The sequence below is a fragment of the Sciurus carolinensis genome, chromosome 11, assembly GCF_902686445.1.
Source record: "Sciurus carolinensis chromosome 11, mSciCar1.2, whole genome shotgun sequence".
NCBI lineage: Eukaryota > Metazoa > Chordata > Mammalia > Rodentia > Sciuridae > Sciurus > Sciurus carolinensis.
The window spans coordinates 30,977,832-31,049,920 of NC_062223.1; the positions used below are offsets into that span (position 1 = coordinate 30,977,832).

General features: G+C 40.5%; 1 pseudogene; it reads left to right on the forward strand.

The window, feature by feature from the left end:
- Positions 1-3,324: 3,324 nt before the first annotated feature.
- Positions 3,325-8,975, forward strand: LOC124959436 (deoxycytidine kinase-like; annotated as a pseudogene).
- The last annotated feature ends 63,114 nt before the right edge of the window (positions 8,976-72,089 follow it).

A 72,089-nucleotide genomic window follows, 5' to 3' on the forward strand; every position in this document is an offset into this window, starting at 1 on the left:
CAAGGATTCATGTTTTTCTTCAAGAAATGCTTGAGAGGATCATACACATCGGGGCAGACTTCCAGTGTCTTTGGTGCAGCATGGTGCTAATGAAGATCACACATAATGTATTCCAGGCCATGGAGCTAATGCCCAATTCATATGAAATGAATCTCACTATAAATAAATAACAGATCAATAAGAGTAGAGAAGGGAACATAGGAGTTGGAGGAAAAGAGGGTGCATTAGTCAGGGTTCTCTAGAGGAACAGAATCAATAGGAAGTGCAATTATGAAAAAGGGATTTATTAGATTGGCTTACACCACCAGACACTGGATAGTCCACAATGACTGTCTTCAGGATGGAGAGCTGGAAGACCCAGTAGTTGCACAGTTCAAGAGGTGGAAGCTCCAGAACAAGAGGGATCAACAGTGCTACCCTAGTCTGAGACCAAGGCTTCTGGAAAATACCTGGAGAATCACTGGCAGTCTGCTTTGGAAGAGTGAAGAAGCAAGAGTCGGATATCTCAGACATTCGAAGAAGCAGTCAAGAACCCATTCAAGAAGAGTAAAGTTTGCATCTGCATCTACCTCCTTAGTCTTCCAACTTTTATTTCATTCAAGTCACCATCCTATTAGGTGGTGCTGTCCATGCCTAGAGAGGATCTTCACTTCAGTTCAATATCCCACCTTCCAATCATCCTTAGACATGCCCTCATTGACACACCCAGAAGCATCTTAATCATTGGCATCTGTTAATCCAATCGAGTTGACAATTCAGATTAACTATTACAGAGGGGACAGGGAAATGCTGGGAACTGAATTAGAGAAAAATCATTTTCCATGCTTTTATAGTAGTATCATAGTATATTCTATTATCTTATATAACAAAAAAGAACCAATTAAATTTAAAATTAAAAAAGTATCATTATAGCTAAAAAAATCAATATCAGTTTTTTTTTGTTTTGTTTTGGGTTCTATTCCTGATTTTATAAATAAAGAACACAGTAGTCACTTTACTATATATGATAGATAAAAGACCTCAGCAAATTAATTGTGACTAGTACCAAAATAACAAGATAAATGCTACTTCATTTTAAGAGATAATGAACAATGATTCATTTTTAAAAACTAGCTTACTTACTAAACTACTGCATTGTTTAAAGCATTGGATTTGGTTCTATGAAGAATAAAAGTCTTAGAATTCACAGTTTTCCAAGATTCTAATCCAGGTAGGAAAAGTAGAAGTACACACAAAATTGCATGTCAGCATAGTGAGTAAAATTATAAGATAAACCCTGAAGAAAGGTTTTAGAGAGCAACAGATCAATATTATTTTATTATTGGGTCAAATACTAGTAGAAGGCCACCTATTAGAGTTTTCTTGGCAGCTGGGTCCTGAACTTTTGAGACAGTTGAAATAACTGGAAATGGAAAATCATTCAAGAAGGAAAGAGACCAATGATTAAACATTTCAATAAAGACCCATAATTCACAATATATTAGAAATTGGCATCAGATTATTAATTTATCTTAAGACATGTGGTCAAATATATAAAGAAATACCCTTGTAAACATGGACAATCTAATAGGATTGATAACAAACCAAAATTATATAGTTAAAGGAATGGCTAAGTTCATTAACTATTGAAGGGGAAGATCCTTTGATATTTTCTGGCCTCTGATGATTACCACTTATTTAAGTACAATTACTTCATGATAAATGGTTCTTATAAATCAATAAAAGAGAATGATCTTATTTAATTATTTAGTTGTCAACGCTCATTTTCCTTGCAGTTTAAGAATCTTGACAAACATCACACATTTTAAAATAATTTATTTTATTTCTGTTCTTGGCAGCATAAAATAAATAACTTGATTAGACATTTTCTTAAATGATTTTAATTTGGAAGAAGAATGATAAATTTCAAACCAATTGAGGAGAAAAAATATTTACTACAGAAAAGGGGAAATCCACATGTGAATGGAAGTTAGTATCTATTACAGTTACCAGGTTCTGTGCTTAGACTGTCTAATGGCTCTAAACACAATGTAATAAATGCATGGACAGGACTAGGAAGATCATCATTGGGTAACCAGATTACATATAAACACAAAAAGAATATTTCTGTTATTCAAACAAAAAAAATAGTTACACTACAGATACTGTGTTAGGGAGTTTTCAATACAACCAGAAGAGAGGAGCTCAAGCAGGGAAAGAGATACTGGGTTCAAAGATGCATTTCTGCAGTGGAGATGGATGTAACTCTGTCATGATCCACCAATGTCACCTTTCACAATTGCATGATCACTCATGTTGCTTCAGCTTTCCGTTTGCTACCTCATTTGTATTTTTATCCATAAAGGAAATTAAGCTTGTGATTTTTGTTTATTTAGGACTTACATTTCTATTTATAAATTGCTACATTATATTACAAGTACTAAATGTGATAAATTTTACAGTACCAGGAACTTAAGAATGTTTTGACATGACAAATTTTTCTGTTTCTCTATGTGGTAATGCAAAACTGTGGATTCCACAATGTGAAAAACTGTGGATTCCATGATGAGCTATAGAGACATGTATGCATCCCTTTTTTCTTCATATTCTGTTGATTTCAAGGTAAAAATTCCTTTCAAGAGGTTCATCGTTAAGCACAGAATTTACCCTTTAACTCTGCTGTTGTAAGGTGTGCAGGGTAGTAGATTCCAGTGGGCGAAGTTTTAGCTGGTGTCTTCTTTCCTTTTAAGACAAGGAGGATGCAAAAAGGAACATGTAGAGGATGCAGTGTAGGTGCCTCCCCAGACACACTCCCATGTGACTTCTGGACATTCATGCAATACAGAGCTCCACATCTACTGTCATCACAGCTCCTGCAGACAAAGATTTAACTCTATACCAGGTTCAGGTTTTTAAGAAAGGTGCAAAGAAGACTGAATGGCAAACATCACCAGGTTCTTTGGTTACAGTCCGTGTTCTAATGGGAAAAGAGTGGGAATCTGAGAACTGAAATAAGGACATTAGTGTGGGGAAGAATGAGAACCATACTCACATAAATCAACTTGCATCCTTCCAGTTGTCATGAGTAGCTCCTCTCCCTTGACAGAGAGCAGTCTTCCCTAGCCCAACCACCTGCTAGTACCTCTCTGGAAGAACTTGTCATGAAATGATGGCTATTTATTTCCTTAGGGAACATTCTTCCATATCTCATGTTGACTCTAAAAAGGCAAAGTGCAAGGAAGGTCCAAGCAGGAAAGTACCATCTTCTTCTAGGAAAAATGATACAATTGAGGAATTTGCAAGATTTTGCTAAGGTGTAAGTTTGAACCTTGGTAACACTTCACTATGGGAAGAGATATTGAAGGTAAAGACAACTTGTGATTATATAGGGCCCATCTAACTACTCTAGGATAAACTATTATTACAAGGGCAGCTAATTAAAAAACTTAATTTCATTTTTTCCATGTAAATTAATATATTCTTAGGTGAGGGAAGGTCTAGAAGCCTTTATTTTGTCACTAACAGTAGCACTCAACAAAATGAAGTGCAGGTGCGAGAAGTTCTTAGGTGTAGTATTGTGAAAGTATTGGAAGTCTCAGAGTGATAAGAATGTTAGAATCCAAGACCAGAGAACCCACCATTGATTGTGTTTACAGTGAAGGCACATCTCTTCAGTAATAACAGAAAAATTTACTGGGAAGAGAGTACAGACATTTCTGAGACCCTTGGTGATAGATATAGATAAAAAAATGCCTCTGTAAAAACTTTGTTTCTTGGCATAAATTGTAGTGATGGGATTCTAGACTAGAAAGAAGCAGCAGTTAGTATCTGTTAGAGGTAAATTTTATACAGTTATCATGACAGCAAGACAAAAGTATAATCATGTGCTTTTTCCCAAGTGACTCTATTACAATGAAAAATAGCTCTTGAGGTTTCTAAGTTCAATTTGGATGATAGGAAAACAAATGAATGGACATGAAACTGGTATTTTGAAGACATTGTTTAATGATAATGATAATTGGTGAAAACAGTAATATCAATAACTGCAATAGAAAATTGTGGACTCAGCCAGGTTTGGAATTAAGTCGATTTTAAAACCTAAGATTCAGTGATTGAATGTTGGATCCTCTTGACGTAGGACTACTATACTGAGAGCATAAAAAAATATTCTTTTGATATTTCCAACAAAGAACTGCTTCTGCTGGTGCAATTCATAGGGAAAAGAGGATACTAGGATTTTTCAGGGATTATTATACGTAGGTGCATAACTAAAAGTGTACAAAAGAAATTAAAATGCTATTAGGTTCTCTATGTTATAGTAAGAGAATGTGGAAGCCACATGATACCACCTGAATACATCTTACCATCTGAACAGTCAACTAAGTTTAACTCAATTTACTTTTCCAATCTCTAAATAAACCAGTAAGTTGGTCAATTTTTTATCAATTCCTGTCCTGTGGAATACTACCCCTATGTTAGGGAGGAAAAACAAGAAGTTCCTGAAGCATTTTCTGACTCCCAGAAAATACAATGAATCAGAAGCAATGCTTCACATTGACAGACATTGCAAGATTATTGCCAGTATCAAATATGTAAGAAATGCAGAGTAAATCATCTCTGTAATATATTTCTTTTATTAATTTGTCTGGTTCCTGCAAAATTCAATTGCATTACAGATGAAGAAGATCAAACTCCAGGCATAACTCCTTTTTTTGTTTTTTTCTTTCTTTTTTTTTTTTTTTTTTGGCAGTGTTGGGGATTTGAACCCAGGGCCTTGTGTTTGTGAGGCAGGCACTTTACCAACTGAGCTACATCCCCAGCCCCCCAGGCATAACTTCTTAATGTGGGTGTTTTACATTTGCTATGAACACTGAAATTTTGATGCTAGGTGAATGCATAGTTCTTCATTTTCTTAAATAAGAAACTTAAAATCAATTCACTTTACTCAGCAAGTAGAAAAAATATTGACTCTTGACCAGGGATGCCAGGTGGCTTTTCAGATTAAACTATCCATTATTAAAAGAATATAACAAAGTCAACATGTCTTAAATTTTGGAGGATGAACTAACTAAAACTAGCAATAACTAGACCCTAAGTAGTCAAAAACAAGGGTAGTTCATGAACAAATGGATGGTTCTGACTCATGTCATCTACCTCTCTTAAATCAATGTTAAATTTCCAAATAATGAACTTGTTTTCCCTTTGTATGGAGAAATAAGTGCTCTGGATAATGGGTATCTGTTGACTCAAAGACAATGGAAAATGTCTGGGTTTGTTGACCAAGTGTCTGAAAGATATAAAGATCCTTCAAGGTGGTCTGGAAAGAGTAATGTGAACAGACCTATTGAAGCAGGCACAAACTAGAAAGCAATACAAGAAGGTAGGATTTTAATATCCAGATGATCAGGCTAAATTTTGTTTTGATATAATCTGTACTATGAATATCAGATGGTAGCATAGCAGACATATGAATATAGGGTTTGTAGGAGAAAGATATAAACTATGTGTAGTCTCAATGATGTGGGCTCCAAATCAGAAACACTGATCTGCCTTCTACTACTTGTGAGTGTCTAACCTCCCAGTTACACATTCTGCATCTGAGCACTCCATATGAAATCAGCCCCTAGACATCAGACTTTCACCTGGCAATAGGTTAATTATATCAGACCCCTTGTACAACAGGTGGCAGCAGATTTTCCTCATTCTGAATTGATAAATACCTTAGATATAGGTTTGCCTTCTTGACTCCACAGTGCTTTAATCCATACCAACATTTCATGACTTTTAAACTAACTGACACATTGACATAATATCCCTTAAACATTGACAAAGACATGTTACCTATCTTTGTGCAAAGAAGATGTGAAAATATTGTCATGATATCAGAATTCACTTATCTTACCAGGTAGCATATTACCCACTAGCAGCATCCTGACAGAACAGAGGAAAAACTTCTTAAGAACTCAGTTCAGAGAATAACTAGAAGTCAATTTAGGGAGGCATTGAGATTTGTCCTCGGAATTAAAGTTAAATTAAGAATTAAATTAAGTATAAATTGAATACTGAACCAAGAAGTTGTGGGTCCCCTTTGCCTCATATCCTTCATCCTGATTTCCTAGTGGTGCTAATGCTCCCAGTCACCCACTTGATAGTCTTCATTTTCACCAAGATAGAATCTTAGGTTCTGTAAAGAACATTCCTGCCCAGGACACAGTGGAAATCACTGTAGTTTTGCTCTCATCCAAGTGAAACAGCCAAAATAGAAGTTTGATGTTCTGGCTGAGATACTTGATTCTGATTAGTGTGAGTAGCCAGAGTTGCTACCTTAGATTAGAACAGGAATCACTCTGTTAAAAATACAAAGAATTCAGTGGATTGTTTTGCACCTGCGCAGACAATGGTAAATGTCAGTTTAGGTGAATAATTGAGAGAAAGATAATTAAGGGATTGATCTTTTATAGATAAACTTTATAGTTTTCCATCAAGTTTCAAAACTCAAACAACTAAAGTGCTGGCCAAGGGTGAAAGAGCTATCTACAGAGGATTGTGCAAAAGAGAGATGTTCCATGTCAGTTATGGTTCTGAGAATTGCTGCAAATATAGGAAATGCATTTTATTTCATTTAGTACATGCAAGGCTCAAATGAAAATGTACATGGTAGACCACTGGGTCCTTTCCTCTCTGCTCCCAGGATATCAGCAGCACATCATGACCTTTGGGTGGGACTGCAGATTAGTACAACCACTGTGGAAAGCAGAGTAGAGATAACACAAAAGACTGGGAATAAAACCACCATGAGATTCAACTATCCCACTCCTCAGTATTTATCCAAAAAAACTGAAATCAGTATGCCATAGTGATACCTCCACACAAATGTTTTTAGCAGCACAACTCACTCTGGCCAAGAAATGGAAACAGACCAGGTGCCCATGAATCAATAAATAGATTAAGAAAGTGTGGTATATTTACACAATGGAACTTCACTTGGCCATAAAGAAGAATGAAATTATGGTATCTTCTAGTAAATGGATGGAACTGGAGAACATCATGCTAAGTGTAAAAAGTCAGACTCAGAAAGAAAGGGGTTGAATGTTTTCTCTTAAACTAGGAATCTGGGCCAAAATAAGATTATAAATAGGGGACCCATGAAAACAGAAAGGAGATAAGTGGACCAGGGGAAGAGGAGGGGGAAGAGAGGAAGAACAGGAAAAGAGAGGAATGTTGGAATCAAATTGCCCAAATTAGGCCACATACACAGTGATTTTCATACACACACACACACACACACACACACACACACACAGATGTATAGTGCTACATTTAAAAATCTACAAATGAATAGACCAGTAGAGGAAGGGGAACAGGGGGATGAAATACCGGGAACTGAAGTGGAACAAATTAAATTCCATGCTTGTATGATTATGACAAAATGAACTCCAATATAACCATAATGCACTAATGACAACATGAACATAAAAATTTATATTGCTTGTTACTTTGCCATCATGAAATAATTAAAATTACAAAGATTTTCTTAGTAAATTATTTTGTTACTAATGAAGTATTGTTACTATTGAATTTATAATACTAATACACTATATAATATGAAGAAAAATATATCACATAAAACTTCAATTGCATACCATATTAGAGAGTCTTAATTGTGCTTGATTGTGCAATGCATTAGAAATGTTAACATGATTTTGGAATATTCAGCATATTATTTTATTATTGCTTTAAATTGCAAATCTAGAAATATGTATTATGTCCTTGCTATGGATAAACTAGGTTAGTACTGTTCAAATTCATTGTAGTCTAAGTGAATCATCTAAGCAGGGGGAGGTGTAAAGCTACAAACTACCTATCTTTATCACAATACCTCCTTGGGTTTCTTCCAAAACACTAATGGCACCAACACAGAAGATCATTATAAAATTAAAATTTAAAGTCTTTTTAAATTCCTTATCCCAATTACTAGCCCATTATAGCAAATATTTGAAATTATTGCAACATTAAGAAAATGTCAAATAACCTCAATATTAATAGAAGATTGGTCTTTGTAATGAAAGCAGTGGAAAACTATTAAAACGTATAACCAATGAATAAGTTTTTTCATCTCTGAATTGAAATTAATAAAGATATTTTTAATTTTTTGATTAGTGATTAAAAATCTATCTTTGATATTTGACATCATACATTGAAAGTAATTTAAAGCATTTATAGGAGAGCACACATTGGGGCACCCACAAGACCAAGGAAGGCCACCCCGCCCATCTCCTATGACCAGCTCTGAGGGACTCATATCAGGAACCTCTCTGTGGAAGGGAGCATTGGCACAGGAAGTTAATTTTTGTGATGCCCTTAAACAAGTTCATGAGGATGGGGAAGTGGTTCCTGAAGCTGTGACTGGTGGTGTAATCTTCAAAGTACTACAAATGAATTTGAGGAAATGGCATCTCAGAAAGGTGGTAGGAATGTTCTTCAGATGATGTCCAAGAAACCTGAACAATTTTTTTTAATCTTCCAATTATATGCCTGGTTCAATCAAATATGAGCTCAGCTTGTCTCTCAATAGCAAGTTCAAAGAAACAGAGAAACCTGTATGTTTTTAATGATCTGGATAATAATGGGTATATCTTTTTGCATATAATTTGCATAAATCTGACTGCATGAATGAAGAGAATGAATGATGCATCAAGACTGACATAACTGGATGACTAACCTATTTGGTCACAGTCTTGATTTGGATGGAATTATTTATCTTTGAGCTACTCCAGAGAAATACTTAAGTAGAATGCATTTATGAGGAAGAACTGAAGAACAAGGCATTTCTCTCCAATATTTAGAGAAGCTTCCCTGTAAACACTAAAGTTGGCTTCTGCATTGAGCACTGAAAACAAACAGATTATCTCCAAGAGAAGTAATCTTGACTCTGGGTGTGAATGAGTTCTTAAAAGACCTTTGAAAAGGTCAAAGAATTTTTGAGTACCTTGTGATCTTGCTGAGGAATCTAGGCAGCCCAGTGTTTCCAGACACTTCAGCTTGGTGTATCCTTGAAGCTCAATATTCACAACACTCCAGGTTTTTAACCATTTTTGTTTCAAGGAGGAAAAAAGGTGTTTGGTTGTTTTTGTTGTTTCCCCCTATGTAAAACATTTTCTCCCTTACCCTCCTTTCCTTTTATGGTTTAAAAAAACAAAGATATTTAATTCTCTCTTACAACAGGAAGTCTGTGAGGTGGATGGTTCCAGAATGAGAACAGAGACTGAACTATGTGATGAGAAGCCCCAGCCTCCTCCTGTCCTTCTCTGTTCTCTATATGTTGACTTGGTTCCAAGGTTCTTTTATCTCAGGGGTGGTCATCTTTTTAATCAGATATGCTACTGTTACATAGTAAATGGTGTTCGTGCAGTGTAAGTTAGTGTATCTATTAATAGTTGAAAAGTAGAATTTAAAGATCAGTGGAATAAATAGTGTTTTTGTTTTGTTTTGTTTTGTTTTGTTTTTCCTTTTTCTTTCTATTGGTGCTCAGGGTCCTCACCCCAGGTTTATTAGGCAAGGGCTCTACCCATGACCCTTCAGATCCTCAAAATTATTTTGAATGTTTTTGAACAAGTGCCTCCCTTTCCACCCTAACTTTTGCTAAAGATAAGACCAGGTTTAGCACTTAATAACTCCATTGGCATTTATCAACGTGTGTATAACACATTCTCACAGAGGAGTAGGGTAGTCTTACTTCCCAGGTTGGTCATTGCAGAAACTATCCTACAAATCAGGTAATATTTCACCTTTGTTTCTTCACCTATGACATGGGCAATACTACCTTACATGTTATTCATGGAATTTTGTAGGGTTAAAGAGAAATTTTTGCACACTTAAGAGGTGGCTGAAAAGTTATCATATGAGTGTAAAGATTTAGTTTCCATGGAGTTTAAAATAGTTACATGCTTTTCCCTTTTCAGACTATTGTTTTTGAAAGGATATTGTTAAATAGTGTAATTACTCTTAAAAGAAGTTTTTAAACTATGATTTTCCTAACATCCATTTGAGGTGGAAGTGCTATTTTTCCTAAATGTATTTTCAGTGTTGTAATTTTTCTTTCATGCTAGGGATTAAACCTAGGGCCTCCTATGCACCAGACAGGCACTCTCCCTGATCTGCATCCCCAGCCCTCTTTCCATTTTTATAGGAAATGTTAGTGGAGCACAGTGGCTAATAACACCTCCTATTTGGTTTTCTGTTGTTCCTGCCCTGGGAACGGGCAGTTTTTGCCTTTAACCTGATGAAAATTCAACAAACTGAAGTCATAGTGAAGTGCACAGCTGTTTTGACTGCTTAGTCTCACCTCTTATTTCCTGATTCTTTTTTCCCTATTCTCTGGATTAATTAGGCAGCCTGCTAGTTTAAAACTTAAATAAAATCACATAGTTCTACTTTGAAAACATTACGATAGCTCTTTGCTTTGTACTTTGCTTTTTAGGATATAGCATGAAGTTTTCCCTGCCTTTCAGAGAAATTACTACTAAAAATGATCTTGCTTTATATGATGAAAACAGTATCATTTATTGAACCAGGGAATAAAATTAAGAAATGTGGAGAGTTTGTGAAAGCTTCCATTAGTAAGGTAAACTTCTCCATAAACGACTTACATGAATTATAAAAATATACACGGATTCATCTCAGATCTGTACAGAAATAAGGAGTGTGTTATATCCCCTACTTTTTTAAGTTAAGGTATGTAGCATTTTTTCAAGTAAGTATCCTTTCTATTTTACACATTTAAAACATTGTACATTCTTTGGAAATGCAAAGAAGTGTCACTTATTTTGAAACCATAATTTTCCTTTCTGAAATGCCATCTTTTGCTTTTGGTTTCTTATTCAAAGAAGTTTTCTGGTTTTTTTTGTTTTTCTTTTATTTTTTTAGTGGTAACCAGTCCTGATACACTGATGTTTGAAAAGAGGACTTGTTTTTTTATTTGTAAAAACCATACATACATAAATTATGTCTTTATATATGTGAGCATTTGGTTGTTTGGTATAAATAAATTTGTCAACTTCAGCATTTGTCAATAAACAGATGTAAATTTCATAACCTACACATGAAGGTAAAATCACTGAAGTAATTACATTATTGTAGAATTAATCCATTCTGAATAAAAATAAATACAAAATGATGAAAATGTTAAATGTAAGTGTAAATGGCAAATGGGAACTACATTGATTTTTATTAGAGAGACTTTTAATTCAGTGATTTTTAGTGACCATTAAATGTTTACTTTAGTGACTTTTAATCTGTAGAATTGAAACTAAGTTAATAAAATGTATTATTGAAAAAAATAAAAATAAAATTCAGCACACTTGAAAAACTAAATCAATTACAGTTTACAATCACCAAAGTTTATTTTATTGGATTTGTTCAAAAATTACCATAGGGTTTGCCATTGGGATTGTACCCACACCCTTCCAACACTTTTCAAGCTTCGTTCTGAGTATGTGCACAACTTCCAGCTGCCCACAGACCCCATTAATTTAGAGAACTGGACCAGAATGTTCATCATTGTATGAAAGAAAACATCTGACATTTTCCTGCAGTTTTGTGATATGGTTCTCATTTTCATTTCAAAAACGTATAATTTAGCTTTTTTTTTTTTTTTGATAATAGCTCTGAGTATTCTAGGTTGTGGATTTTTTTATGTGCTCCAATTAGTTATACATGACACTAGAATTCACTTTGAAACATACCTAAATGAAGTATAACTGCTCCTTCTTCTGGTTGTATATGATGTAGAAATACACTAATTATGTAATCATATATGCACATAGAGTAATAATGTCCAATTCATTCTCCTATCCTTCAAATCCCTAGATCCCCTTTCCTTCCTTCACTCCCCTCTGCCTAATCTAGAGTACCTCTATTCTTCCTAGTCCCTCCTGCCACCTTATTGTGAATTAGCTTCCACATATCAGAGAAAATATTCTGCCTTTGATTTGGGGGGTTGGCTTACTTCCCTTTTCATGATATTCTCTAGATCCAACCAAATACTGAGCAAATGCCATCATTTCATTTTTCTTTAAAGTCAAGTTATATTCCATGGTGTATAAGTACCCATTCATCTCTTGAAGGTTCCATAGTTTAGCTATTGTGAAATGAGCTGCTATAAACATTGATGTGGCTGCATCACTGTAGTACACTGATTTTAAGTCCTTGGGGTATAAACCAAGGAGTGGGAAAACTGGGTCAAATGGTGGTTCCATTCCAAGTGTTCTGAAGAATCTCCATACCACTTTCCAGAATGATTGTACCAATTTGCAGTCCCACCAGCAACACATGAGTGTGTCTTTTCCACACATCCTGGCCAACATTTATTGTTGCTTTTATTCTTCATAATTGCCATTCTGACTGGAGTGAGATGAAATCTTAGAGTATTTCTCTAATTGCTTTATAAAAATATATAAAGGCAAAGTTTACAGTATATTCATATATGTACATTGCATAATTTAATCAATTTTATTCCACCATTCCCACCTTTTCCCATGCCCTCATCCTCCTCCTCTCTCTACTGATCTCTCCTCTATTTGCATTCAACTGTTGACTGAGTCTAGCTTATTTAACTTAGCATGATGTTCTCCAGTTCCATCCACATACCAGCAAATGCCAAAATTTTATTCTTCTTTATGGCGAGCAAATTTCCATTGTGTATATATAACAATTTATTTATCCAATCATCCACTGATAGCCATCTGGATTATTTATTTTAAATATAATTTGTAAACTAGAGAGCAAACTTTTTTTTCATTATTTCCCTTAAAATATGTATTTATAATTTGGAATCAGAGATTTTTCATTTGTTGTCATGATTTCAAGAAACAAGTATATTATTTCAAATTTTGATTGAAATTGACAGATACAAATATGTGTGTTCCTTTCTGCCCTTTTTGTTGTTGTTGTTCATTTTTTTTTTTTTTTATGGTTGCTGGATATTGAACCCAGGGCCTTACACATGTAAGGCAACTGTTGTCTCACCAAGCTACATCTCCAGTCTAGTCTTGTTTTTATCTGAGTCTAGGTAAAGCCATCTCTTTGAACAATCGTAGAATCATCTATTTTGATCTTCTGCATTTATAAGAAAAAAATTTATGTATATGTATTCTGAAAATATATCCAGTTAGCAAACATTTCTTCTATACCTTTTAGATTATTGTAATTAATGTCATAAATTGCTCTTTAAATAGTTGGTCAGTTAATTTTTTTAACTTATATTATTATTTATTGAACTGGATCTTGCTATCTTACATAGACTGGCTAGAATTCATGGGCTACAGTTAACTTCCCCCCTCCACCTCCTGAGTAGCTGAGAACAAGCTCGCATCTTGTCTTAGGACCTCTTTGGAATAACACTATGTTCGCACCTTTTCGGATGTCATTCAGGTCTCAGACACCATTTTTAAAGGATCTGTATCTTAAATCATTTTTTTTTTGTTTTGTTCTCTGATTATAAAACTAATAATACATGTTCTTTGAGAAATCAGGAAAGTTTAAAGAACCTAAAGCAAACATTTTATTTTTTCTAGAGAAAATCTCTGTGAGGGTGTTAGTGTTGAAACAAGAATAGGACCTTCTCTTGTCACCTGCCTGTGTGCCACTCTTCCCTGTTGTGGAAAGCATCTTGGACCTCTCCAAGACTGTTTGGGAATGTGGATATCAGGCTATTGGCAAACTTTACTTGATAAATACACATAAGAGTCATGCATCCACATGCACTGGCCCTGTAACAACTCTACAATGAATTCATGAGCAGGATTTCTTAGTGAAAAGAGCAGGCATTCCCAGGCTGTAGATACAAGGGACCAATTCAGAAAGTCCTGAAAGGTTCCATGGTGGCTCCTTGAGGCCCCTCTGAATTGTGGGGAGTCACAGGACATAAGGATACCTGTATTCTTTCAATCATCCACTCTTCTGCTCAGGCTCTGTTCTGGTCATTACCCACCCTGGTGTGCTGCTAATAGTCAAGGCCACCACTGTCTAATTCTGAGATCCCTTCTTTTTAAAAAAATTGTTATAATTAGTTATACATGAAAGTAGAATTAGTTATACATGAAAGTAGAATGCATTTTGAAACATCATACATAAATGGAGTATAACTTCACATTTTTCTGGTTGTACATGATGTAGATAGAATTATATCAGTTCTGTAATCATTTATGCACATAGGGTCACAATGTCCAATTCATTCTAGTATTCTTCCTACCCTCATCCACCCTCTGCTTCCTTCACTAATTTCTGTCTAATCCAAAATACCTCTAATCTTCTCTCTCCCCCAATCCCTTATTGTGAATTAGCATCCCCACATCAGGGAACACTTTTGGCCTTTGGTTTTTAGGTATTGGCTCTTTTCACTTAGCATGATATCCTCCAGTTTCATCCATTTACTGGTGAATGCCATAACTTCATTCTTCTTCAAGGCTGAGTACTATTGCATAGTGTATATATACCGCATTTTCTTCATCAATTCATCTCTTGAAAGGCACCTAGGTATGTTTCAGGGTTTAGTTATTGTGAATTGAGCTGCTGTAAACATTGATGTGGCAGTGTACCTGCAGTATGTTGATTTTAAGTCCTTTGGGTGTAAACTGAGGAGTATAATAACAGGATCAAATAATGGTTTTCTGAGGAATTTCCATATTGTTTCCTAGAATCTCACCAGCAATGTATGAGTGCACCTTTATTCCCACAACATTTATTATTGCTTGTAATCTTGAGCATTGCCTTTCTGACTGGACTTAGATAAAATCTCAGGGTAGTTTTGATTTGCATTTCTCTAATTGCTAGAGATGTTGAAGATTTTTTCACATATTTGTTGATCAACTGTATTTCTTCTTCTGTGAAGTGTTTGTTCAGTTCCTTTGCCCATTTATTGATTGGATTAATTGTTTTGGTGTCAAGTTTTATTTTTTAATTCTTTATATATCTTGGAGATTAGTGCTCTATCTGAGATCAGGACATAAGGATTTTCTCCTGTTCTGTAGGCTCTTTCTTCACATTATTGTTTCTTTTACTGTGAAGAAACTTTTTAGTTTGAATCCATCCCATTTATTGATTCTTGATTTTATTTCTTGAGCTTTGGGAGTCTTCTTAAGGAAGTCAGTCCTAAGTTGGCATGGTGGAGATTTGGGCCTACTTTTTCTTCCATTAGGTGCTGGGTTGCTTTTCTAGTGCCTTTCATCTAGTGTTTGATCCACTTTGCATTGAGTGTCATGCAGGTGAGAGATAGGGTTGATATTTGCTTCACTTGTCTTTTTACATAGAGATTGCCAATTTTCCCAGCACCATTTGTTCTGTAGGTATCTTTTCTCCAGTGGATGTTTTTGGCACCTTTGTCTAATAAGAGATAATTGTATTCCTGTGACTTTGTCTCTGTTTCTTCTGTTCTGCACCACTGGGCTACATGCCTGTTTTGGCACCAATACCATGCCATTTTTGTTATAATGTTTAATGTTTTGTTATAGTTTAAGTTCTGGTACTGTGATGCCTCCTGCTTCACTCTTCTTGTTAAGGATTGCTTTGGCTATTCTGGGTCTCTTATTTTTCCAAATTAATTTCATGATTGCTTTTTCTATTTCTCTGAAGAAGGTCATTGGGATTTTAAAAGGAATTGCATTAAATCTATAATACTTTTGGTAGTATGGCCATTTTGATGATATTAATTCTGCCTATCCAAGAGCATGGTAGATCTTTCCATCTTCTAAGGTCTTCAATTTCTTCCTTAGTGTTCTGTTGTTTTCGTTGTAGAGGTCTTTCACCTCTTTTGTTAGATTGATTTCTAAATATTTTTTTTCAAGGCTGTATTGAATAGAGTAGTTTTCCTAATTTTTATATCAGTGGATTCATCATTGAATGAGTTTGATTTATGGGTATTAATTTATATCCTGTCACTTTGCTGAATACATTTATTAGTTCTAGAAGTTTTCTGGTGAAATTTTTTGGATCTTCTAAATATAGAATGATGTAATCAGCAAATAATGATAATTTGAGTTCTTTTCCTACTCATTACCTCTTTAATTTATTTCATCTCTCTAATTGCTCTGGCTAGAGTTTCAAGAACAATGTTGAATAAAAGTGGTGAAAGAGGGCATCCTTGACTTTTTCAAGTTTTTAGAAAGAATACTTTAAATTTTTCTCCATTTACAATGATGTTGGCTTTGCATTTAGCATATATAGTTTTAAAATGTTGAAGTATGTTCCTACTATCCCTAGTTTTTCTGGTGTTTTGAACATGATGGTGTACTATATTTTGTCAATTTTTTTTCTTCATTTATAGAGATACATTTGATTCTTGTTTTTACGTCTATGTGATGAATTACATTTTTTTTATTTTCCATATATTGAACCAAATTTGCATCCTTGAGATGAAGCCCATTTGATCACAGTGCATTCTCTTTTCAATATGTTTTTGTATGTGATTAGCTGGAATTTTATTGAACATTATTGCATATATGTTTGTCAAGGAGATTGGTCTAAATTTTTCTTTCCTTGATGTTTCTTTTACTGGTTTTGATTTCAGGGTGATACTTGCTTCATAGGATAAATTTGGAAGGGTTCCCTCCTTTTCTATTTCATGGAAAATTTGAGAAGTATTGCTGTGAATTCATCTTTGAAAGTTTTTAGAACTCAGCTCTGAATCAACCTGGTCCTAAGCATTTCTTGGTTGGTAGTCTTTTGATGGCTTGTCCTATTTCATTGCTTGAAATCAACTTGTTTAAGTTGTATATATTCTTCTGATTCAGTTTGGGAATGTCATATGTCTCTAGAAATTTGTCAACATCTTCAGGATTTTTTATCTTATTGGAGTATAGATTTTCAAAACAGTTTCTGATTATCTTCCATATTTCAGTAGTGTCCTTCATGGTATTTTCATTATAAATTTTAGTAATTTGAGTTTTTGCTCCCTTTCTCTTTGTTAGCATGGCATAGAATTTTATTTATTTTTCAAAGAACCAACTTTCCATTTTGTCAATTTTTTAATTGTTTCTATTTTTTCAATTTCATTAATTTTGGCTCTCATATTATTTCTTGGTTGGGTGTTCATTTGTTCTTCTTTTTCTAGAACTTTGAGATATTATTTTAGGTTATTTGTTCATTGACTTCCTATTCTTTTAATGAATGAGCTCAATGCAATGAAATTTCCCCTTAGAACTGCCTTCATAATGTCCCAGAGATTTTGATATATTAAACCAGAGTTCTCATTTACCTCTAAGTATTTTTTATTTCCTTCATGATGTCTTCTGCTATCCCTTGGTCATTTAATAGCATATTATTTAGTCTCCAGGTTTTAGAGTAGCTTCTATTTCTAATTTTATAGTTGATTTCAAATTTTATTCCATTATGATCTAATAGAATGTAGGGTATTATCTCTATGTTTTTATTTGCTATGAGTTGCATAAGATGTGGTCTATTTTAGAGTAGAATCTGTGTGACACCACGAAGAAAGTGTATTCATCAGTTGATGGATGAAATATCCTATATATGTCTACTAAGTCTAAATTATTGACTGCATTATTTAATTCTTTACTTTCTTTGTTTACCTTTTGTATGGAGGATCTATCCATTAGTGAGAGAAGTATGTTAAAGTCACCCTGTATTATTGTGTTGTGGTCTATTTTACTCTTGAAATTGACAAGGGTTTGTTTGATGTACATAGATACTCCATTATTTGGGGCATATATTTTTACATTTGTTATGTTTTGTGATATATAATTCCATTAAGCATTATGAAATTTTCTTCTTTGTCCCTTCTGATTAACTTTGATTTAAAGTCTATTTTTTATGGTATGAGGATAGAGACCCCTGCTGATTTACCTGATCCAGAAGAGTGATATACTTTATCACATCCTTTCACCTTCAGTCTGTGGATAACTTTGCCTATGAGTTGAGTCTTTTGGAGACAGAATATAGTTGAGTCTTTTTTTTTAATCCAATCTACCAGGTTATGTCTTTCTATTGATCAGTTTTGGCCATTAATATTCAAGGTTATTATTGAGATATGATTTGTATTCCTAGTCATTTTGGTGTATTTCTGATTTGTAATTTGAATTAGTTTCTCCTTTGGTTAATTATTCCTTTAGTGTAGTTACTTGCACTGCTGGTTTTCTCTTTTTTTTTAATTCATAATCTTCATGGGATATTTTATTGAGAGTGTTCTGTAGTGTAGATTTTCTTATTGTGAATTCTTTTAACTTTTGTTTATCATGGACTATTTTTATTTCATCTTCAAATCTGAAGCTTAATTTTGCTGGATATATAATTTCTTGGGAGTCATTCATTTTCTTTTAAAGCTTGGCATATATTTTTCCAGAACTTCCTAACTTTGAAGTTCTGAGATGAGAAATCAGCTGAAATCCGAATTGGTTTCCTCCTACACATAATCTCATATTTTTTCTCTCCCCATCTTTAAAATTATATCCTTATTCTATATGTTAGGCATTTTCATTACAATGTGACTTAGTGTGTGTCTGTTGTAGTTTTGTACATTTGGGGTTTTGTAAGTCTCTTGTATATGATTTTCCATTTCATTCTTTAGGTTTTGGAAATTTTCTGATAATATTTTATTTAAAAGATTGTGCGTTCCTTTGGTTTGTATCCTTTATCTATCCTGATCAATCTTAAATTTGGTCTTTTTGTGTTATCCAATAAATCTTGAAAGATCTGTTCGTGGATTCTTACCATCTTCTCTAGATGGTCAACTTTATTTTCAATATTATATATTTTATATTATATATTATATATTTTGTCTTCATTGCCTGAGATTCTGTCTTCCAAGAGATCTAGTCTGTCAGTCCTACTTTCCATTGAATTTTTAATTAAGCTAATTGATTCCTTCAGTTCGAGGATTTTTGTTTGATTTCTTTTCTTAATCTCCATCTCTTTATTGAAGTAATTTTTTACCTCCTGAAATTTATCTCTGATTTCACTCCTTACATCATCCTATGTGTCACTGAACAGTTCATGTACATTCTGAACTCCTGCTCTAACATTTCTTCTACTGTGTTGCCAATAGATTACATTATTGAATTATTTATGTTTGCTTAGAGCACTTTGTTCTCTTGTTTTTTCATGTTGTTTGTCTGTCCATCTGGCAGTATGGATCTGAGTACAATTTCTACCCTGTAGACATATAGTAGCCATGAAAGTTTCCAGTACCTCACCTTTAAGTGGGAGACCAATATTAAGAACACCCACTTCAAACAATATATAGCTTTAAACCAAATAGCTCCTATTAAGATGTCTATAGTTTTGTCTCAATGAACAGAAATGGTGTGTTCAATTATTTCCTACGAAATATACAGTAAGTTTGCAAAAGTGTTTACAATTTCAAATCATGGACAAGAGGAAATAAAAGTGGTGTAGGATGCAATATTTATGAGGATGAGGGAGAGAAGATAGAAGTAAAAAATTATTGGAAGAGTGAATGAGGAATTAATACAGGTTGGCTGTTAGTTCCAGGGAAAAATATGAGAGGAAAAATATATATAAATTGAAAATTAAATGAAAAAGAAAAACCTATAAAGTTAAAATTAAAAAAATACACACAAAAAACTGTAATATACTATTCAGACATCCAAGTCTTCAATAACCTGATGCATGAAAAATACTTGATTTTAAAAATGGTAGAGATGTGAGAGGGAAGGGGAAAAAAGGGAATAGATCCTGATGAAAAATTGATCAAATGTTTCCATTTGAGTTCAAAATTTTCTCAGCTTCCTTTCATAGCAGTTAAGCAGGGTTGTCTGCAGTTTGATGCTCTCTCTACCCTTAGGAAGGTTGGGGTTGCTAGGGTAAGAGGTGGAGCTCCTTAAGGCAGGTTGTATACTTAGATATGCTCCAGTCTCATTGCTGGGTGTCAATTGGACTGGAGACTTTAAGTCAGCATGCCTCCAGGACACAGCAATTTCTTGTCCACTTTGGAAGACTGCACTACAGGAATCTCTTTGGGTTCCGCTTGTGTGGTGTAGGAGCCTGTTCTTATCCCATTATATTGCCTGCAGACTCCACAGTTCCTGGTCTCTGGTTCAGTCTCCAAACTACATCTCTCTTACCCCCTGATTATCTCACCTCACCTGATTATATTCACTTTGAATTCCAGTCAGGAGCATCTCTCCCAGCAGGTCCTGAAAACAGCTGGATTAGAAGAAGAGTGTGAAGCCTGGTGGGTTTCCTAGACCAGTATTCCCCTGTGTAATCCTCTCTATGTTCGACTTCTCCTAGTCACTTTGGCACATTCTCTGTCATGCAACATGTGTTTGCCCTGCTCGTTTTTAGGGCCAGACTCAGCCATGCCAATAATTGGCTCCCACAGCTGTCAGACCCCCACACCTCAGCTGCAAAGTGATTCCTTTCCCTGTCCTCTGCTATAAGCTGCCAAGAGAGATGGTGGCTTCTCTCTAGTACACAGATACTGTGTAGCAGAGCTTACTACTTTTTTGGGCACTGTCCCTGAGCTCTCTGTACCTTGACATGCCTCAGTCTTCCCAAGAATGGGGGTTCTTTTTATTCCTCTATTGCTTTAGTGCATTCATGTTGAGAAAGTTCTGGTTTGTGCCTCCAGCCACTGTTGCAGCTGTGTGGCTGGTTGGGCATATTTACCCCTTATTTTATTATACAAGATCTCCTGAGTCCCTGATCTGTTTTGATGTCCAGTATTTAACTTCAGTAAAGTCCCCCTTAATTCTTGATCATTCACTCATCTTGTTGAAAAGCTTCCTATCTGCTTTTCTTGGTTCACACCACAGACCCACCATGGAAGTGGCTCCTCTCTTATGCTATCTTCCCAGTATTCCTGAGATTCCTTTTGGTCAGGGTCTACAGCCTTCTAGGTCCACACATAGGGATCAGGGTGTTGGGAAGCAGCCTGGAGGCAGCCAGTTGACCTTTTGTCATAGAGGAATTTTTCTCTTGGAAAATAGACAATGGGAAAGATAAATCGAACTTCTAGTTTCAAATCTAAACAGAATAGAAACAGGGAAAAGAGCCTAAAGGAAATTGAGCAATGCTTTTAACTCTAATACAGAAAGAAAAATAGTGATAAAATCATAAGTGTTTAAGTACATTATCAAACAATTGGACTGAACAATAAACACAATGATAACAGGAAACTAATTGAAATTGAATAAATAATTGTGGCAAATTTAATGATTAATGCTTTTATAAATCACTTTTTAAAAAATTAGTGTTTTGCAACTTGACTGGTCTATGAAAACTATGAAACCTCAAAATGTAAGGAGGAAATTTTACCCATAGAATTTGAGGGATACTTCCTAAGTGATATTCTGAGAGTGATAGATCAAAATAAGCATGTCTATAGTCTGCCTTAGACTACTGTAAATTCTATGAGACCTTGCAATAATCCTGTACATTTGAAATGAATATGGTATTATAGGGAAGTTTCAGCAGCCACAACTAGAAATGTTCAAATTATATAATGATTGACTCTGTTTGATAAATATCTAGGTATATAACCCCCAAACTGAAAAGACCAAAGTAGAGCATAGGGCAAATGATTATTTTAGGACGATACATAAACACAAAAGAAACATTTTCTTTTATAAGTTTTATGGTTTAATGTTCCTTACTTGTGAAATGAAAAATCTTATCATCTACCTGATATTTGGGGATTTACAATAAAAAGTAGGTTAAAACTTTAAAGCTTTATAGGTTCTACTGAAATGTATATTCAGTTGAATGTTAAGCACATTGAAAGAAAGTGGGCTCCCCTTATTTAAAATAATTATTAGAAATTCACAACATATTTGTCTTTCCAAAAATTTATTTAGTTTTAATTGGTGCTTTATAGATATAAAGAAAGATGGAATACACTTTGTCATATTCCCCATATTTGTACATACTATAATTTGGTCAATTTCATCCTGCAGTTTTCCTGTTCTTTCTCCTTCCCACTCAATCTTCTTCTTCTGCTCCTCTGGTTTCCCTTCTGTTGTTATGGAATTCTTCCCTTTTCCCCTTATTTTTTTCTTATTTTGCTCTAACTTCCATATATGAAAGAAAACATTTGAACCTTGACTTTTTGTGTCTGGTATGATGCTCTTGAGTTCAATCCACTTACCAGAAAATGTCCCAATTTCACTCTTCTTTATGGCTGAGTTAAACTGTATGTGTATCTATTTACAGATACCAGAGCTGGTTCAATAACTTGTCTACTGTGATTAGTGAAAGCACATCGATGTGCCTGTATCACTAGAGTATGCTGATTTTAGTTCTTCTAGATAAAAACCAAGGAGTGGGAAAGTAGGGTCATGTGGCAGTTCTATGACTAGTCTTTTGAGGAATCTCCATGGCTTTTCCCAGAGTGGTTGTACTAATTTGCAATCCCAAGAATGTGTGAGTGTATCATTTTCCCCACATCCTTGCCAGCTTTCACCATTATTTGTATTCTTGATGACTGCCATTCTGATTGGAGTGAAATGAAATCACAAAATAGTTTTGATTTAAATTTCCTTAATTTCTAGAAATATTAAAAATGTTTCCATATATTTGTTCACCATTTATATTAGTCCTTTTAAAACTAATAATAAAATAACTAACCCTTGGGTAATTTTTATATTTTATTACATACACGTATCTGTGCCTGTTTTATACAAGAACACTTTGTGTTAGGTTCTATAATCACTGTTGGACAATTGAGGAAACTAAAAACCAGAGAGTTGTGGAAATTATCCAAGATTATGTAAAAATTAAGCCAAAGGCCATTTATTGGAAATCACATAATCTAATTTGAGCACACTCACTCACAATGATAACTTGCTTCCTTGCAAAAAAAAAAAAAAAGCTTTTACTTTATAAGCTGAATACTAATTTTATTTTCTAAGAAAAATTATCTTTTAAACTAAGGAATTCAAAATGATGCTGAAAATCAGGGGTTGAGTTTTTTTTTTTTTTCTTTCTTTTAGAGGCTATGGTGAGGCAGGTTGAACATTGATGTTCTCTCTCTGTCAGGGTTCCTTCCAGTATAGATTTAATTGACAAACTTTTGCGGCAGAGATGAAAAATCCAGTAATCAGACACTTTAAGTAAAGTGTCATTTCTACTCAAGGCACATATATCAGAGGCCCCAGTTTCACAACTGTACAGTTTGATCAATCCTTGTCTTGGATCAGCAAGCTCAGTGCTGCAGTGCAAATGTCCATTCAAGTTCATGATTGATAAAAAAGAAATGCATAATTATCTCTCATGGGTCTTTGGACCAACAGGCTCTCAGCTGACTTAGTGGTGCTTGACTGGGTTTACTTCCAGACATCATGGGAGTCTGGTATATTCAAGGTAGCTTTCCACCCAAAATCAAATAATAAGATTATCTTTTTCTGCATGGAAGATCACCTTCACAACTGATCACCATACAGGAAAGTAGAGGCATCAGAACAATGAATTAATAAGGCATTCCCACTTGCAAACTGCAGACTTTAAATTCTGGAGACCCAGATGTGATAAGTGTTTTCATTTCTGGGTATGTGGAAATGAGGAAATCATTGGCCTATGGAGAAAGATGAAAGCTATGTTTACATATTCCAAGAGGAATTGCTTAGAAATGTGTTTACACTAGCTTATACCACTCCAATGGATAGTTTATAAAACTCCAGTTAGAAGATAAAGGAAGAAATGTTTTCAGTTTATTCTTCCAATAACTAAATTAATTGTTTCACATGAAAAAAGTTGCTATTTTTTTAATTAATGAGTCAACCAAAATTATAATTTACTATTGTGTCACAGGAAAGATGGAACACTTCAAGATTGACAGTCTTATTACCATATATTTTTGGAATATAAGAGTTTTGTGGGTTAGACTTTCATTATAAATGGAGGGCCTCAGTTCTCAGGAATTGTGCTCATATTCTTCATAGTAATAAAGAGTAGACTCCATGAGCTCCTCCAATGGGTATTAGCTGAAGAACTTTTGTAAATAGGCCTAAGTTTATGAAGGTACTCAAGCAAACTGGTGTATTTTCATATGTTCCACTTCCTGGAAGAGATTCATGGATCTAACAACTGCTGTCTTAGTAGGAACATTAAAATTTTAATATGCTGAATATCCCTTAGGACTCATGAATGTAGTACAAAGGCATGCAGGAAATACTACGGTGAATAAAATGTATCAAATGGATGACACATATTTATTACAGTTTCTTCTAAATGTCATCAATTGTAATCCTGAGTGAAGCACAGCAGAACTGTTGAGATTATTTTCAAAATGGCAGGGGGAGGGCCAGGATGATTCAGGCAGGCAAGGGCCCAGGGGGCATTAATTAGCAGCTCCATGATTGCACTCCTTGATAAAGGCAGGTAAATTTGGTAATCAATGGGCTCTGGAGCTCCTTGACATTCCATTCTTCCAGGGGCAGTCTCCAACTTCCAGAGGCAGATGGCTTCATGGCTTCATTTCCTCAAATTGACCCGATTTCCTATTTCTACACTAACTAACTGTCCTTAATTCTGGCTTCATTCCCCCCTTTAGCTTTAGGAACTCCTAACTGCTGTAAAGAAAAGAAAGGGGGCGTTGATTGTTCTGGCTCCTTCGAAGCTGAAAGGAGGCAGCGAGGGGCAAGCAGTTTGGAGTTCCTTTTTTAAAAATTGGGTCAATCGAGGGGTCCAAGGTAGAAGTCTGGTTGGGGAAGAGCAGGTTGTAAAGTCATCTGGGGGTGGGTGCTTCTATGAAAGAAGAACAAAAAGACATGAGTACTGAAATGAGATTAGTACAAAGTAAATATTGCAGCTTCCGAAACATGCCACTGAGTATCATGAAAATGACAGAAGTCAATCTCTCACCAGGAGGTGGAAGAACTGAGAAATTGTTCCCATAACTAGGCCTAGCAAAGGCTGGAGAGGACAAGGCCTTTATTTGGGAACTTTAACATTGTCCAGGTTATCAAGAATGTAAACACAACATTTAACCCTTAATTTCATAGATGTCCCCAGAAAATATAGTTAAGCTACTTAATGTCATCTGATTTTTGTAAAATATCCCTTTACTGGTATAACCTGTGTTTAGTAGAGATTTCTATACTTCTGTTACTTAGGGATAGATAATCATAGGAGCAAACATAGATTAAGTCTACCTGTGTAGCTTAGGAAGGTCTGCAGGCCTTAAACTGACTAAAAACTTCTGACTCTGGCAATTTCTCTTGATAGTTATCAGGCACATTTGCTGAAGAATCTTTCTTTCATTTGTAGCTTCCAGTCTTTATTCTAGTGGGCTAATACAAATGTACATCTTAAGTTAAATCTAACTATTATTTCTTTTAAATGCCCAAGAATGGCTATATTTTGGCTTTAACTGTTTTACTGGGTGTCTAAGATCAAGTTGGTCAAATTGACCTGGTTCCTATCTTGTTAAAGAGTCAGCTGAGTTCCCACAGGGGTCACTTGTAGAGAACTTAAGAGCAGCTTCTTAGCTCCACCAGTGCCATTGGTTAGGCAGGGTCTCCTTGATGAGGTGACTTCCTTTGGAAGCATCAAGGTATGTCTCCCTTTTTCTATGACTCTCCTCTGCAGCAGATGCACTGAGTGATTTTTCATCCTCTAGTCTCAACAATCTCCTTGATCAGGAGGTTGTGTGACCCAGAGTTGCAGCGCTCCTTAGAGAAGTCCTCTTATTCCCTGGGTTCAGGCTAACTTTGAGGGCAAGATACTGTTTTTTTTCTTGGCCTCTGTATTTAATTCCAATTTTTAAGTTTGATCTTAATCATACAGCAAGCCAGTCTCACCAGTCATAAAGTTAAGAGTACTGGGCTTTAACTTCAATGTCCACAACTTTACAGTTATTTACCCTTTTATCTAACTGGAGTCTGCATTAGAACTGGAAGTTACGACTATCTGTTCTGGTATCTGTTACCACTATCTGTTAGGTGATGGCTTATTATCACAAGTTACCTAGGTTGTGTGTTCTTGAAGCAGCTACTTCTGCAAAACATTAACAGGTAACAGTTTTACAAAATGAAATTAGCAAGAGTAAAAATATATTCTGCTTGTATAATAGCTATCTTGAATTTTGACTGAGAACCACATTATATCCCCTATTTGAGATCATAGTAATTTTACAACAAAAACCAATCTTTTGACTATAACTTTAAATAAGCTGAAGTCTGATTTATTTTGGAGTCACTCTAGCATGCAGTAAGGTGGAAGGCAGAGCCTTATCTCAGGTAAGGCATGGCTCTTTACAGATCTTAAGTGTTCTAATTCTGATGTTAATCTTTGTTTCTTCCTTAAATATCTTTAAGTAGTTTACATATACTGTTTCCTGAGTCTATATAAACTTTATAATTAACACAATTTAACATTGTATCTAAAACATGAATCAAAGAAAGGCTGAGAGAGCTTTTAACTCTCCTTTTGTGTGATAAAGTGGCAAAATATTTTCATGTTTCACAAAATTATCCTTTAAACAAGTCAGGGTCTAACTTTTATAAATACATTTATATTTGAAATTCTTTATCTCAGTGTAAAAAGTAACAAATTTTACATATATCCTATTGATAACAGGCCCTATAATAGAACATTAAATGATAGAAATTAATCCCCAATAAAATTTACTCTTTATAAGTTTAAGATTACCATTACAGACAAGTTTAATCTGGAGAATAGCAGAGCTTGATAAATTCCCTGCTTTAAAAACTTGTATACCTGCAAAATATGAACACATTTAATATACCACTAGTGACCATTTCACAATTACCTTGACACTTTTATCTTACCAAATTTAGTTTTTAAAGAAAAATGTAGACTCTGTAATATAGTACAATACTCTAACAGTTGTTTAACCATAATTGTATAAACCCCAATTTTTAAGACTAATTGTTCTAAAGAATAAAACTTAATAGACACAAAGCTAAGAGTAAATTAGTGTTTCTAAGAAATCCTTGTTATTTTACCATATAGATTAAGCTTTGGTTTATATCAACACATTAGTATTTCACCTTAGGAAAAACCTTTAATAGCTTTAGTTGTCTCACATACACACAACCAACTTAGTTGCATACAAACTTGTTGAAACTTGCCCTTTACTTACACACAGACTTTCTTAGCACTTAGTTAGACCCTCATGTATTTCATCACACAAGCACTTTCTTACCCAGAAACATTTCCTTTTCCCTTTTACTAAATATATTTCCATACCCAGAACCTTTTATTTTCTGTTTCATATTTGTTGTCCCCTTTTTGTTCACATTCTGAAACAACTCTTATGAAATTTCTGAATTTAGATAAATTGCTCTATTTTAATAAGATTTAATATTTTGTTGTTTATAGTACTCTAATTAAAACACAGTTGAAACTTTTGGGACCCTTTGTATATAGAATTGTACTTGTTAGGACCTAACTCTTAGTAACCTTGTTTTTAGTTTAGTGATGACACAAAGCAAGTTTAAACCCTTTTTATTTACCAACCTATGAAAACACCAATAATTTTTAAGTATGTTACCCCATGGAATTTAAGGAGTTAAAAGTACTCGATGTTATTTAACAATTAGCATTTTAACTTTGTAAATTAATCAGATGTCTCTACAAACACATTTGAGTAATCCCATATATGTTAACTCTAATTTACTTATTCTGTAAAAAGCAAGATATCAGACAAGTGTCCTGAACAGTATTTGCTCTTTCCTGTAAGAAAAGTTCTAGAAACAATTGATATTAGACATTTTATTAACATCAATATTTTATTAGCTTGACCACCTAGAGACTTGCAGGTTATTTTCAAAGACATTTTATTTTATTAGTTTACCCAATTTGAATTGAACCTTTAAAGCACGTGAATTAAAAGTATCTGGATCCATTTTTAAATTTTAATTTTAGGAGCGCTCAGTTTTGATACAGACAAAACATGACATCAGACAGCATGACATACAAATAACACAAAATCAAAGGCCTTGTAACTTTATAGGTGAATCTCCATTGCAATGTAACAGATGTTCAAAAACTCTAGTTGAATAAAAAATAGAATTGATCAAAAAAAATCATGAGCTCAAAAAAATATATAGAATTAAAAAAAACAAGCGTCCTGAAAAAATGATACGACCGTTAATTACTTTAGTAAGGCACCATAAAATTTACTTTTGCTGGAGTTTAGGTAAGGCTCTTTTTACCTTTTTTTTTTCCTTTGGTTTGAGACCAGTCTCCTACTGAGCCATTAGGCTTCCTTTATTTACATTTCAATGTAAGCCTTGACTGAGTTCTGGAAGGATCTAACAGGTTTTAACAGAAACCTTGTGCCTAGGGCATTTTAGCCATCTCATCAGGACAGGTTGGATGTCAAAGAAAATTATGAGACCTTATTTTCTATTACTTTTGAGAATGAAGCTACTATGCTAAGCTCCTCACTGAGATATGCCATTGGTTACTGGGCTGCCTATGGCTGCTTATCCAGGATTTATTTTCCCCCTTTGTGACAAACAGGTTAAATCTTGCTTCATAGGTAAGCTGAGGACAGGAGCTTGAAGCAAGGCCCCTTCCTGGGGCAGAATATTGTCCTATGGTGACTATTTCCTGTAGTATTGAACCTATTGATGATGTAATTAAGCTTTATTTTTTTGAGATCTTTTAATTCCTATTAGCTAAGAAGTTTAGTAGTCCTGCTATGGCCTTTTGATTTTACTCCTCAGTGGAGGCACATAAAGGATGTCATTTACTTACTGAACAATCACAGATGTTTTATCTCTGAATTTTGTTAAGTCCTTAGCTAAGGTTTGTCTGGAACAGGTGAGGGCCATCTAAATCCTGAGGCAATACTGTCTAGGTTAGTGGAGATACAGTATCTGGTTCCTCAAAGGCAAACAGAAATTGCTATTCAGAGTCTAGCATAAACAGGCAAAGCCATCTTTTAAATCTAACTTAGTAAACCAAGCAGCAGTTGGAATCCAAGATAAAAGTGTATGGATTAAGAACTACAGGGTGGGGGAAATTACTGCTTCATTATTCTAAGGTCTTGGACTAGGCAGTTTGTTTTTTTACTCCTAAAATGGGTGAATTGCATGGGTTATTGCAAGGCATTAAAAGTTTCTGTCATTTTGAATGATCTTTAATAAGTCCTTTCTCTTGTCTTTATGTTCCCTTTTCTTTCTTTTTGATGTCTATTAAAAAGTGGAAGATGCAAACTGGAGAAGATCATCTGAGGATTGATCAGGGCCATGTGCCAATTTTTGTAATTCCCTCTAAATGTATGGGGCTGACTGAATAATGAATTTATACCTTAAAAGTAGGTGGCCCTTTATGGATTCAGGATTCAGAGTGTTGTGTTTTCTTATTGTTTTCCTAAGTCTCTCCATGAAAATAGCAGGACTTTCCTGAAGCCTGCATAATAGTTTTTTAGGCATCCTACTCATATTCGAATCCCAGTTAGGATGGTTTCTGGGAACTGCCTGTTCTCTAGATGGATAATAGCATCATTTTCCAGGTGAAGTCAAATACCTGGCATAAGTTTTGGAACATCTCAATATTTATTAGGATCCTCCAAAAGCCTCCTTAAATTTAATTTTGTCTGTCTTAAGTTGGGAGGGTTCCCTCGATTTTCCTCCCTTAGTGGGCTATTCCTCAAGGCTTTTCACCTCTCAAGGTAGAAATTATTGATTATTCATGGTAACATATGAAAGGCACCTTTCATTTGCAATTTAGCAGTATGCAGGCTAATGGTGAACCTGGCAATACTGTTGAGAGAACCTCCCTTTTGAGTTAGAAGTATTAGGGACATCTCCCTAACTTTGAGCTTCCTTATGGTCCAGAAAATCCCATCTCTCACTACCTGGCTTTGACAAAGTTATTTCTGGCCTTCTTCGGCAAAGTACTAGGGTCCTAGTTTGCCCTGTGCTAGAGACCCTGGGAGGATTCAGACTTAAGGGCATTACTGCTTTCCTCCTGCCACTATAAACTCTTATTTATGAAAAATGATGACAAAAGTAAAAAGTGTGCCTTTTGCCTTTCTTTTTGCCCTGTAGACTAAAGGAATCTCCAGAGGGTGAGGGGACACCTATTGGTTGTTAGGTGTATAACGGCCTTTGCTTGGAGGGTCTCATGGGAGGGGTCCTTAAATGCCTCCCTCTTGCAGATTAAAGAGAACACAGTGAGCACATTTAAGCACAGGAACAGTAATGGGGAAACTCTAGTGTCCAGACTAGTGAAGGCTAACTATGCGAACAAAGGGAACCTGGGCATTTTCATACTAATTATCCCAGGCCTTAATTCTACAGCTTGAATTCCAAATGTCTGACCAGCAAGGGAAGGGGAATATCCAGGAAGGAGTGGATGTGCGGGAGTGTTGTGCACTGTATGGCCCATATGGAGGCAAAGGTAATTGGCGCTTTCCCTCAGTGCCACTGTCTACCAATCACTTTGGATACCCCTCAGGGCTGTCGGGAGGGAAAGTCCAGAGAAGGAACCTTTGGGGTCCACCTGAGAGTAGCCTGGGCCGAGAACCCCTCAGTTGTTTTAACCCTTCCTCCGCCTCCACGTATCCTGGGCAGATCAGAACTAGGGACACTGTGTACTCAAGGCAATTGTGCTCCGGGCCTGGACAGAAAAGTAGGAACCGGCTTCAGCACAGTCCAACATGCCTACAGAGCAGGTGATTGGAAACTTGCCTGGGCTGGGAAACCTCTCACCCAAGTCTTAAGAATGGTGCCTGCACTAACTGCATTTAAGTAGCCGATGGGTGCCCATTTTGCCCTCCAAAAATAAAGATACAGAAAGATGCACCTCAAACAGATATGGGGTGCATGGAGAGAGAAGCTTACTTACCTTGGCGTAAATCTCAGTGGGACCTCCAAATCTGATACCTTCGTTTACCGGTGACGAGTTCTGCTCCTTCTAATGTTGAAGATTGAACACTAGAGAAGCACGCCAAGGCAAGCATATTAAGCAGGTTTTATTTAAAGGTAATAATACAGACTTCTCCCAGCAGGAAGAAGGGGGCCATGGCTGATGTTCTAAAAGTCCCCAGAAGTGAGCACACCCTACATCTTTTATAGGTTAAAGTCTCTTTTGTTCTCTAGTTCTCTCCCCCCTTATCTCTCCTTCCTGCCTATGTGACTAGGCCTTTTTTTGCATTAAGTGAGAAACCATGGGCAGGGGGAGGGCCAAGGTGATTCAGGCAGGCAAGGGCCCAGGGGGCATTAATTAGCAGCTCCATGCTTGCACTCCTTGATAAAGGCAGGTAAATTTGGTAATCAATGGGCTCTGGAGTTCCTTGACATTCCATTCTTCCAGGGGCAGTCTCCAACTCCAGAGGCAGATGGCTTCATGGCTTCATTTCCTCAAATTGACCCAATTTCCTATTTCTACACTAACTACCTGTCCTTAATTCTGGCTTCATCACTATTACACATTTTCTTCTTGATTTTTTTTGAGTCAATTTCTCTGCTAAAACCAGGTGAAAAAACATGAACAAGATCTCTTTTACATGTATTTATTTTTTGTTATGGTAAGGTTTTCAGGGGAAAAATAGAAGAGGATAAGTGAGGGAAGCTATCCTTATTTAGCAGAATCAAACTAATTTGGGCCATGGGGCACAGGGGTCTGGCTTCTAGGAACTGCCAGGAAGTATGTGGCACTGTATCAGAGTGGTTCCCTATCTCCTTATGGAATTTTCCCCTAAGACAATGGCTTCCTTAACTCCACACTATCCTGTTTATCACATAAGACTCTCTTCCCAGCCCTGGCCTCTTTTACCTGTATGTTATAAATAAAAGAGAGTTGGGTGAGTTGTGCAAGAGGCCAGAGCAGTCATGACCCCTCTCATATATAAAGAATAATGGTTCTTGTGTGTTCATTGAGTAGATAAGTTTTTTGGGTAATTGAGTGATATACAGCCAACATCCTCCTCCAGCAGTTAACCCTTTTCTCCTCCAGGCTAGACATGGCATTGAGGACCCCCACTCTTGGTGCCTGGACAGAGATTTTTCAAGAGTATTTTAGAAGAAAGAAGAAAGGTAAGGATGTCAGTCCCTTTCTGTGGGAAGTTTGTGCATGTGAATAAGTTTAGTAGTAAGAAAGGAAAGATAATTTAATTGTGTGATGGTAAGCCTGGGGAATTCACTCTTTACAGAGGAGAAATAAAAATAAATCTATTCAGCTATATTCAATTCTTAGCCAGAGTGAAAATTCAGTGGAAAAAACACAATTCCTACAGTCCTTGAAATGTAAATGGAGACCTGCTCCCTTTAAATCCTGCAGACTCAATCAGGCAGGTCTGCCTGCATATCTGTGAGTGTAAGAGACTGAGCACTAACTTGACTTAGCAGGGTGTAAAAATTTAGAATCCTAAGAAGAAAACATCCTAATCAGGAATTCTGAGAAAATCTCTAACTTAGAAGGGGAAATTCCTAGAGAAGTTTCCTAGTTTAAATATGTGTGTTTCTACCACAGCTTCCAGCCCTCCAGAAACAGCATGGTTTCTGCTCCCTGGTGGGAAGGACAGAAGCCTACAGATCATGGCTGTTCCCTGCTCAGGCAGAGGCCTTCAGGGCCAAGCCTCTTGATGGGAGGAAAAATAGCACGGAGATTGGAAGCCCAATGGCAGGCTATGGGAATTTAGTTTGGACTGTAATAGGAACTTACTTCTATTTGGAACAAGATGTTGATTTGTGGTTTCAGAATATTTGAGCACAAGTCTTAGAAATGCTGTTAAGAGCTTTAGGTTTAAAAGTCAGAAATTCTTGTCCTCCAGAATTGCTTTGTCTTCTGGGGAACTGTTGGTATATAAGGAAAAGGATTTAAAAACTAGCCACAAGTATGTTTCTGTGGACAGAGAGAGACCTGATAGTGGTGGCAAAGTATCTATTCAGAGAACTGGAAGGCATTCAGATGTGGAAGAAGATGAACTAGCATGGAACTTCTATAATTTACAATTGAAAGATCCTACTCCAGTGCCTAGCCTTGCCCCTAGAGAAGTCAGGAGACCAAGAATTCTGACCACTGTTATTAAGGCAGAAAAGGTATTAGCAAAATTCAAACTACACCCCATTTTTGAGCAAATTGATTCTCAAAGTTATGAGGGGACAAAAAAGAACTCATATGTCTATTCCTTTTACAACATTTAGGAAGTTAAAATCTGTATGCTCTATGTATGGAGTGAACATGACATTCATACTAAGTCTCTTACAAGTAATATATAATGAGGCCCTACCACTCCTATGTAACTCCTGCCTGTAATACAAAGCCGATCTCCCACCCCTTCCGTTGCACCACAACCTAACTTGCCAGTCTGAAAGTTGCTCTGCCTGCCCATTACATTGCAGCAATTTCCCCGCCTATGCTACAGCCATTTCCTGCTTCCCACATTACATCCTAGCTTGTCAGTCTGAACATGCTAGCTAGCTATTGGTTCATCCATCAGCTTGCAAGTATTCTCCTCTGCTATTGGTTCCTTCCAGACTGGGAGATTCCAATATCTGGGAAAAGCGTCCATGCCATCTCTCTCTTTCCATTCTTTTCCAACCCCGGAGCGGACGCGCTAGTCGTCCACATAATAAAGTCTCTTGCATGAGGTCCTGTGTTTGTCATGGATTTCTGGGAGCTATTGTTGAGCCACAACTGAGACCAGGTGTACGGAGCGCCAGTTCCGTCCGAAGGGCTGGAGTTACCTCAGGTCCCGAGCTGAGCTGCATTTTTCCTTACACTGCCTTTCTGGAGGTGAGTATTTAACATGGAAATCTGATTGAACAGAGATTGTTCAGATCAGGTGGAAATTAATAAATTGAATGGAGTTCAGATTACCTTGGATATGCTTTCTGGCTCAGGAAAATTTGTTGATTTGAGACAATTGACTTATGATTTACAAATTTATGCTCAAATAAGTACATGTGCACAATGAGCTTGGAGAAAATTACCTAACCAGGGAGAAAAAACTCTAAACCCCAAATTCAGCAGTCAAAGGAAATTTTTCAGACTTTCTAACACCTAACCTGGACAGTGTTGCCTCAAGGATTTGGAGATAGCCCTTACCTGTTCAGAAAAACCCTAGCTAAGGACTTAACAAAATTCAGAGATAAAACACTTGTAATTGTTCTCCCGTATGTAGATGACATCCTGTATGTGCTACCACACAGGAGGTATATCAAGGTATTACAGAGGCTTCCTAGGGATAACTGGATACTGCAGGTCTTGGTTTCCTGGGTATGGGGAATTAGCTAATGTTAGGTATAAAGCCACCTTCCTCTCCTGTTACAGGAACTCAGCCTCCCAAACCACCTGTCAATCTGTGTTACGCCCGCTATCCCGTTACAGAAATTTCCGGCTTATGTCGCTGTAACCTTCCTGCCTCCCATGTTACGTTCCAATATGTCATTGGTCCATCAGTCAGTCTGTAATAATTCTCCTCTGGGTTTGGTTCCTCCCAGCCCACGAAATTCCAATATCTGACAAGAAACACTGCGCCATCTTCTTCTTTCCCTTTCCCCCGAGCGGGCATGTTTTGTCTGCATAGAATAAAGAGTTCCTTGTGTGGGACCTGTATCTGCGGAGCGTTTTTCTGGGAGTTATTGTCGAACCAAAACTGCCCCTAACATCTGGTGCCCAAAGACCCGGAATGGGTTTTTTTTCCGCTGACTAAGCAAGCGGAATCCCATCCAATTGCTCCTGTGCCCCCAGATTCAGGCTCACCTTCCATTTACCTGGATGCCCAGTTTTCTGCATACAACACCAGTCTCCAAAATTGGTGAGTTCCCCTTAGGCAGGCCCCTGACCATTTAAACACATCTCGACCACCCGCAGCTCCCGCTGTAGTCCCCTCAATCCCTTCCTTATTTAAGAAGCGGCTGCCCCCAATTCCCTCCGCTGGCTTGCGGCCTTTCGCTGTTTGCCCTGCAGCTTCACCCCTTGCCGCCCTGTGTCTTCACCCCTCGTGACTCCTGCCACTCAACTGCCAAGGTGTGGGGGTACCTCCTTGGTCCTCATAAGTGATCTTAGTTGTTGGGTGGATGTCTGAATTTTATGGTTCTGAGATTCTTTCTCAGGGTTTGAAGCTCGCTCTCTTCTGCCGCTGCTCGTCCCTCTCGCTACCCTGCGGCTTCCCCCCCGACCCCCGCGGCTCTCGCTCGAAATCCTGGCCAGGTCTTCAAATCCTCTCTCAGCTTTTTGCCCAGTTAAACATTGATTTCAGGTGACGAACAAATCATTGTTTTTAACCTCTCGTTGCCTGGCACCGTGGATTCTGGGATGCCAAATCCACTACCCAGGTGGGTCTCAGATTACCATGGAATTCAAAACATCCAACCCAGCAAACTCACCCCTGAGATGCTTATTAAATCATCTCAAACCCCTTTACCTATTCCCTAAATCAGAGCTAAATTGTCCTTTAGATAGTAAGTCAGAATGGTCTATTTATGACACCCTAAATTCTAGTTTTGTACTAGGTATAATTGTATGCCTAATTATACTAGTTATAATTAAGTACATATATGGGCAACCTGGTGAATGGAAAGGAATTTTTCCTTTCTTTCTTGCTAAACCTCTCTTGGCTTCTCCCCCACCTTTTAACCCTTCTTTCCCTTCCGAGTTCACCTCATTCTGTTTCTCCTTCCACTCCTCCATTCAGCCCACCAAGTTCCCCAACCACGTGGTCTCGTACACACATTCTAGCTGCTTTACTGGAGGTGGCTGACATGGAGAGAGTAAAACCTGAACACATTCTCTTGGCTAATTTCTTATTTTCAAATCTTTTCTTTCTTTTCTTAGCTCTCCCTGCAGACTCAAGAAATTAAAAGGACCTAAGCATCAAGTCTCTGCTAGAACATATTAGCCCCTTTCAGATTCAGATCTTAGTCAAGGGTTACATTGAAATGTAAATGAAGAAAAGCTCAGTAGGAGACCAGTTTCAAGCCCAAGAAAAAAAAGTGTCCATTTTAAATTTCTCCTGGGCTACAACTCAGAATACTTTTCTCCCTTTCAACTTTTCTCTCCTTCTTATTTTCTCATGCTTTAATTAACAACCATTATCATTTTTCTTCTAAGACTTTGTTTTTCTTAAATGCTGTATTTTTGAGCTCACAATTTTGATCTTACAAACCTAGGTTAATGATTTTTGATCAGTTCTTTTTATCCAACTCTATAGAGTTATTTTTGAACATCCATTACATTGCAATGGAGATAAATATTACAAGGCCTTTGCTTTTGTGTTAAATATAAGTGCACATAAAAAATAATTTTTTAAAAATGGATCCAAATATTTTTAATTCACGTGATTTGATGAGGTTCAATTTAAATTGGGTCAATTAATAAAAGTAAAATGTCCTTAAAATTAACTACAAGTCTCTAAGTGATCAAACTAATAAAATATTAATTTTTATAAAATGTCTAACATCAATTTTTCTAGGAATTTTCTTCAACAGAAATGAGACAGCAAATACTATTGGTACACTTGTCTGATATCTTGGTTTTTCTACAATAAGATGAGTGAATTGGAATCAACATGTATGGGATTACTCAAATGTGTTTGTTAGAGATATCTGATTAATTTATAAGGTTATTCCATGGAGTAACATACTTAAAAACATTATTCTTTGTATATTAAATGTGTTCATATTTTCCAGGTATATAAGACTTTAAAGCAGAAAATTTATCAAGCTGCTGTTCTCCAAATTAAACTTTTCTGTAATGGTAACCCTATCATTTAATATTCTGTTATAGGACCTGTCATCAATAGGGTATATGTAAAATAACATTTAAGAAAGAGTGTAATATGCAGTAGCAAAAATGGAACTCAGTCAAAATTCAAGATAGCTATTGCACAAACTGAATGTTTTACTGTTGGTAATTCCATTTTGTATTTTCCTTGTAAACTCTAATTGTTGCCTGATCAATGTTTTTCAGAAGTACTGCTTCAAGAGTGAACACCGTAAATTAACTTGGAATAGTAAGCCATCACCTATAGAACAGATAATGTAAACCCCAATTAGATAAAAGGGGGTAAATAACTGTAAAGTTATAGACATTAAAGTTAAAGCCCAGTACTCTTACTTTATGACTGGTGAGACTGACTTGCTTGATGGTTAAGATCAAACTTAGAGATAGAGATTAAATACAGAGGTCAAGAAAAGTCCATATTTGGGTCTTGTCCTCAAAGTCAGCCTGAACCCAGGGAATAAGAGGACTTCTCCAAAGGAACTTTGCAACTCTGGGTCACACAACCTCCTGAGCAAGGAGACTGATGAGACTGCTAGAGAAAAAGCCACTCAGTGCATCTGCTGCAGAGGAGGGTCACAGAAAAAGGGAGACATACCTGGTGCTTTCAAGGAAAGCCATGTCATCGAAAAGACCCTGCCTAACCAAATGGCACTAATGGACCTAAGAAGCTGCTCTTAAGTTCTCTATGAGTGACCCCTGTGGAAACTTAGCTGACTCTTTAACAGACAGGAACAGGTCACTTTGACCAGTTTGATCTTAAACACCTATCAAATCAGTTAAAACCAAAGTATAGCCATTCTTGGGCATTTAAAAATAATAGTAACTATCAAGAGAAACTGCTAGAGTCAGAAGTTTTTAGTCAATTTAAGGCCTACAGACACAAATAGGCTTAATCTATGTTTGCTAGTAACAGAAGGATAGAGATCTCTACCAAATGTTGTATTCACATTCCTGATGACCTAGACAATGTTAAAGCTCCCAAATGAAGGCCTGTACTCTCCAGCCTTTGCAAGGCCTTGTTATGGGAACAACTTCTCAGTTCTTCCACTCCCTGGTGAGGAATTATTAACTTCTGTCAAGGTACAAAATCTACCAGAATGGCTGCACATTTCTCGGGTAAGGCTCTATTCTCGGTCCACTAACCCTTCTCCAGCTCCTAATCCACAGGCTTCTTCCAACCAATACTTAGTCACTCCTGTGGGACCCCTTCATCTCAGACTGAAGATCATGAAACCCTCCACTTCCTCCCATTCCAGAAATTGGGAGCCAGACGATACCAGACAACCATGCCCAGCCATGAGAACCGGAGGCCTGCTTACAATTTTCCTAACCACCGAATTTTCTTTCCAATAGAATGCCAGCCGAGGAGGGGAGCCCCCTGTCTTTACTTCCATGTCAATTAATCAACTTGTATTGCAGAAATATCAGGATCTCACAAAAAATTGGATCCTGGCTGCAGATGTGCCTCCAGGATTGGAGACTGGCTGCAGATGTGCCTCCAGAGAAACTATCAAGCCTCCAGTTCTTCCTGTTGCAATGATACCAACTCTACATCCACACCCAGCAGGAAGTAATTACAGAAGACTGACCTTCATCCATGTACCCAAAAAAAAAAAAAAAAAAAATTTTATAAAAAAGGAAATGGGGGAATGTTAGGTATAAAGCCACCTTTCTCTCCCGTTACAGGAACGCAGCCTCCCAAACCACCTGTCAATCTGCGTTATGCCCGCCTCTCCCGTTACAGGAATTTCCGGCTTATGTCGCTGTAACCTTCCTGCCTACCACATTACGTTCCCATATGTCATTGGTCCATCAGTCAGTCTGTAATAATTCTCCTCCGTGATTGGTTCCTCCCAGCCCACGAAATTCCAATATCTGACAAGAAACCCTGCACCATCTTCTTTCCCTTTCCCCTTTCCCCCAAGCGGGCACGTTTTGTCCACATAGAATAAAAAGTTCCTCCTGTGGGACCTGTATCTGCGGAGCGTTTTTCTGGGAGTTATCGATGAACCAAAACTGCCCCTAACAGCTAAGGCTCTTTACAGCCTCCTTAAAAAACTCTTCACCAAGAAACAATTGCCCTGATATGAGAACCAAAACATACTAAAGACTTTGAAACTATCAAAAAGGGACCTTACTTCAAGCCCCTGTTCTCAGCTTATCTAAGGAACAAGATTTAACCTGTTTGTCACTGAGAGAAAAATAACCCTAAAAATATTCACCCAAAACTACTGGATAGACAAGCATAGACAAATCAGGTCCATGGCCAGTGTCATATATACATAAGGAGCTTACCATAGTAGCTTCATTCTCCAAAGTAATGGAAAATAAGGTCCCATAATTTTCTTGGACATTCAAACCTGTACTAAAAATAAGAAATGGTTAAAATGTCCTTGGCATCAAGTTTTTGCTGCACCCACTTGTAAGAAATCCCACAAAACCACACCAGACACAGGAAATCACATAAGGGAGTTTATTAAGCAAACAGAGTGTCTCCCTTCAGGGTAAGAGAGAAAATGAGAAGAAAAGAGAAAGAAAGAGAAAGGGTGCGTGCTAGAGAGAATGGAAAAGTGAGGAGGAGAAATAAAGTGAGTCAGGGGGAGAGAAAGCATAATAAAAGATGGCAGGGTAGCTACACTTAAGCAGTTGAATTCCGCCTGGCTAACGGGTGACCAATAACGGAGAAGGACCCTTGCAAACTGACTGATGAACTAATAGCTAGCTAGGATGTTCACAGACTGACAAGTAGTTGGGAGGTGGGGAAAATGGCTGCATCAGAAAGGGCGAGGAGAGCAGCTTTCAGACTGACAAGCTAGGTTGTGATGCAAGGAAAGGGCAGGGAGCAGCTTTGTATTACACCACTAATCTCCTTTAGTTCCTTACAGGTCTCAGTGAAGGCTTATATTGAAATGTAAACGGAGAAAACTTCAGGCTCAATAGGAGTCCACTCAATTCCAAAGAAAACAAAAAATGAAAGTAAAGACTCTCTTTCCTGAAGTTGATAAAGGTGTTCTGATTGTGCTTTTTGGTGGATTAATTTTTTGCTTTTTAAGGGATGATTTTAAAGGTGAATAACAATCATCAGGACAAAACCTGGCAACCAGAAATATTTTGAAATTTTTCTTTCTATATCTTAAATTCTTAGACAAATTAAATGAATGTTTAATGCATGTTTGTTCATTGCTGTGGAGCTTCACATGCATGTTTGTTATTTGCTATGTAACTTCACTTACAATAAATTATAAAAATTTCCTTTTCCCGACTGATCTATAAATGTGTGCACACAAGACTATATTTACATGACTTCAAAATTTACTTACAGTTCAAGAAACATGCTCGCATTTTAAAATTAAAAATGAATCCACATAACTTTAATTCACGTGAATTAATGACTTAATTTATATTAAGTAAACAACTAAAAATAAATCATGCTTCTTTATACTTATTAACTCAGATTTTTCCAGGTAAAAAGACTTCTTAATTAATTCACATTTTTCCAGGTGGGCAAATAAATACTAAAATTGTTAAATTCTATAATATTTATCTATGACACTTGTTTCTAATGTTTTTTTAAACTAGAAAGAAATTATTAATATTATTATTTATGTTTGTTTGATGTTTTGACTTTTGCAATTAAGAATAAATAAATTTAATTTGATGTAAATGTAATTATCTAAGCTTTAATTACAGGAGATAATTGATTTACAAGGATGGAATGCTAAAAGATCATTGATTGGAACATTGTCTACTAAATATGAAAACATCAGATACTTTTAACTAAAATATATTTAAACTTTAGACATATTTGTAATTTGGTTAATACAAATAAGGTCTAATATTCCTTTATTCTCTATGTTCTCATTGAGAAACAAGATACTAGCACTTAAACTATCAGGTGTGATATGTAAGTGTCTAAAAACTTTTTTTTCACCTGATAAAATAGAAGACTATTACATGTGGAGTAAATTAAAACAAAATTTGTACAAAATAATTTTTAAAAGATTTACATGTAGGGGCTGGGGAGATAGCTCAGTCGGTAGAGTGCTTGCCTTGTAAGCACAAGGCCCTGGGTTCGATCCCCAGCACCCCAAAAAAAAAAAAAAAAAAGATTTACATGTAATTAAATTGGCTATATATAATTGGCTATATATATAATTAAATTGGCTATATATAATTAACACAATCAGCTATGGTTATTAAAATTTTATATTCTTTGAATTCTACTAAATTCTATCATAAAGGCTATTTACAAATATAGATAAAATTTTTTAACAAACCCCTATTAATTGGACCTTCAAATCAAAAGATAGAAGAAAAATAAATACTTAAAACATTAATTTCTCATTATAATAAAATAGTTTCTTCTGTCTATTATATAAAAAAGGCTAATTTCAAAGACATTATGATTTATACAATTTGGTTTAACAATGACTTATTTTAAAATATCGCCTTGCATCCCAAATTTCAAATTTCTCTTTAAAAGACAAATTTGATTTATATAAAAACATCAATGACTATATTTTAATTAACCATGGTAATTAGTCCTTCTTATGTTAATTATATCCTTATTTTCCAAATAAAGAAATCTTTAAAATATTAGATTTGCAGGTGTTGAGAACAGGGTGACATCTGTAAAACCCCCCACAGGAAAGGGCTCGAAAACACTAAGGAATGAGAAACTATCTTAATCAGCAGGATGTAGGTGGTTGCGACAGCACCCTCAAGAGCCAATTAAGGACAAATAGGACGTGCTGGGCCCCCGGGCTTAGATACCTGTCCGAGGAATGTGCAGCTGCCCGGGAACCTTATATATCAAGGACAAGGGGACCTAGTCCCTACTCATCTCCTGCATAAAGTTCACCCCTTCCCCCCTCCCTTCTTCCTCCAGGACCATTCAGTTCTGGTGGGACCCAATGAGAATCAAATAGATTGGCGGGACCCAACCAAAGCCAAGCTCAGGGCTTGGTAGTTGAGAACCCAGCTTTTGGCATATGGAGAAGTCCCTTTTTGAGCCTCAGTAGCCTCCTCCTTAAAATGTGGTCCTTAATTCCTGCCCCTTCAGCCTGCGAGAAATTGAACAAGATGATGAACCCGGAAGCCTCTGGTCTGGTGTTAAGCACTTGTGCTCTGCCCGTGTTGTGCTGCCACCACCACCCATGGAATTATTAATAGTGATAATGTGCTGAACATCTGAAGAACATTGACCTCTGTGCAGGACACCATGGTCGATTTTATATATGTGATTTTAATGCATAAAACAAGCAGATGAGTGGAGATAGTCTATTTCTTTCTTCTTTACTGGTGGAAATAGAGGCTTAAAAAAAGGTTAAGTAATTAGCTCAAGGTCACAGAGAGTTTAGGAGGTAGAGGCAAGACTTGACCCCAGGCGGCTGACCCCACTGGGATACCACTCCGATCACGTAGGGAAGAGCTTGGGACTCTTGAGTGTTGACATCTCTGCACATCAGTCTGGTAGGGACAGCAGGGACAACCAGGGGAAGGAAGTTGGGTGTGACTGTCAGCTGGCCCTGGTGGTGGAGTAGAAGCTGGGATGTGGCTAGGTAATAGCTCTGGGAGACTGCACGTGTGAGATGGCGAGGTAGTAATACGTCTCATGGGGTAAGATGAAAGAGTGGCCACGTGGACACTAGTGTGTGGCTGTGAAAATGTCTGTGGTGCCTGTTACTCTCCAGAGACATGGAGTGAAATGGATGTAAGTGAGTTGGAATGACCACTCACCTTCAGTGTACAGCACAGGTCACTGCCTGCTGGGGACAGGCATCTGAGTTGTAGCCCCACTGACGAGCCAGACGCTTGCTGAGCCTCGGCCTTCTCACCAGCCAGGGGAGCGCCGCCTGCCGTCCTTACCTGTGTGGGCTGTGTCTGCAGACACGCTCTGTTGGATTCAGAAAGCATTTTGCAGAGAGCTGCCAAGGGCCCACCAGCTGTAGGCTGCCTCGTGGGGCTGTGGACAAAGCACAGGGTCAGGACATTTCAGTGTGTCACAGTTTTTTTTTTTTTTTAATAATTTTAGCTATAGTTGGACACAGTATCTTTATTTTATTTATTTTCTTATGTGGTGCTGAGAATCAAAGCCAGTGCCCCACACATGCTAGGCTAGTGCTCTACCACTGAGTCACAACCCCAGCCCATGTGTAACAATTTTCAATACAACTCTGCTCAGTGACACCAGGCTTAGCCCAAGCGTGGGAGTAGGGGTGCTGTCAGGAAGCAGAAGGTTATAGGACATTGTCCACTCCTGGGGAGCTTTGTGGTTTTAAATGTACTTTATGAACTGTAAAACACTTTAGAAATGTAAATTTTTTCCTTCACTGACATGGAACAAAAACAAAATACACAAAAATTGACGGATCTGCCAGGCAGGGTAGGGAGATGAATGAGAATGTATGTGTGAATGTGACTCATTTCTGATTATAAAAGTTCATGCTTACCTATGTGAAATTTGGAAAATAGAGAAAAGCATGAAATTGAACATAAAAATCATCCATGATCCCACCAAGTAATATCATTTAATGTATTACTATATATCTTTCTTGCCTTTAAATGCAGAGAGTTTAATTTTTTTAGACTTAAAAATTTTAATTGACAAAGAGTATATATAGTCAAGGTAGGTGATGTGATGGTTTGGTAATCTAGGACTCCTTTTGAAGATAAAGTAGGTAGTTGATTGATTGCAAAGTTTGACATGCTGGACTACCTGCAGAAATGCTGGTTGTTTTAGCTTAAAAGTTTGAATTCCAAGATATCACTTAAGTGGGAAAAGATAGACTTTGACCTAGGCAAAGGGTTTGTAACCCTTTATGTTCTGGAAGTTGTTCCACATATTTTTTTGCCCCAGTCAATTTGTTGAAAGTTCATTTTGCTAAGTCCTAGCATAGTGCCAAGTGCAAGTCACACACCCAGGGAGGTCGCCTGGTGAGAGTGAGGATGTGTGAGCTCGGCTGAGGTTGGATCCTGGGTGTGACTATGGGAGGCACTGAGCCCTGCCTGGGCTCACCTGTGGGAGAGCTGGGGCAAGTCTTAAAAATGAAGTTCCTGCTGTGAGAGACTGGGATTCCAGGGGTCTGAGGTGGGTGGGAGATTTTGCAAGATTTTTATTGCTTGCTTAGATTTTTTTTCCCCCTCAATGCTGGGGATTGAACTCGGGGTCTTAAATATACTAGACAAGTGCTCTACCACTGAGTTACATCTCCTGCCCTCAGTAATAGTGATACTTAAAAAAAAAATCAACCTAAAAAGCAGCTAATTAAAAATGTAAGTGCCGTCAGTGCCCTTGGAGACTAGAAGCAGGTTAAGTGAGAACAGCAGTCTTTGTAAGGCTTTGGGGGAGGGGCTCTGAGCATACCCCTGCTTCTGAACTGGGCGGGGACCTGGCTCTTTTCCTTATACTTGATGAGCTTTTGAGTGACAGCCCCTTTTATTTGCTGCTTTGTTCTCTTCCAGGTACAAGTTGACCATAGTCTTCTTCCATGTGGATGGTAGCAGGCATCCGCTCTGGGCAGGGTTAGATACCTGAGAGTACAGAGCGGTGGAGACCTTTCTTCCTTCCCTCTGCTTCTCTAGGCCACGAGGAGGGACAGGGGAGTCAGGTTACCGTTGGTCCTCACCTCCAGGCTTTCTGGGCACACTGTGTATGTGTGCAAGAGAGAGAGAAGGAGAGTTGGGGTGGCAAAGCTGGGGTCAGTGGAGTAAGGCCACTGGTCCTGCTCTCACAGGCTGACAGGGAATTTGAATGGCTCCCAGTCTTCATCTTCTTTCCCTTCCTTTAGGACATCCTCTGGTTAGGAATGCAGAGGTGGCAGGAACTAGGAGGGCACTTGGCCATTATGAGAACAACAGAGGAGGATTCCCAGTGGACAGGAAGTCCTGCCTGCCTGGTTCTCCTTTCAGCTGACCAGTGGTCAGATGCCTAGGGACAGGCTGTCCTGGCCAGGAAGGGCCCTAGTCACTGTGGTGACTCCTCAGCACTCATTTTCCCAAGCCGAGAAAGTAAAATATTGACCCAGGTTAGGGGTGAAAAAGGTCATGATGGGCATTTTGCTGGGGTGCCAGCATTGTGTTACCTGTTCCAAGGCATTGCCCTGAGATTTAGGAATATTTAGGGTTTTTTTCCCTCTCCTCTTGTTGTACTTCATGCTACCTGCTTTCTCTTGCTAATTTTTCTTAATAATTTGAGGAAAGTTGATTGTTTTTAGAAATCAGCATCTAAGCATGCCCTGTCACGCTGCACACACTTGAGAGATTAATGCAGCACTTTAGAATGAGTGGCCTGTGTTGTGTGCATAGTGATAGACCTGGGTGATGGTTATGTGTGCAACCAGAGAAAGAAGAGGAACCATAAATTTTGCAGAAAGATTTGTTTTGGTACCCTGTTATATTTGTCTTGCATTACATATTGTTTAAAAGAGGCTTTTTTGTTGTTGTTGTTGTTAAAGGAAAAGGAACTGTATATTTGAGATAAGAAGTAAAATAAAGTGAAATAAATAGTTGGATTTTGTCATGTGGCTATCAAAGTGGCATTATTTCTGAGATGACTTTGTTTCTGTACTGTTCCAATATTTACACAAAAATTAGAAAATACAAAGTATGGGCATGTCCTGAGTTCCTGGTGAGATTGTACTTTATAATGGTGTTCTTTTTCCTTTGTTTTACAGAGCTGCATTTGGTGAAGTTTCAGGAGCTTTTAGTCAGTGGTGATCCAAAGACAATAAATGTTGCTTTGTGAGGAGATCTCCACCCTGTGTCTTACTTGGTGACAGTTAACTGGTAGCCAAATGTCTGAGCCCATTATGCAAATGTGAAAGCAGACAGATTTGAGTCAGTTGCCTCAGCTTGTGGCATGAAATACCATGGTTTGTGGTGGTGGTGGTGGTGGTGGTGGTGGTAGAGGGTGTGGTGTGGAGAGTGGGGATGCTTTTTGTTCTTGGCTCTGATGGGACATCCCTTGTCTCTCTGTCACCTTGTTTGGTGAGGCCTCTTTCCTTCTGAAGGCATTTGGAGTTCCCTGGGCTTGTGAGAACCTTTGCGCACCTGTCTCCCTCATACTGTGTCTGAAACGGGGTGCAGTCCGAGTACAGAGCGAGTACCCAGGCTGCAGTTGGTCACAGCTCAGCTCCCTGAGGTGGGCAGCAGCTGAGCAGGCACTGGCTAAAAAAACCCTCTGAAAACCACACTGTGTGTCTGTTCTGCTGTCCCCAGCTTCTAGCTTGGAGCTTCTGGAAGTACCACTAACTGTGGTGGGTCTCAGAGCTGTACACCCCTATCTGCTTTCTGCCCTGCACTGGTGTGGACACGTATATGAACTGAGAACATCCTGTGGGCAAGTGAATGAGACCATGAAGAAGCAGGGGATTTGACTGGTTCATCTCACATTATCTGACTTTATTTTGGGGAGCATATGCCAAAGTTAGGTAGAGAAAGATCCTCACAGACAGATTCCCAAAGGAGCAGCCTGGCTACTGGTGATTTTTTTTTTTTTTCTGTGGTACTGGGATTTGAATCCAGGACCTTGCAAATGCTAGGTGAGTGCTCTGCCATTGAGTTGCATCCCCAGCACTTTTTATTTTTCCATTTTGAGACAGGGTCTTGCTAGTTTGCTGAAACTGACCTGGAACTTGTGATTTTCTTGCCTCAGTTCTGAGTAGATGGGATTTCAGGTGTGTGCTATAGTGCCTGGCTTGATTTTTCCTTTTTTTTTTTCTTTTTTTAAAGAAAGGGCAGGGAGCTCTATTCTGTGATGGGAGGGGAGGCTGACCACAGCCCAGAACTATTAACAAAAGGTTAAGTTTTTGTACCTAAGCCATTTTTAGCAGCTGTGGTGGAATCCTGAGGGTTTGGGACACCCGGAGTAGAACTGAAACAAGAAGTGGGTGTATCCAAAGGACAGATGCATCAAGAATATGTGCAAAATTTAGGCCACCCTGTGGCTGAACACACTGTACCCACTGCACCCTGAGCACACGATACCTGAAGAAGAAAGTTGATACTTTCCTATGGGCTGAGTACGCTCAGCCTTTCATTGCCATCTCCAGTGTCATTGTTTTCTCATTTTTACGAGACTTGGTGCTGCTTTTCCAGGGAAACTCTATTTAATAATTTATCAAATGGTTAATGACATAGGATTCCTTTTTCTGCCTGAAGGTGGCAAGTGATTCTTCTGTCAAACTGCTCAAGAGTCCTGGGCACACAGCCAGTCTGCCTGGGGTCAGACACCTGCTCTGCTGCTACCCCTGGGTGGCACCGGCCAAGTTACCTAATCTTCCTGTGCCTCAGTTTCCTACTCTGTAAAATGGGGAGAATAATAAAACATATATCATAACATTTTGGGAACTAAACGGTGACCCTGTAGGACTGGGAGCAGTGCCAGGTATATAGCAACGTGCGTGAGGAAATTAAGATGCTGTGTGAGGCTGTGGAGAGAGGTGAGTCAAGAATCTGACTACATCCTATTCCTAACAAGCTGTGTGTCCTGGGGCCAGGCACTTTCCTTATCTCAGGTTCTGACTTCATACCTGTAAAATGAAGAGCTTTGATTTGAACAGTGCTTAGACTCTAGTAAGGAGTAGAGGTAGGGTGCAGCTCTAGGACCGAGTCACAGAGGCAGGTTGACCTCTGTCCCTGCTTTAGCCAGATAGAGCAGCTTGGGTTCATTTCATTTGTGGATTTTGGTTTCGGGAAGAAAAGTTTCTTTCGTGTGTGCAGGTGATAGAGAAGGGTGTGGAAGTGACTGAACGAGATGACCCGAGTTCCCTCGTGTAATGGGCCTGGGGAGAGGGGTTTGAAGACCGGCAATCACAGGGTATGGGGCACAGCTAAATGTCATGTGGGATAGATCAGTGGGGAAATGCTGCTAACGGCTGTGTCTGAGTGGTTAGAGCAGATTTTTAATGGGGAGATAGACAATGTGTATTACAAGGTGTCAGGTTCCTCCTTTGGATATGGTGACTGGGGTTTGGAGGAGGAATTTATAGTAAGAAGACAGGGGAAAAAAATGAGTGTAGAAATTCAGTTTGCAGGAAGTCTCCTATTTGAACAGAAGGGCTGCTGCCTGTGCCAGAACTTAAACCAGAGGGTGCCGTCAGGAGTAAATTCTCTGGCTTCCTCCTCCATCTCTCCCTTCCTTTCCTTTCCATTTGGATAATCACTAGGAATTTCCTTGATACCAGTGCCCATTCATTTGCCTGCTTTGCTGCTCAGATGAGAAACTGACTTGCCAAGTGGAAAAAGTATTCATGGGCAAAATCCGTGGCTTTCCGAGTTAGAGTTTTCCTTGGCTTTTTAGAACTTTGCCCTTTCTAAAATGGAACTTATGTCTTTTGCTATTTCTTCAATTGTAGTTTTATTAGATCCTCATTTTTTTTTTTTTTGGTACCAGGGATTGAACCCAGGGGTGCTTAACCACTGAGCCACTGCCCCTGCCCTTTTTATATTTTATGTAGAGAGAGGGTCTTGCTGGGTTGCTTAGGGCCTCAACAAGTTGCTGAGGCTGGCTTTGAACTTTGCGATCCTTTTGCCTCAAACTTCTGAGCTGCTGGGATTACAGGTGTGCACCACTGTGCCCAGTCACATATTTTTTCAGACACAACAAGGAGTTTTGATGATTCATATCCTAGGAGGCCACCTCGCTTATCCAGAATTCTCAACTCTCAGCTCTAGCAGTCCATCCAGCAGGCCTCCCACCTGGGCCTGCTCCCGTTCACACCCCTCCCACATCTACAGTCAGTCAGTAACTTCTTTCAACTGTAGAGTTCTGTGTTGTATTCCCCAGCCGGCTCACCCAAGATGCCAACCACATTATATTTCTTTTCTACTTTACTACCCTGACCAGTCTTTCCTCTGTGATCAAAGTAGTGGAGTCACCAATGGCTGATGCTGATGGGAGTGACTGTACTGTCCATCTCCCCTGTTCTGAAATGCCGTGCCTCCTGCCTGATTTATGGGCTGGAAGGTGTTGAACATTGGGTTGTGCAACGTGTGTGGATTGCTAAGTTTCACGTGTGAGCTGCGCTGTCATTTCCTGTATTCTGTGTGGCATCTAAGCCAGGGATGCCTGGAGTTTCTCCAGGTCCAGCAGACCTGGTAGAGGCAGGGTTCCTGTCTCATTCAGCTAGCCTTCTTGACCCCTGCTTAGAAGGCCTGACACACAGTAGGTAACAGGAAGAGCTGAGTTCATTGAGTCCTCTGATGCTAGAAGGGAAAGTAAGGGTATATTTGATTTCTTCTAGGCTTGCTGCCCGTTTCCTGCAGGGGCCTTCTGATTTCTTTCAGCAGTGCCATCTGGTATGGCCCAAGGGTATGTGGGAATGAGCGAGGTGCTGGGTTGTTGGTGCTGGACCTTGTAGGTGGGTGGAAGGATCTGAGTAAGGGGTAGTACCTGGAGCTGGAAGGATCAGGAATCTAGTGGACCCATAAATCTAAGTTAAACGTGGTTGGGTTTTGCAAACCCAGAGGCCTTTTGGTTGGTGTACGGTAGGTATTTGCTGAATGGTGATAAATGACTCATGGACATTTATTCTCAGCCTTGGAGATTAAAGAGGTGATGGTGTGGGACACTGGAAGTTGTTTGCTCTGTAATGAGGTGGCTGCCAGTCACCTTCTTTTTTATCATGTAAAATTATGATCCAGAAAATCCAAGTTTTTAAAATGTGATGCCCCCTAATTTATAAAATTTGGTAATCAGTATGATAAAATCATACCTGCTGGCCCCTGAGGAGGTGGGGGGTGGGCAGGTGAATGCCAGAGCCACCTGGGACTCCTCCCCCATACGGTCAGTTTTGTTGGGTGTTGGTTGCCATCCACATGGTCAGAACCAGGATCACCACAGAAATGGACATGACATGCCAAGCAGGCAGAGTTGGTATCAGAGAGGTGTTGATGACAAAGACCAGTCCTTTGTCACCAGAAAACCTTCTGTTCCTTGTCTGCCTCCCTCCCCATGCCTCCAGGGGCTTCCCCCTGCTCCTGATGGCATAAATCCAAATTTCATGATCTGGCATTCCTGGCCTCCCATGACCTGTATGTGGGATATAGTAGGAGTGGTGGCCTGGCTTCACTCCGTGACCTCAACTGGTCACTCCAGGGTTTCTTCCCAGACACCCCAGGCTGTAGCTGCCCCAGACACACCCACGGTTTCTTCCCAGATTTTGTTCATGCTGTCCCATCATCCCGGAATGCTTGTCCCCCAATTTATGGAAATCCTACTTCCCACTCTTGTCTTCAAAAGGCTCTGCACAAAACACACATTCTCCCCGATGTCAGCTGCCCTCCTCACCCTGTAAAATTGGAATCAATCACATCTTTCTCTCAGCTTCTGCAGCGCCTGCCCGTCATTTCCACCACAGCCTTTGTGTCACAGTTCTTAAGAGGTGATGAGGTCCTCGTGGAAGGTTCACATCTCGTTCACCACTGTGTCCTCTTGGTGTTTGTCTTGGGGTCACAGTTGATGAGGTTAGAAGCTTGTGTTGAGCTATGGAGAACTGATTCTCAAGAGGCAGCTGCGTTATGTCTGGTGAGCACAGGGAAGGGGGTGGTGGCTGGAACAGAGACTGGGAGGGGCAGGTAAAGCTGAATCTAACTCTCCTCCACCTGAGGTGACACCGATAACGCCTCCCTACTTGGGAGGGCAGTGCCCCGCCTGTCCTCTTTGCTGTGGTAGTGAGCCTGGTGTGGGCCCGACCTGAGTGCTAGGATGTGAGGTCTGTCCTTGACACCTGCAAGATGCCGAAGGCAGGGACAGATTCAAAGAAACCCAAGTCCACCTTTGCCCAGCTAGGGTGACTTCCTCCCGCATGTATTCCTCCTGCTTACCATGACAGGTCTTCTGCGGCTGTGAGGACAGCTGAGGGTTGTCAGCCCGCAGAAGCCCACCTTCTAGGAGAGCACGATGAGGTGGTGTGTTGTCAAGAGGACCCTGGTTCTGGAGCCTGGAGAACTGGATCGCAGTGCCAGGTCTGCTACTCCCAGCCAGGCGACTTTGGGTGAGGCTCTTGGTAGCTTCACAGATTATTTCCTTACCTGGTTTATGTGGTTGCCAGGGTCCTTTTGGGTCCTGGCATCCCATGACTCAGGTAGTCATGATGTAGGCTTGTGAACACATTTATCATTCCCTGTTCCCCACCACCCACGAAGTATGCACAGACCAGTGCAGGCATTACCATGGGGTGGTTTAGAGGGACCAGGTTTGGGTGAGCCTTGGAAACTCCTTGAGATATCATGGCCAGAATGGACAAGATCCCAGGACACAGAGTCTGTCCATGAAAGGAAGGGCCATCAGTCAGAATTTACAGCTTGGTTCTGATGCAGTTTAGGTTAGTATTTCCATATTGTTACTAATAATGTGGAATTAAATCCCCACCAAAAAAGCCAAACCAAACCAAACCAAAACAGGGAAGTTGTTGAGAAATTTGGGACATAGGCTTTGAGGTTCTGTTGGAAGAATAAAGAAGATTTTTTTCCTTCCTTTATTTTTATGATGAGTTTTGCCTGGGGACCTTCAGCAAGAGGACAAATGTTGTAGGTAGTGTTTTCAGACCTATTTGAAATTCTGTGTTTAGGTTGTAAAATCTGCAGATCGTGGCCCAGTTTCTGCCTGTAAACAAAGACGGTTGTAGGGACTTTAGGTGCTCTGTTACCAGATCACACCCTTAAGAGTAGTAAAAAGACCAAATCAAAGATATTGTTTCTTAGTTGTCCAGTAGGATACATGGATGGTCAACATGTGGCTGGGGTTGAGACCCAGAGATAAAGACACAAGCATCACCATAGAGAAGACCTGTGGTCCACGAGAAAGATGGTATCCCAGGGTCTTACTTTGGAAGGAAAAAAGACAGATTGTCCCCTAGTTCCCAAATCCAGCCTTTTGTTGTTTTCCTATTTATTGGCAGTGACCTTCAGCAAGTTAGCTTCCCCACCTTGGATTTTTCGTATGTGTATTAGGCAGCTTTTTTGCTGCTGTGACTTAAAGGATCTGGCCAGCACATTTATAGAGGAGGAAAGGTTTAGTTGAGGGCTCATGGTTTCAGAGGTCTTAGGTCATAGAAGTCTGGCTCCTTTCTTCAGGGCTTGAGGTGAAGCTGAACATCAGGGCAGAAGAGTGTGGCAGAGGAAAGCAACTCACGTGAGATCAGGAAGCAGAGAGAGACTCCACTATCCAGATACAAATATACACCCAAAGCCACACCCAATTCCCACCTCCTACAGCCACACCCTACCACTTCAGTTACCAGTTAGTCCCTATCAGGGGACTAAATCACTGATTGTGTTAAGACTCTCACACCCCAGTCATTTCTGCTGTGAACCCTCTCGTGTTTTCTCACAAGTGAGCTTTGGGGGACACCTTACATCTAAACCATAACAGTGTGTAAACATGGGGTGGGTGAGACCCGAGCGAGCGCTGAGGTGGTGAGAATGAAATGTTATCACACATGTAAAGCACCTGGCATTTTGCCTGAGCAAAGTAGGTGCTTATGAAGTGGAGGGTCCTGGGCTGGAGATGTGACTCAGTGGTCGAGTGCTTGCCTTCCCCACCAACACTGTTTGGAGAGCTCTAGGTCTCAAGATGGCCTGCATCCAGAGTCCAGGCTGTGAATGGGCATGAAGGAGGCTCCCTGGAGGAAGTAAAGGCTTCCAGGGTTAATGGTATTTCATACAGGTGCACGGGGTTTGCATATAAGGCACAAAGGAAACCTCTTTACTTCTGCTGAGTCTTATTTTATCTCACTTGTTTTGAAACAGGTTCCTCTTGGTTTACCTTTTCATTTTGTGCTTTCAACAGAACATGGATGCTGAGAGACATTTCTGTTTTGTTGAGAAATGGAGGCCAAAGAGTGCTGATGGCCTCCATAGCAATGGTGCCAGGTGTGGCTTGGTGGCCCTCCATGCCTCCTTCATTTATTCATTGTCAGCTCCTGTAGGCTCCACCTGAGAATGTGGACCAGTGTCAGTCCATCATTCAAATCATCATGAAAAACTGGAAATCTGAACTTTTAATGCAAAACCTCTTGTTAAATGCTTAGGTTTGTTTTGAAACATTGTGTGGATGAATCAAACTCATGAGCAAGCCTGGTTTGACCTGTGGGCCACCAACTCTTGTTGGAGATGGAACTTAAAGCTGCAAGTGAGGAAGTGAATGTACAGCAGACATTTTATGATTTCATAGCCTTTTCTGGTAGCACGCGCTGCATGACACGGGTTGTCCCTGTGTTATATGGTGACTTTGAGCACAGTGTTGGTTTTGGAGCCAGGCCCTTGGCCCAGGGCTGTGTGTGTGTAGGGAGTCCAGTGGACATGGTCTTGCCTGTCCAGCATGATGAGGCATTCCCACGGATGCCTGGAGAACGTGAGGGGGCTCATCTTCTTGGGCCTCCTGCACCTGTGTATTGTGACCTCATTGCCTATTGCTCCAGTTCCTTCTCAGAGCCATGGAAAGTAACTAACCTTTTTTTTTTTTTTTAAACTTTGATCATGATTTGTTTCCTTAATATTTTTTACTTGGTCTTTTTAGACATACATGATAGTAGAGTGTATTTTAACACACATACATGGAATGTAACTTATTCTAAATGGGGATAACTGTTACCTTTTTAAAGAGAAAAAATCAAATGAATGCATGTGCACAGTTCTATAAAATTCAGATTATGCCAAAAGATAGAAGGAAAAGGGAAAAAGTACTCTTTCTTCTATCCCCTCTTCCTCTCAATTCTTTTAACAAGAAGGATGTCTGACTAGCTGTGTGACCTCAGACCAATCCTTTGACCTTTCCAAACCCAAGTTTCCATTTGTGTTACAGGATCATGGTAGAACCTGACACTTACTACGATCATTATTATTTGTAATATCTGTTAGTGAGTTGACAAGAAATTCCTGACATCCTATGCACACATCAAGGGTGTTCATGGACCTTTTCTGTGTGGTCAGGATTTCTATTAGTGATCCCCTTTGTTACTGCAGAAGCACCGTGGGATTTTTAGGACTGAATGCTGTAGTGATCCAGCACAGTTTGTGTTAGGTGAACATATCCTTAGCTACATAAGAGGAAGAACGGAAGACAGTAAAGATGGACAGCACGGTTTTCAACATGAAGTCCTGTTCTTCTTTCCCTTCCATTTGGAACTTAAGATTGCTTTCTATACCCTCCCACTCCCAGATTCACAAAGGCTCCTGAGGAGTACAGCGCCTCCTAGTAAGACTGGGGAATGTTTTTCTCTTAATTAGAAAAGTACATAAAATCTTCGTTGCCTGTTCTTTGGAGCCAGTGGTAGAGATGATAGTATATGAAGCTCAGGAAATTCAAATGTAAAATGGATTACTTTGGAGGAGTGTTGGATTTTTATTTGGACAGATGTTTTACTTGTAATGGAGTTGGTTGGAAGTGAGAGGTGGGGGCAGGGTTTTAGTGATGCTTTGTTTTTGCTTTGGGTTAATGTTATTTAGGATTAACTTTAGTTGCAATTAACAACAACAGAATAACAGTAATTTGACAGAGACTTAACTAACGTAGAGTTTTTGTTCTATCTCTCATAGCAATAAGTTGCAGGTAGCAGTTGGGGACACTTAGAGGCTCCAGACTGTCATGGCTTCTGTCCTGTAGGTCACTTTCAGTTGGGACTGGCTCCTGGAACCCCATCTGTCATATCTGAGCCATATGTTGGCAAAAGGAGGAAAGGCATAGGACAAAAAGGAGGCTTTCCTGCTGCACCAGCTCCTCCTGAGCAAATTTCCTGTAAGTTCCACACAGCGCTTCTGCTTATGTCTCACTGGTCCTAATTTAGTCGCATACTCATACCTAGCTGCAAGGCAGGCTGAGAAATGTAGCCTTTAGTGTCAGGCAAAGTGTACATAATTAAAATCAAGGGTCCTTTTATGGAGGCAGAGAGTGGATATTGTGGATTTGGGCAGCAAACTGTGATTGCATGGTGATCTAATCTAGGTGAAGTGGCCAAGGACCAATCCTTGAGCTCTCCAGCATGGCTGTGGAATGGATTAACTACTTAGGTGTGGAAATGTCTTGCGGTGAGACGAGGGCAGTGTGAGGACCATCGTCACTGCTGGGTGAGTCCTCGAGATCGGGCGCTGTAGTTGTGTGATGGGTGGTACCACTGCTGGTGGCTCCTCAGAGGTTTTAGAGAAGGAGAAGGGGGGGGCAATGGTTTAGATCAGCAGCGGGGAACAGAAAAAGACACCTGTCCTACATCTCTGTGACTTTTTTGGGGCTGATAGCAGACAACAAAATAGTTGACCCATCGTAGCCAGCTGAGTGTTCAGCAAATGCTTTGCTTACTGGAAGGCTTCTCTTGAAAGCAGACTGGGGCATGTGAGGAGCAGGGACTTGTGAGGACTGCAGACTCCAGGGTGCTGGCGCTGTTGACAGTTGTCCAGTGGGGCCCTTCTCGTCTGGTTGAAGAGTAACCTGCAAACTTGGCCCAAGTCTCCCTTTTCCTGTCCTTCTGGCCATTCCATCCTGCTGTGGATGTTGGCTCTGGCCTTCTTGCTGGCCATCCTTTCAAGATAACCTGGGAGAAGGGTGTGTTCTGTGTAGATAAACTTGGCTGTCTAGGCAAAGACTTGAGCTAGTAAAAGAACAAATGGTTATTCATTCATCACTTGCATCAACCATAAGGAAACCTGTGAGAAAGGACTGTTGTCAGGCCTTCTTTAGAATTTAGGCCTCCATTTTGCATCATGGGATTCTGTTTTTCTTGGGTTTCAATTCAAAGATTAAATGACCCTAGTGACTCTGAAAGCGTAATGTAGGTATTCGTAATTGTTCTATGTTTGTTCTATGCATTAAAGCGCATCCCTGTTTCCCTTACTGATTCATCTTATTTTTATTAATGAAGCAGATCATTAGAATAGTGCTCAGCGTGAGCCAGGCATGGTGGTACATTCCTGTAATCCCAGTGACACAGGAGGCTGGGGAAGGAGGACAAGTTCAAAGCCAGCTTCAGTGACTTAGTGAAACCCTGTCTCAAAAAAAAAAAAAAAAGTGATTGGGACTGTAGCTCAGTGGTAAAATCAGTAAAATGCCCAGTGATAAACTCTGTAGTACCCCCTCCCCCAATAAAAGTGCCTGGCATCATGTGTGCATGTGTGCATATACAAATCTACTGTATAAATGCTTTGTATGTATTAGCTCATTTAATGTTCACAGTAGCCCCAGGAGGTCAGCACTGTTTTGCTTGTTCACCTGTTTTACAGATGAGGAAACAGGCCTAGGAAGATCGAATGAAGTCACCCGGCTAACAAGTGGCAGAGGTAGGATTTGAACCAGAAGATTCTGGCTGTGGAGTCCAGACTTTTTTTTTTTCATCATTATACTCCAAACCCTGTCAGTTTTCCCACAAACCTTTGCTAATTGCTGCTTTTTATATGGTGTGCACTGTGTTGTGTATTTCAGATGCATGATTAAGAATCTTCATCCTTGCAAGGTATTAGAAGCCCATTTTACAGAGGAGGAATCGAAGACTCAGAGTCATTAGTCTGGGGCTAAGGGTTGGACGTGGGATTCACACTTGGGTCTGTCTGGCATCTTGAGTTCTGCTGTGTTCTGAGCACAGGGGCCATCCTCGAAGCTATCCCACTCTCCTTCCTAGTGACTCCACATGCCTGGTTACTTCCTCTTCAGACTCACTTTGTGGCCCATGGCTCCTGGATGGGCCACTGTAGGATAGTGGCTCACATTTTTCAGGCCTGACATGAGCCATCCCAGGGAAACCAGCAAAGCCAGAGCTTGACTTTGAAAGCTCGTAATCCACCCAACACCCTCTACATCCCTTGCTCCATTTTTCTCCTAAGGTTTCCCTAAAGTGTTGCAGATGTCCTTTTCCTGCACGAAGTGATTGGGCAGATGTCCACACTGGGTAATGCATGAGCATCTAGTCTCTGGTCAGCATCAGGATGAGCAGTTTCCCGTGAAGTGCCTGGCCCTGGGGAGCCCTCTGCAAGGGTGGGGACCATCTGTGCTCTCCCATAAAGGAAATTGTGGTTTCTTTCTTTTCTTCTTCTTTCTTTTTCTTTCTCTCTTTCTTCTCTCTCTCTCTCTCTCTCTCTCTCTCTCTCTCTCTCTCTCTCTCTCTCTCTCTTTCCATTTATGGGAAAGGGAGACTTGTGTCTCAATTGAGTCTTTGTGGCATTGTATTACAGAGAGTCACAGAAAATGTTCTATGTAAATGACTCTGTGCCCTGATTAGATCCTCAATAGGTGCCATTGTGCCATATTGCTATTATTGGTGATTGCAGGATACTAAATGATATTCTCATCAGGCTGAAAAACTTCAGTGTTAGCAGTGAAACTCGGGGTTAATTATACTGCTCTGAATTAGAGCATGGAATTAAGTTGTAGAGAGAGCAAGCCTATTGCTCCCCCACCCCTGTCTCTTCGGGGCTGTTGCTGGGGTTTTGATCAGAATATTTTTTAACCCATCTTCTAAATTTGTACCACTGGCATTTTGCTCTCTGTGAGTTACTACCCCTTCTGGTGCTGGGAAACACAGGGCCAATTTATAGGACAGTTGGAGAGGGGGAGACATGGTCTACTTAATAGTGCATTCTTCTCAGTCAATAGCTCGGTAAAAAATAGCACGGAGATTGAAGTCTGGGGAGTGCTGGGCTCTCTGGAGGGGCCTTCTTTAATTTAGCTCTTGTCTCTTTTGCCTTTGAATTATCGGATCCTCTGATCCCGACTCACCTCTTTGAAGAAATGACACACTGACCTACATCTTGTCTGGAACAGATAGAAGAGTCTATCTGTTCTGCCCCTTCTTGGCATTTCCTGAGCAACCTCCAAGGATGTCTGTCCAAGCAGGTCCTCTTGGGTTTCATGCCACTGACTTCTCTGCCTTGTTTTAATTGCAGAGTTTCCCTCTTTTTGAGTCTTTCCCAGTCGTAAACTTCTGGCATTCCTTCCTCTCATTTTCTTTTGTCTCTACATTTCATGTTCCTAGTAGCAGATCTAAAGCCATGCAGTGTTTTCTCCCCTGTAGTATTACTTGGATTTTGAATATAATTAATACTCCAAAAAAATCTTTGAAAAGTGTTTTTTAGTGGTGACCTCAAAGTTTATCATGTATGCATGTCACTGCTTAATCATGTCACCATTTTTGGAAGTTTAGTTTGGATCCTGTTCCTCCCACCCCCTGTCTTTTGCTATTGTAAGGCATATTATATTGGCAATTAGCCCAGGACAGATTCCTAGCAATGAGTTTACTGAGAATCTGAACTTAAAAGAGAAAGTAACTGCATGCAGTGGTGCACACCTGTCATCCCAGCGACTTAGGAGGCTGCAGCAGGATCATAAGTTTGAGGCCAGCTTCAGCAAGATCCTTAGCAACTTAGGGAGATTTTGTCTTAAAATAAAAAGGGCTTGGATGTAGCTCAATGGTAAGGACTCCTGGGTTCAAGCCCCAGTACCCTCCTGCACCAAAACAAAAGCAAAAACAAAACAACACCAAAAACCAAAGAAAAAGTTAGGTTTAAACCCAACTCTGCCTGCCTTCAAATCCAGTGCTGTTTCTATAGGTGTTAGTCCTCCTGACTTTCTTTTTTACCTCTTAGAATTCTAGGACCTTCCTAGAGGAACCAGGTACATACTGCTTCTCATGAGTGAGCTGCTTCTCACATGGGAGGTCTAGGGTGAGTTGCTCTGGATTTCTTTTCCTCCTCCTTTAAAAAGAATACATATATTTTTTTTTTATACCAAGGATGGAACCCAGGGGTGCTTGGCCACTGAGCCACATCCCTAGCCCTTTTTATTTTTTATTTTAAGATAGTGTCTTGCTGAGTTGCTTAGACCTTCACTAAATTGCTGAGGCTGGCCTTGAACTTGTGATCCTCCTGTGCCTCAGCCTCCCTAGTTGCTGGGATTATAGGCATGTGCCACTGTGCCTGGTTTTCTTGGTAAAATTTGACAGTGGCTAACTATTCTCAGGAGTGTCTCTGGATAAACTAACTCTTTGATCCTGAGGGAAGCACAGGCTTTTCTGTGTAGCACATGCAACTGTCAAATGTTTAAGACGATCACACTGTTTTAAGAAAATTATATTTAAGAGTAAGTGTAGTAATAGTAATCCCAGTGGCTTGCGAGTCTGAGGCAGGAGGTTGGCAAGTTTAAAGCCAGCCTCAGCAAAAGTGAGGTGCTAAGCAACTCAGTGAGACCTGTCTCTAAATAAAATACAAAATAGGGTGGGGATGTGGCTCAGTGGTTGAGTGCCCCAGAGTTCAATCCCTGGTCCCCCCCCAAAAAAATTATAGTTTGAAGATCACATCAGATCAAAGGAATGCTCATTAATCTGTACAACTCAGCACTCTTATAGAGCTCTCAGAGCTCCCATTTGGAAATGCCGCTGTCAGTTTGGGTCAGCACGGTAACATGTTTTCTCTACCTGTAACGTATAAAGTTGACTTCCTGAGGCAGAGCCCCAACTGACACTGTGGTCTTCCTCAGATTTTCTCTCAGAACAGGAGATAATACGATCGAGGGGATAATACGATCGATGGCCCTTTGGTCAGATGAACTTGGGAGAGCTCTGGGATGAGGAGTCTCTGGAAACACTTGATGGCTCAGAGAGGCGCTGCAGTCAGGGAGACAGGGAGCCAGGGAGCCTGTCTGGTCTCACAGAGGCCCATGTGTCCCCTGCAACATGTGGGGTATTGCTGAGCTGAGGATGGAAGTCCACACTCCTGGCTTTGAAGCCCTCCTTATGGCCCCCATCCCTGCGGTCTGTCCCCTTCTCGCTTCCTGTTCTTCCTGGCCTCGGGGTCTGTGCGTGCCGGCCTCTCTGCTTGGCCGCCCTCCTGCTTCCCTCCACGTGGCTCAGTTTGACCCATTTTCCAGGGCTCCATTTGGATCATCCTTCTTTGCCTTTTCCTTATGCATCCTCTGAAGAGTTTCCCTCTTGGCCTCCTGTGCCCTTGCCTTTGCCCTCAGTGTCTGCCATGGTGAACCTCAATGCTTGCGGAACACGTGCTCATAGTGCCGGTTGCCTTCCAGTGGAGGGAGGGCCTGGCAGTAGTGTTGGCAGTGCAGATGTTCTGGCAGTTTTGATGCTGACCTCAGTGGGTTACTGCCTGAGACACAGATTCTGCCTTTCCCTTCCTTCAGCTCTCTGGGGAGGATAGCCTTCCAGTTCTGTTCTGATCAGTTAAATGAAGGTTTCATTTATAAAACTATTGGCAAGAGCTTTTTTTTTTTTTTTTTCCCTTGAGCACTTACTATATGCTAAGTGCTCTAGGCATGCTGTCTCTTTAATCCTGACATCTACTCAGTGAGTTAGGTTTTGTCATTCAGGCAGTGACAGACCTGTGAGAGGTTAAAAATCTGGCTCAATCAAGGTTATATCATAAAAGGCAGTGCTGGGAATTAGACTCAGGTCTGTCTGACTCTGGAGTCATCACATCACGTGACTTACCTAGTACAACCCTACGTTGTCTGTGTATGCATGTGGTCTTTCCTGATTTATTGAATTGCTCTTGGAATCTACCCTCCTGCCTTCCTGTCCCCTTTCCCTTTCTGAATAGCACTATTTCTTTTTCTAATTTGACATGGTGTCTGTGGATTTAAATGTGGCTAATTTACCCACTTTACAGATTTTCTTAATCTTGTGTTCTCCTCACTCCTCTTGTTTTTGAAACTTTACTGAGAAACTGACCGATGTGAGTAAAGGGCTCCCACCATTGAGTAAGACAGTAAGGGTTGAGCCGTCTCCTCCTGTCTGCCAAGTTCTGAGTCTCTGACTTGTTTTCTTCAGGGCAAACTCCAGACAGGTGTTACTTCTCCCCAGAGTTCCCAGATAGCACAGACATTGCTCAACACCAGACCACCAGGGACTTCATCAGGAGACCCTTGTGGTGCTGGGTGCAGGTGTGTACAGGTGCACGTGTGCCCTGTGAGGTTCAGACGTTTGTGGGGAGTACAAGAAATTTTTTCTCTAGAATCAAAATTTGAATAGCCTCCTTACATACCCAGCTTTGACCACGATTCCATAGCTTTGCTTGTCTGCAGCTTCCACAGATTTGCCACCACCAACCAGAGAGGTGTTTCCAATCTGATGGTGCTGTCCCTCTGCCACACGTCCTCCTTGGCTCTGTTGCCCTCAGGGTGTGGGGCCAGTTGACTGCTCACTTCTCCCTGTTTCTTTCTTAGGTTCTTGGGTTTTTCTCCTGGTTCATCCCAGCTGCACGTGGTTGCTCCCTGTGTGTGCTTCGCTCTCTTCTCTAGGCCTCTTGGGCTGGTTGCACCCTCTGTCCAGGTCTCCCTCCCTTCCTTCACATGGCTAGTTCCTCTTGGTCCTTCTGGAAATTCATGCCAGTTGAGTCTGTCCTTCTGGTGCCTCCTTCAGCCTCCTGTGCTATGTCTGTTACTCTGTTTCTCTCCCAGCCAGATGTTCCCTCCCACGGGCAGGCAAGGCGCCTTCATTTCTGGGCCTCCCAACCCAGTGCCTGGCATGTGTAGGAGCTCAGAATTGTGCACTGAATGAAGGATTAGTGTGAAAACAGAGTTGGAAACAGCATTTTGTGGTCCTTGAGCATTCCCAGGTGTGTGTGGGAACCATTAATCGAATGCCTACTTGTGCATTCATGTGTGTTATGCAGCTTATTGTTAATCCTCTAGTATGTCCAGATATGTGATGTCATTACCAGCTTCATCACAAAGACAAGAGTCTGGAGAGCTTTTTCCCTCTCCCCACCCTCCTCTCTCTTTATCTCTTTCCCTTTCTTTCTCTCTCTTTCTTCTCCTCCTCCTCCTCCTTCTGTCTCTCTCTCTCTCTTCTCTCTCTCTCTTCTTTTTTTTTTTTTTTTTTTGGTACTGGGGATTGAATTCAAAGGCACTTAACCACTGAGCCACATTCCTGGCCCTTAGAAGAATTTTTTTTTTTTTTTTTTTTTAAACAGGGTCTTACTAAGTTGCTTAGGACCTCACTAGGTTGCTGAGGCTGACTTTGAACTTGTAATCCTCCTGCTTTAGCCTTCTGAGATGCTGGTAGTACAGACATGGGCCACCACACCCGACTTCTCTTTCTTTCTTTTTGTTTTAGTTGTCCTTTTTAGAGACATATGACAGTAGAGTGTTTTTTTTGACATGTTACACATACATGGAATATAACTTATTCTAATTACGATCCCCTTTTTATGGTTGTACATGATGGGAGTTTACTATGGTGTGTTCATATGTGAACATGGGGAAAGTTCTGTCCAATTCATCCTTCTGTCTTTCCTGTTCGCATCCCCCATCCCTTCATTCCCCTTTGTCTAATTCAGGGAACTTCAATTCTTCCTTCCCCCTCCCTTATTGTGAGTTAGCATCCACATATCAGAGAGAACATTCTGCCGTTGGATTTTGGGGACTGGCTTATTTCACTTAGCATGATTGTCCCCAGTTCCATCCATTTACCGGCAGATGCCATAATTTCATTCTTCTTCATGACTGACTTCTCTTTATTTCTTAAAGTCTTTGCTCCAGAATAAACCATAGCTTCTGAGCATTTCAAAACACCTTCTTTTAAAGCTGGAAAGCCTCACCCCAGAGACCCAGAGGAATATTGTGACAATATTTTAAATAGAATTTCATGTGCTTGGGTCCTGGGAGGTTGCCAGCAAGGGGAATGGGCGGGTGGGTGTTTCCTTCTTCAAATACTTTGCATCTATGTAAAGACCAAAATGGACTTGTTTATTGAATCAGTAAATAAACTGTCTCTTTGAATACTTCAGATTTGATATCCTTGCTAGAGTGTGACCACCATTTGTGAGGCTAAAGGGCTGCTGGATGGGGCTTTGTGGCAACGGGGAGTTATGTTGTAAGGGTCTCTTCAGTGTCTTCTTGATCATATGAGTTTTATTTGCCCAGTAGGACATGACTGAGGCTCTGAATAGTCAAAGCAAACATCTCTCTTATGTTCTGTTCATGAATAGAGCACTCTGTGTCCTGAGTGTTTGCCCCATGGGGACAGCACGTGGTGTGTTTCCCTGACATTTGAACCAAGGGGCTTTTTCTATTTGGGACAATCCAGGTAAAGGTTTTCTGGTCCTCCTGTGTGGCAAGGAGACTCTTCTTTCATGCTCTTCTATGTCTGAGTTTGAGAAGGTGTATTTTGAATTAGAAGACTAATTTTAGCAAATTCACTAGAATTTTGCTGCCAAGGATCAGGAATTCCTTTCACTTTTCCACTCACCCAGACCAAAAGTGTGCTATATTGTAGAGATGGATGGCTCTTCAGTACAGGGGGACGGCAGTTCAGAACACTTGAGACGTTTGCATGATGAATCTGTGTCCCTGGGCTCTGATTCTGAGTGTGTGTGTGTGTGTGTGTGTGTGTGTGTGAGAGAGAGAGAGAGAGAGAGAGAGAGAGAGAGAGAGAGAGAGAGATTGATTGATTGATTAGGAAGCTGTTGCCCAGAGTGGAACAGGCTTCCTAAAACATGAGAACCAAAGAGACATCATAGATGACCCTGTTTTCCAGCCCTGGAGTCAGGCTTGTGGTTTGATAAAAGGTTTTCTTATGACTTGGGATTCTGCTGGTATGAGAAACCTTGTAAACATACAGCAGTGCAGCTGGTGGACCACCTTAGAAGAAGAACGTCCTCCTCCGAAGGGCATTGACCTGTGACGTCCAGAACCTAGTCCCTGCACAGACAATGGCCTTCAGAGCCTTTGACAGGCTTTCTTTTAGGCAGAACTTTCTCTTTTAGCCCCACATTCATAAATGAGGTCACATTTAATCAGAACTTTTTCTTTTCCAGGAGAACACAACCACACCCCTCAGACCAGGAAGACCCAGGCGGAGGCTGGAGAGGCCAGCGCTTCTTGGCTAGAGGGTAGTGAGAGCTAAGAATCAGTCAGTATAGAAAAAAGCTATAGTTTTTGTCTTTAGAAAAAGTTCAGTGTTTAGTTAACCAGAACAAGTGCCACCTGTATGAGACGGTGGGCGGTCAGAGCAGAATAGGGAAGGAAATGGTTGGCTGATTCTTTTTTCTTCCTTCCTTGAATGATTTTCCTTTACCCCTCCATCAAGAGGGACATTTCTAGATTGTCAGTGTCTAATGAGATAGATTGCGGGATGTGGGATGCCTGGGGGTGGTGGTGGTGGGTTCATGAAGCAGCTTAGCCACAGTTGGCTAATGGCTGCTGTTTGCCAGATGTTGGCTGTGTGCTGGCCTCAGCTTAACCCTCATGGCTTAGGGAGGGTGAGCCACGTTGCACGTTGCCAGGATCTCACACCTTCTAAGTGGCTCTCACAGCACACCAACTGCCTGGCTGGCTGGCGGGTGGCACCTTTGACATCTGTAGAAGGGTAGTCATGCAGTCCTCTCCTCTCCTTCTGAAGGGAGGTGAGCTCCGTCACAGGTGCTTTGACACTCCGGAAGATTCCACATCCAGGTTTCAGTTTGCTCAGAGGGCTCCTGTGGCATTGAGTGCGTTTCCTCCTGCAGAGGGACTGGGCATGAGGAATGTCGGGTGCATTGGGCTGGGGCCCTTTGGCCTCAGCCCTCACACCCTCTCTGGGATGGGGAGTTCCACCCTTGGCTTTCCACCTGTGTTTCTTTTGGGGTCAAACTAGTTCTTTGCCCAGCTGGATGCAGGGTTGACTGCCTCAGTGGGGGTTGGGGGGTGGGAGGCAGGTCCTCCAGTGAGGGACACTGTACAGTTGGACAGATTCACAGCTGCTCTGAGGTCAAGCCCAGTGGGTGTGGTGAGGACCTGAGAGCAATCAGAGCTCCCAGGGTCCGGGCTGGAACCTGGATGATTGTGCGTGATTCTCAGCAGGATGGTAATCTATCTCCAGCGTTAGCTGGCTTGCTGGTGACATTACACAAAGGAATAACTTGTGTAATGCTCTTGCATGTACCCACTGGGTTTTGGATTTCAGAAGAAACCTGTAAAGGTTAGTAGGTCAGCTCAGGTGCTCTCCTCATTGTGTATGTGAGATAATGTAGACTTGTGTAACATCAAGTGTTGGAATTCTTCCAAGTCTGGTAATTCCTTCTATGATGGTCAAAATTCCTGGTGAAGATACCTGCCAAGTCATGCCTTTAGTGACCAAAGCTGCAGGGACAGGGGAGGGCCTGCTGGACTTAGCAGTGACCACAGACAGGGTCAAAGCCTTCATGGTTGGCGTTCGTTCTGTTCAGTGCTCATGTGCCTGGTCTCCAACAGCACTGGCCATAGTAGGTCCTCAGTAAGTGTTTGCTGAGGACTTGAAAGAATCTCTTAGGTGTTGGGATGAGCTCATCTACTTGCTCAGCACCTGAAATTTTCCCTTCCCCACGTGACCTCCTCCTCTTTCTTCCCTGGGTCACGCCTCTTATCCCAGGGTAGGATCAGCTCCCTTCCCCTGTGCATCCAGTTCTTTTCCCCCACAAATCATGGGGCTTGGGATTGTCCTTTGAGAGACTTTTTTTTTGTGTGTCTTGGTGTGTTTGTTCTGGATTTCAAACTTGCTTCTGGTGCAGATGACTGCTTTGGATCTGGGAGGGAGCTCTTAGACCTTTTGTTTTTCCAGGAGAGAGTAGGTTCCACAAAGCCTTTGGGAGATGCCCCAGTACTCTGCAGCAGAGCTGGACTGGAGCAACCTCCTCCTCTTCTGTTTTTGTGGTGCTGGGGATCGAACCCTGGGCCTCACATGTGCTGGGCAGGTGCTCCTCCACTGAGCCACACCCCAGCCTCGAACCTGCTGCTTCACTGCAGTGTTTCTCTGTCCAAATCCCAGGGGTGGCCTTGGACTATGAACACGGATTGTGAAGTGACCAGGCACTTCCTTGGAGATGTGCATCTCTGGTTCCTGCTACACAGAGCTGGGAGAAAGAATTTCTCTTTGGTGTCTCCCTGTCCAGATGAAAACTTGGGATTATTTGCACAAGACCATTGCAGTGCTTGGATATTTCTTTTGAGGGTTTGTTTTTGGTTCCTTTCCTTCTACTTTGCTTTTCTCTACCCATCCTGTGTTGTTGCACCCCTCCTGGCTGCCTGGGCAGTGATGGGTGGAGGGGAACTGGTGGAGTTTTGAGTGGGGACCTGTGTTGTGGGTGCGTGGGGCCCACTTCTGTAGAAGTCTCTGGGTAGAAGCAGGTGGCTGTGGTCCTGTTGCTTGGCCTTGTGACTGACTGCTACAGGCCACGGCCCTGCCCTGCTGCTTGCTGGAGGCCACCTGCCACGGATTCCGTTTTGCATATGTTCCCTCACATGGAGGGGAAAGTGAAAAGGCAATGTGCAACCGTTCCAGAGCTGGCTTCTGTTCACGTTCTTCACTGAGCTACTTAGGAACACTTGTGTGGAGGCCCTGGGCTGTCACATCCCACCCAGCAGCTGTCAGTCTTCACAGTAAAACAGTAGGTCACTATGTCTTACAGAGGAGGAGAGGGGAAGCTCTTTGCTAAGGGTCATGTTCATTCATTTCTTTATTCACCTGAATGAGCATCTGCTGTGTGCTGAACGCTGACTTCAGCTTGGCCTCAGTGGACCAAGAATGGCAGGTTCTCAATTCTCAAAGAGCCAAGAGTCTGGGGAGGAGGGTCCCCTGTCAAGGGCTCTCTGGTGCTGTTCCTGGGAGAGGAGGTGATTAGGGACTGGGGCAAGGAAACAACTTAGGATTTTAGCCCATTTTACCTGTTGCTTTGTAATGTACCATGTTACCAACCTTCTCCCTGTGACCCCTTCCCTAGCCCATCTCCCATGTGGATGAACAGTAGCACTGTTTACATATGTATAAACCCTAGAGGGGCTGGGTAACTTATCCAAGGCTGCAGAGCGGATGGCCTGGAATTCAAACAAAATCCAGTTGAGTTGTATCATCCTTTACTGCCTATTTGTGAATAATGTGTTTACATGAAAATAATTTAAAAAAGGAACAATAAATAATCAGTTAATCTTTTTGTTGAACTCTCGAAACACGTTCTGAAGGAAGTTCAAAGTTGCTACCAAATACGGGTGGAGGTCTAGATCCCTTCTTGTAGTTTGGACTCTGAGGAGTGTGGGTTGTCTGTGGTCTGAAGGCCCGAGGGAGGGTCTCTAAGAGGTGAACCTGGCCATGGTCTAACATGTGCTCCAGGTGGGACTGGGGTTTAAAAGCTTTTTAAAATAAACTTCTCACATTTGTTGCCAACATTAACCTTTCTTAGTTTTAAAACTCTGCTCAAGGTTTTAGAAAACGGAAGTCTGGAAATTCCTCCCGTCCCCGCATGTGAGCATGAATGTGACGTGGGGTGGGGGAGGATGCTGTGGCGTCTCTTTGGAAACAGAATTTCCACTGTGACACCACCTCTTGTGGGGCTTTCTTGGGGTCTGGGAACCTCTCAGACTGGTTGTGACCAACTCCGTTGGGTTCTGGTCATGAATGGCTTTCTTGGGGATTGCATTGTAGGTAGTTGGTGGCATTTTGGGAGGATCTGCTTGAGGCCCCCAAAAACTGCACTCCCAGTTTTTGTGCATGCTGATCAACAGACATGTGGAAGTGGGGTATGGGTTGGTCCACCCGTCTTTCCTGGGGGTCTTCAGGGGAGCCCTGATTGACGGTTGTCTTTGGTAGAGTTTGCCTCCTCCCAAGAGGAGACCCAAGAGCCGCCTGGAATTTGGACTCTGCTTTCTCCTTGCTTTCGCTTGAGAATTCACTGCTCCCTTCTAAGACATCTTTGGGGGGTCAGGTAACCCCACAACACTCTGCTCAGTTCTTATTTGTCTCTTCTCAGAGAACCCTGATCTGCCCTAGATCTCTGGGTCTCCTCAGTGGCTCTGACTCACTACGGGAAGCCGCCTGTCCCTGCCCTGTGTGTCCTGGGCCCTCGTGTCCCGCAGGCAGAGATGCGCCCACCTGGAAGACCTACCCATGCTCTGGTATTCTGTGGTTGGGAAGTCAGTCACAGAGTGTTTTATGGACAGAATGCTCTTGTCATTTTCACAAGCCTCTTGGTGGCTTGTATTTCTGTTGTCCCCATTTTACAGTTGAAGAGACAGATGCTTGGAGTCAGTCATTATCCAAGCTCTCATAGGCAGCATTGGAGTTCTGCGGAAAGAGTTTTATTTTATAGCTGTCTCAGCTTTCACTTACCATGGGGCTTCTCAGCCTTGGCACTGCTGACATATGGAACCTGGTGATGTTTGGGGTGGAGGGCTGTTTTATGCATTGTAGGATTTTTAGCAGCGTCCTTGGCCTCTACCCACTAGATGCCAGTAATACCTTCCCCCTCCACCCAACTCTGACAACCAGAATGTCTCCAGACATTGCAAAATATCCCCTAGAGAGCAAAATTTCATCTCAGTGAGAACCATTGGGTTATGGCAATCATTTCAAACCCAGCGCTGGGATGTACAGTGTATGGTGATGGAGACAGAACATTTTACATCAGACGGTCTTATTAGAACACTTGGAACATTCCATTGCTTTAACTACAGTCATCTGTGTGGGAAAACAGATTGACAGTGGACTTTATTTGGGGATAACCTTTCATAATGAAAATTACAGTGCTGTGTGCCTCTTGGGGGGTCTCATAGATGAAGCCCCTTAAAGTATTTTCTTTCTGCACTGAAACTTGTGGGAGAAAAAGAAATCATAGCCTTAGATTTATTTAAGTTTTGCAGATAAAGCACTTTTTTTGTTTTTAATTAAAGCACTTTTCTGTTGAAAGAACAAGGTGAAAGCGGGAAGTGCTTCCTGCAACTTTCCTGATCCCTAGAGAATATGCAGTGTGCAGAACATTCTCTTGCTTTCTGCAGTGCCCCTGCTGAACCCGCTCTTCTGGTTTCATAGCCTCTGCAGTCAGATGATTTGAGTATCTGTTTTGTGGTGTGTGTACACAACCCTGTATGAATTTGATTTTTGCACAGCCACCGGCTGGTAAACCTGCCATGTTTTGTCAAATATGATTTCTAAAAAGTGGTGTTTATTTTTTACAGTAATTTTAGGTTCCCAGTAAAATTAAGTAGAAGGCACAGAGATTTCTCCTGTGCTCCCTGTGCCCACCTGTGTATGGCCTCCCCCTTTCATCTGCATCCCCCACTAGAATGACACATTTGTTTTAATCGGTGGGTGAATCTACACTTGCACATTGTTGTCAAAGTCCAAGTTTGCATTAGGATTCACTCCTGGTGTTGAGCGTTCTGCATGCCTGGACAGATGCGGAATAACATGCGTTGTGATTCCTTCAGTTCCGTGGATGGTCCTCGTTTGTTCACACATTCAGTTTTTAGAATGCTCAGGTACCACTGGGCTGCATTGGAAGCCTCCCAGCATTTGTTTGGAGAGTTAATTAAATATGAGAGCATGCAATTTGGTGAGATGCCTTGTACTGAGAAAATCTAATCTATAAAACCTCAAATGGAACAGTGTAATTGAGGAACTTTTTTTTTTTTTTTTTGATGGTTTCTTGTGTTCTGTGAAACAGAGCTTGCTATGTCATAAATTGGATTCAGTTTGCAGCTCCTGTTTACACACGCCTTTCCTGGGACACATCAGAGCCTGGGTGTCTTGTGCTCCCTTCTGTAGCTGGCAGCCGTTTGGGGGAGGGTCCTTGTGATCTTACCTTTAATCCATTTCATGAGCATGGATGGTTTTCAGGAAATGGCTCACTTGACATTCTTGGTAGCTCTAACAGGAGTTTTACAGAAATGCCTGGTGGATATTTCTGTCCTCCTGTCAGTGTAACGTGGTTCCCTTGGGGCAGCAGCCAATTAACTGATGACATCTTTTTATCCTATAGTATACCATTATTTTTATTCCCAAGGCTTAACCCACCTTCTGCATTATAAAGGTAATAATAATAGCTACCATTCAGGATCCTTGCTATTATTAGCAGTGTTATTAACTCAGAGAAGGTAAATACCTGGCTCAGGGTCACTGGCAGGTAGATGGTAGAACTAGAATCACAACCCACCTTACTCACAGGGCTCTCTTGCCTTGGGGTGGTTGTTGGAGGTAAAAAAGTGGGAAAATGAAGGAAGTTGAAGAAAAAAAAAATCCCTGAATGAACTATCTAGAGATCAGCATTGTTAACATTTTACTGTGCTTCCTTATGACTTGATCTGCCAAAAATGCATGTTACAAAACTGATCAGATTGCGAGTATCTTTTTTTTTTTGGTTTCTTCTCTGCCTTATTTAGTGTACTGTGATGTGTGCTTTCTCATGTTGATAATTCTTATAAAGCTCTGTTCTTAGTAGCTGTGCGTATTCCAGCAGTTCGTTGTGATTGTATTTAACTGCTCCAATGGTGGGTATTTTGCTGTTCTGTTGTTTGATTGTCATAAAAGGTTGTGACTGCAATGCTGCCGAGCTGCTCAGGATGTGTGTGTGTGTGCGTGTGTGTGTGTGTGTGTGTGCGCGCGTGTGCTCGTGCGTGTGTGCACACGCATGTGCTTGTGCACCCTGACCCCCCAGCACCAAGGCTATGTGATAGGCTGCTGCGATCCAGGCTAGAGCTGGAAGATTTGACTTCCACAATGTAAACCTCCGCTTGTGGTTTTTTTGTTTTTTGATTTAGAGGAAGTCTTTTGATCATGGTCTCCCCGTCCCATGGCATAAGGAAAAAAAAATTTTTTTTCCCCCTGATGCTTACTTAACTTGTAAATGTGGAAAAACCTGCTCTGTTTTTCCGGAGAGGTTTTCAAGGTCACTGTGGGGTGGGTCTCAACCAGCTGGTCAGAATCATTATGCTACCAATAGCTTGCCGAGAGGCAGCCACTGACCTAAGTGTTCTGCATAACCATCCGAGTCTTTCTTCACATCAGCCCTGTGAGGGAGATATCATGATCCTCCCTGTGTTACAGAGAAGGGGCAGAGTCACGTGCCCAATGGGGTGGGGCTGGGACTCAGGCCTGGTTCTTGTCCAAGGAGCCCCACCGTCAGTTCATGCCTGTTCTGCCATATGTTTCTGAACTGTGTCCTCGGCGTACTGTGTGGTTCTCAACTGGGTATGCTTTTGCACCCCATGGGACATTTGGCAATGCCAGGAGACCTTTCGAATTGTCATGATTTGGTGCAAGGAGTTCTAAGGTTGCTACTGGCCAGGGATGCTGGTAAAAGGCCCACCACAGTGGCTTATGTAGCCTCAATGTTGGTGGTGCAGAGGTGGAGAAAATGCTGGCATTGGTGACCCTGAAAAAAACATAGTCTTCTAGGGAGGCAGCCAGGAGGGCGTAGAGAAGTGCCTGGGAGTGAGACCTCTTTCTGGTCTAATCATTTTGGACAAAGTTTAGAAACTTTTTGAGGCTGAAAATTGGGAAATCATTTTTCTTTGGCATCTTGAGTATAGTCTCTGGAGTGAGGCTTCCTGGTCTTGAAACCTCACTCCCTCCACCACCTTGAGCAAATCACTTTAACTTTGCCAGGCCTCTGTTTTCTTAATGGCTTGTGTAGGTAGCTAGCAGTTGTACCTAAGTGTGCTACTGAGAGTGAAGTTTGCAGTGTGTGACCGGTTGTGAGCGCTCAGTGAGTTTGCGCCTTGATGGAGATGGTGATGAAGACCATGGTGAAGAGGGAGCTTTCGCAAGCCTGAAGGCCAAGGGTTGAAGCTGCCTGAGGGCAGGGCTTTAGTCTTATCCTGTACTCTCACCCTGTGAAGGAGAGGTCATTGGCTATTTCACTAAGAAGTTGCATGAAGAGAAATGACATCTTGGCTGTTTTCTGTGCCACAGGCTCTGTCTGTATCACCTTATTTTAAGTTGACACCTTATCTCAGGTGGAGAGGTAGACCTGGAAAGGTTAAGTGGTTAATCCAGCTAGAGATGCATCATCCTCTGACTCCTGGGTTGTCTCTTGGGATCGCACCTCTGCCTCTCTCTGGACTTGCCCACTGCCCCTGTTTACATGGTCTCTCATGACGTCACTCCAGATCATGCCTTTTTATGAGAAAAAGTTAACTTGAGCCCTGAGCCAGACCAGGTTTAATTTCTGTACTACCGTAGAGTCTGTTTTGTATCAGCACAAGTAAATAACTCCTCTCAGTGTTGAGTTTCCTCATCCGTAAAATAGGGCCAGTCCCCATGTCTCCTGGGGTGTTTGGGAGGACTAATGAAGGGAATGGGAAGCCCTAGCACAGGGCTGGCACATGCTGGGCGCTCGGCAGACACCTCTCTGAGGTATTCAGGACTTGACATTTCTGTGTATCCCTTCTTCCAGTGGCACAGACTGCATTTCTTCTTGGCGATTGCCCACAGGCACGGAACTTTTGATGCAACAGTAATTCTTGGTATCTGTGAGGCTCCAGATCTTCCGCCACATCTCTAGGTTAACACATGGTCAACCTTTTGCTCTTCTTTCTTAGAGTGTTTTTTTCCACCTCCACCAGTGTGAGAGCCACTTCCTCTCTAGAATGTTTCTGATGCTTTCTGGTCTGGGGAGGCTTGAGAGCTGGTCTCATGATTGACATGTCAAAAACAGTGCCACCCACTACTCCAGATCCTTAGAAGGGCCCTAGGCTCCATGCTTCAGGGTGG